The sequence below is a fragment of the Mirounga leonina genome, unplaced genomic scaffold (genome assembly GCF_011800145.1).
Source record: "Mirounga leonina isolate KUSES-001 unplaced genomic scaffold, KU_Mleo_1.0 Mir_93, whole genome shotgun sequence".
In the NCBI taxonomy this organism is placed as follows: Eukaryota; Metazoa; Chordata; class Mammalia; order Carnivora; family Phocidae; genus Mirounga; species Mirounga leonina.
Window position 1 is genome coordinate 56,285,878 of NW_023270854.1, and position 72,089 is coordinate 56,357,966.

The 72,089-nt window shown below is 40.0% G+C and overlaps 1 long non-coding RNA gene across 1 annotated transcript; it reads left to right on the forward strand.

Moving 5' to 3' along the window:
* Window positions 1-9,208: 9,208 nt before the first annotated feature.
* LOC118004454 lies at window positions 9,209-53,541 on the forward strand. The gene is made up of 6 exons (XR_004677584.1): window positions 9,209-9,258; window positions 9,572-10,212; window positions 33,329-33,355; window positions 46,321-46,511; window positions 46,837-46,901; window positions 53,460-53,541. It is a non-coding gene; the product is annotated as an uncharacterized LOC118004454 (long non-coding RNA).
* Window positions 53,542-72,089: the final 18,548 nt, after the last annotated feature.

A 72,089-nucleotide genomic window follows, 5' to 3' on the forward strand; every position in this document is an offset into this window, starting at 1 on the left:
CTTTACTTTCCCATCTCTACTGCCAAGGCCTGAGTCTCTCTTTCCTGAGCCCCAGCTAGGTGGTGGGGACTGCTCCCTCACACAGATCTGCCCGATGCCATTGACTTGGCTGCCTCACCTTCTTGAGGATGACCTGCCCTGCGTCCCGCTGGTACTTGGGACCCTTTTCGATGTCATCTGTGTATCCAAACTGCAGTCCTCTCGACTGGGTACTGTCTGCTTTCATTGCCACCAATATTCCAGCTACTTCATGGATGCATGGTAGCCTGCTAGGTCGATGCTTTCTTTGGTAGCACCTGGCACTGGGTCTGTCCTTCAGTCCCTGTCCTCAGCCTTCTCATTTGGCTTTACGTAACTTACCATGCCTCATCCATTCCAGAACCATGATCCTTTGGCTAATGGCATATCTTTCACCTAGAATGCCGGGCCATCTCTCCAACACCCCTCCATCCTTCATGTCTGAGTGCACAATTCACTTCTTCTGTGAGTGTTTCTTGTTCATTTCATTTTTCATAACTTTCAGTGGGAACTCATCACACATTTGTTGAATGGGTCAGACAGCAGTATGGGTCAGACCGAGGATAGCCAGGATACACTGAAGGCAAAAGGAAGAGACAGGTGTATGTGCTGTATGAGGGGGCTGACAGAGGACCACTGACAGAAAACCACACTAGGTGGGCAGGACTCTAGCCGTGAAAGGAAGGGAAGATCAAAGCAGGTCCCATTCTAGAGGGCTGGAGTAACTGATACTCCAGGTATCTGATACAACAGGTCCCACTGGCCAAGGGACCCAATTACCGAAAAGAAGGCTACGAGGTACCATTCAGTCAGAACCTTAGCAATAAACCAGTCATAGGAACCAAGATCCCAAATCAGGAAAGGATCAACACCTCCATTCAGTGAACTCTGAACCCCCTGAGTTCTTGACCAAGGCCTTCGTATACTATGCCAAGTACGAGGTGGTGTGTGTCCCAGGAACTGAGAGACTGGGCTGGTGTCTGCCTTTGCAGTGCTCTGATCTGCACTGCACAGAGCAGTAGCCTCATGAGACGATCTAGGTGTGCCAGCTGAACTGATTTCCGTGATGGGAAGATGTCTGGGCAATGCTGCCTGTTCAACAGTCGTGTGGTGTTTGAGTGTTCTCTCTGCCTGATTGTGCTATTGCCTGCATATCACTTAGTGTGCCTCCCAGAGATGTGGTTCCTTACAGTCGATGATTTAATGGTTTCTAAAATCTAAAATCCCTTCACATTCGTGTCTTAGGAGTTTCTGATTTCAGATATCAATTTGTGCCCCCAAATGTTACAGAAATTTAAAATTTTAATTTCTTTCATTTCCCATTTAAAATGGTAGATATTTACTCTGTTTATGAGAGTGCAAATTGGCACAACATTCTGGAGAGCAATTTGGTAATATCTGGTGAAGTTAAAAAAGCCCATAACATATTGCTATGGACTGAATTGCATCTCCAGCCACCCTTAAATTCTTACGTTGAAGCTCCAGCCCCTAAGGTGACTGTACCCAGAGATAGGGTCTTTGGGAGGTGATGGAGGTTAAATGAGGTCATAAGAGTAGGGTCCTAATCCTGTAGGACTGTGGCTCATAAAGAGAGAGAGAGAGAGTGCAGTCATGTGAAAATCCAGCAGGAATGTAGCTGTCTGCAGGTCCGGAAGAGAGCTCTCACCAGAAAAGTGACCATGCTAGCCTGATCTCCAACTTCCGGCCTCCAGACTGTGAGAAAATAAATTTCTGTTGCTGAGCTTCCCCCCAGTGTGCAGTATTTTATTATGACAGCCTGAGTGGACTAAGACGCTTATCCTATAAAAATTCAGAAATTCAAGTTCTAAGTATGTGAACAAGAGAAACTTTGAACGTGAGTACAAGGAGTCATGTACAGCAAAAATAGAAACCCAACTAGCTATTCATAAATAGAGGAATAAAGGAATACATTATCTTGTATTGATACGGTAGACTACTATAGAGCAGTTACAAATAGCTAATCCATTAATCTGCAGGAGTCATGGAGCTATAGCTCAGTATTTTAGCAAGAAGTAAAAAAAAGTCAAGTTGCACATGGACATGTCAAATATGGTAGCATTTGTACAAACCTTAGAAACACGAAGAATCTTCATTGCATAAATATGCATATGTAATGAAAATGATATTCACCAACTTCAAAACAGTGATTCACTCTGAGATGAAAGGGAAATGAGAAAGGTAGAGGTACCACAAAGGGCCTCAGTTGTATATGTATTCTGCTTAATTTTTATAGGTACGTTGATCCAACCCTGTTTCCTCCCACTTACTCTTGAGCTCAATCCAGTCCGGATTCTGCCTGGATCACAACACTGAAACAGCTCTTGTGAAGGTATCCAACCACTTCTATATTGAGACTTCTTGGTCCACATTTTACTTGACTTCAGCAGGATTAACCCCTCCCTTCTTGATATCTTCTATCACTTGACTTCTGATGTCACTTGCCTCTTTTTTAAGCTTCTCTCTTAGCTCCTCCTCGGCCAATAGTAGGAAGCCCATCCATCATTCCTGGGTTTCTTGTACTTTACCTAGCATGTGTCTCCAGGTGTTCTCATGCCATCTACATGTTGATGACTCCCAAAAGTGTACGTCTGTCCTTGAGCTCTTCACTCATATCTACTGTCAACTTAACAATCTGACTTGGATGTCTACTAAGTATCTCACACTTAATGAATTCTAAACTGAGCTTCATGCTCTGCATGCACCCCCAAACCTCTTCATCTCTTGGTCTTCTTGATCTCATAAGTGTTCCTACATTGTTCCATTCCTCATGTTGATATTCTAGGGGTCGTACTTGATTCCTCTCTTCAACTCACTCCACTAATGCTTCACCAAGTCTGGTTGGCACCATCTTGACTTTTCCCCATCTCCACCATTTCTTGCCTGGATTAATGAATTAGTCAACCCTCCCCTGGTTATCTCTGCTTTCACTCTTGCTTGCCACTTTCCACAAGCAGATTAAGGGATCTTTTTTCTTTATGCCTGTTTTTGGATCTTATATTTTTCATAATAACATTTTGTAATGTAAAACCAACAGCAACCCCAAACTCCCAAATCTATACTCATATACCCACAGAGTGGCTTAAGAAATAGAGTATTTCAAACTAGTGACACCTTTGGGTAGCCCCTGCTCATTATTCTCCCTTTCCTCACCATCAAAAGTAAGCATTAAGCTGAATTTTGTTTGTCATTCATAGGTATTTCTACATATTTTTATCCTGTGTTTGATTTTCTAAACATCATAATTTTTGTATCTTTTAAACTTCATTTTGTATCTTATAAACTTCGTTTTGTATCTTTTAAACTTCACTGCTGTATAGCATTCCAAATATATAAAATAATTTATCCATTTTTCGGTGGATATTTAGTTTCTTTCTCATTATTTCAAACAATTCTATCTATTGCTATTGACTGAATGTTTATGTCTCCCTAAAATCTGTATGTTGAAACCTAATCCCCAAGGTGATGTTATTTGGAGGTGGGGCCTTTGGGAGAGGATTAGGTCATAAGAGTGGAGCCATCATGAATGTGATTCATGTTCTTATAAGAAAGGTCCCAGAGATCTCACCTATCCCTTCTGCCATGTGAAGATACAGCAAGAAGTCAGCATCTGCCACCGGAAAATGTCTCACCAGAACCTGACCACACTGGCGCCCTGATCTCTAACTTCCAGCCTCCAAAACTGTGAGAAATAAGTGTCTGTTGTTTACAAGCCACGAAGTCCATGGTGCTTTGTTCTCACAGCCCAAACAGCCTGAGGCATCTGCTATGATCATATTTAAGATCTTTCTCTGAATCATGTGGAAGAATTTATCTGAGGTATATATTTCCATGATGGAATTTCTGGACCAAAGAGAATGAGCATCTTCAGCTTTTCTTGATATTACTGAACAATTCTCCAAAATATGTTTTACCAATTTATTATCCCCCAGCAGTGTGGGAGCTCCTATTGCTCTACATCCTTTCCAGCACTTTATATTGTAAGTCTAATAATTTTTAGCAATCAGATGGGTGTGAAATAGTATCTTGTGCCTTTTAAAATCTAAATACCAATCACAGTGAGCATCTTTTACCTGCTTATTAACTTCTACTTTCCTATTCATATCTTCAACCCAGTTTTCTATTGACTTTTTTCCTTCCCATTGATTTTTTGGGAAAAAGTGGATATAGTCTACATACTAATCACTGGTTGGTTTTATGGGTGTTTGTTGCTTCACTTTTTAAATCATGTTTTTGATAATAGAATTTTTTATTTTAATGCAGTGAAATTTATACATCTTCTTTATGATTTGCTTTTTATGTCTTGTTTAAGAAAGCCTGCCCTACAGAAGACATGAACAGACACTTCTCCAAAGAAGACATACAAATGGCTAACAGACACATGAAAAAATGTTCAACATCACTAGCCATCAGGGAAATACAAATCAAAACCACAATGAGATTCCACCTCACACCAGTTAGAATGGCAAAAATTAACAAGACAGGGAACAACAAATGCTGGTGAGGATGTGGAGAAAGGGGAACCCTCCTACACTGTTGGTGGGAATGCAAGCTGGTACAGCCACTCTGGAACACGGTATGGAGGTTCCTCAAGAAGTTAAAAATAGAGCTACCCTCTGACCCAGCAATTGCACTACTGGGTATTTGCCCCCCAAAATACAGATGTAGTACAAAAAGGGGGCACATTCTCCCCAATGTTCATAGCAGCAATGTCTGCAATAGCCAAACTGTGGAAGGAGCCGAGCTGTCCTTCAACAGATGAATGGATAAAGAAGATGTGGTTCATATATACAATGGAATATTACTCAGCCATCAGGAAGGATGAATACCTACCATTTGCATCAACATGGATGGAAATGGAGGGGATTATGCTAAGTGAAATAAGTCAGTCAGAGAAAGACAATTATCATACTGTTTCACTCATATGTGAAACATAAGGAATAGTGCGGAAGACCATAGGGGAAGGAAGGGAAAACTGAATGGGAAGAAATCAGAGAAGGAGACAAACCATGAAAGACTCTGGACTCCAGGAAACAAACTGAGGGTTCCAGAAGGGAGGGGGAGTGGGGGGACAGGGTAACCAGGTGATGGGTATTAAGGAGGGCACGTGTGGTGATGAGCACTGGGTGTTACACACGACTAATAAATCGTTGAACACTACATCAAAAACTAATGATGTACTATATGTTGACTAATTGAACATAATAACAAAAAAAAGAACTAAAATTCAGACTATATAGTAAAAGAAAATCAAGAAAAAAAAGTGAAGCAATAAAAAGGAAAAAAAATATTTAAGATGATAGCATTATGGCAAATGTATCATAATAATAAATGTAAATGAGATCAACTCATTTATTAAAAGAAATAAACTCATAGAATGGAAAAAAAAAAAAAAAAGCCCTACCCTGGCCTGCTGAAAACAATGTAAATCATACCACATCCATGTCCTTCTCAAAATCCTCCTATGACTGCCTTCGCTGTGAATATGAAACCTAATTTCCCTCCTTGCCTACGTCTCTGACCTTGCTACCCCCCACTGCTTCCTTGCTCACTCCTTGCCGCCTTCTCTTCGTTCCTCAAACAAGGCGAGTCCGTTCCTGCGTCTCACCTCTTTTTACTTCCTGCTGCCTCGATGCATCTTTGCCTGCCTAGGAATATGGCTGGTTTTTTCTTATCACTTGAGTCTCAGGTTGGAGGTCACCTCAGGGAGACCTCCTTTGACCCAATGCTCCTCCCGCATCCCTTTCTAGAACATTCCTTCCATTTTATATTCTTTATAGCACAGTTGCATTGTGAAATCACTGTGTGTTTGTCTATTTGGGATGTTGTCTGTCGCTCCTGTTAGTTGGTAAGTGTCTCTGGAGCAGGGCCTTTGCCATCTGCTCGCCTCGGTGCCTTCAGTCGTAGTGCAGTGATTAACACGCTCAAAGCCCTGAATAACTATCTATCTGTCGAATAAGTAAATAAACGGACAATGTCCTTGAAGGAATCTTACCAAAACGATGGGAAAGCGGCACTCTGTAAAAGTGACAGATAGTTGTGAGGTACTGACCAAGAGACCCAAGATAGGTATAACTCTTATTTCGGAAGAAAATCCAGGATAAATTGAACAAAAGCAATGAAAGCTATGATGAATTTTTTAAGTGTTCCTGAATCTTCCTGTACCCTTGTTTATTCTTAACACAGCTGCCAGAATGTTCCTTTTGCAGCATAAGTCAGGTTTTTCCTCCACTCAAAACCCTGAGATGACTCTCATATCCTCCAGAGAGAAAGCCCAACAGCCCTGTTGGCCACAGGGTCCTGTGGGATCGAGCCCCCAGGACTCTCCAGCCTCCCCTCCCTCCCCTCCCCTCCCCTCTCTGCCACTGCTACCACATGGGCCTTCTTGATGCTTCCCCTCCACTCTTCCTCTCCCTCTGCTTGGCCCTCCATCCTCTAGGATAACCACCTGCCTCTCACCTTCATCTCCTTCAACTCCTTGCTCAAATGTCACTTTTCAGTCAGGCTTACCATAACCAGCCTATTTAAAATGGCAATCCACCTCTATCCTGTAGGCCCTCTACCCTCTTCCAGAGCACTGATCACCCTTCAAAACATTGTATAATTCACTCTTTATATTATGCTTACTGATTGCTTTTCTCCGTGAGAATATCACTTCTGAAGACAAGGCCTTTGTCTGTTTTGTTCACTGACATATCTACAGCACATGGTAGGTACTGAATATATACTTGCTGGATGAACGAATTCATTCAACAAACCTGCATCCTGGGAAAAAACGATACAGAATGGTAAACACTGAGACAGAACCTCAATGTCTATAAGAGTCCTGTGGAGATCCAGGCAGAAGAAGAAACCCCATGACAGGGGAGAAGGAGGGGAGAGGAGCATCGGCTTTTCCTCCACCATCAGCCCCAGCATTGTGGTCAACGCCCACCGCACTCTGAAGCAGAGAGAGCTCGCACCAGCATTGTGTAAGAAGCCACGCTGTTCATTGTGTATAAAGACAGTACACTCTCAACCAGCCAAGAACCCAAAGGAACTGGAACTGCCCACTTTCTTTTCTTTCTTTAAAAAAAAATCTAATTGGCTTTATCAGACGATTCATGAATCGGGCAGCATCCCATCTAGCAAGCAGAGTAATGCTCCAAGGAGTTGTACAAAATGAAAGGTTTTCATAGAAGGAGGGTGGGGCAAGGAAGTTATTAGCAAAAGGAAAGGGCTGTTTCAGACAAGGCTGCTTTCTCTGAAGGGAAAAGCAAGGAGGTCTTATCAGGCAGATGACGTCATCTTTCTTTGGTGGGGGTGGAAGGGGCCCAAGTGGCAGACTCCCTGGCATTGATCTGGGGGAGGTCCAAACTGCAATGAGGTTATGGATGAAGCCCTGGCTTGGGAACTCGGTCTAAGTGACACCATTTGGGACCTGTCAGCCACCATGGTCTGAACTAGTGTGTCAAGAATTGCACAGAGGAAGGAGAGACAACATTGTTGGCTGAGTGCGGTCTCTGTTCCCCTAGAGCGCTTGTGTCACTCCAGACAGGGATGACAGGCCTGTCATTTACTGAGTGAGTGAGTGCTATGGGTCTGGACTCCTACCCAATGAAAAACCTCACACTCTAGTTGATGAGAAAGATAGCCCCATTTTATACACGAGAAGCCCGCGACAGAGCAGGGTGAAGCTACTCCCCGGGGTAGGCAGTAGCAGAATGAGGATTCAGTGCTACACAGCATTGTCAAAATTAACCTTGCACCCATCAGACTCCAGGGAAACACTACCCCCTGGCCTCCTAATAAAACTGAGATCACCATCGTGCAAAAATAATTTCCAAATCTCTACTTCTTCGATCTCTAACTGCTCAAGAAAATGTCAGAAAGCAGAATCCCCTCCCAAAAAAGGACTGGGACTTTTCATCTAGAAAAGAACAGATGCAGACGGGACTTGATGGATATAATTTTTAATGTTGTGAATGCGATGGTTGAAGTCGATGCACTTGAAAACTTGACAACAAATAAGAAATAGGGATTATGGTCAGTTACAGGCAAGAATACTATCTTTTGAACTTTAAAGTACTTGAAAGAGTAGATCTTAAGTATTCCTACCACTGAAAAAACAAAACAAAACAAAAAAACAACTAACAAATAATTCTGCGACCCGATAGAGGTGTTACTAATGCTAAGCTGGTAATCCTACTACAGTATGTAAATGTATCAAATCAACATGTCATACACTGTAAACTTACAGAATGTTCTATGTCAGTTCTATTCCAATATAAAAAAAGATAAGAGGGACAGCTCTTAACAGTCTATGATAGACCTGTGTAACTCTTACCCAAAAAGTGAGAGTGGGAGGAAATATAAATAGGTTCAATCTGTTTGGACAAGTTGAAGAAACTAGTACCCTAACCGACTATTTCCCAGGTGAGCATGAGATCCCCAGCAGGAGGACTTGCAATCACAAAACCCTGGATTTGAGTCTTATTCTTATTTAATATATCTTTTTTCTCACCCCATATGCTTGCTGTTAGAAGAGAGAAATAATTTGTTTCACTCTACTCTTTTGAATGACTTCATTTGATTTGTAAGGAATTATTTATTTACATCATTTCTGTTGCTACTTGATAAAGAAATATTGCATCTTTTAGGAAATGGTTGGAAGCCCAGACAACAAAACAATAAAGAAAACAGAAATATAGCAGAAATGAAATAGAAGTAATTAGACTTGAATCTGACATCTCTTTATTTAGCTAACACAATATATTAGTACAAAAGGGAGAGTAATGGTTTTTCATTTACCTTAATATTTACGATCATTATGAAAAATCACATAGTCATAGTTAGGGAAATCCCTGGTTGAAGCCAGTGTATAAAAAAGGTTTTTACTTGAACTGCATTACCCTGGTCCATTTCCAAGCAAGTCATTTTTCTGCACAACAAAAACATTTTTGAAAAAAAATAAAAATGTTACAAGCATTATTCTTTTTTATTTTAAATTTATATATTTTCAAATAATGTGTGCAATATCTACCATTGTTCTAAAATCTTCTCTCATTCCTTCTGCATCACCAAAGAGTATCCTTTTGGGAGTTAAAATTTCAGAAATTACTGGAACATGCTGGAGCAACTTGTCATGTTATTGCCCTTTAAACACATTTTATTGTTGAGCAAGACACTATGGAATTTGGTTTATTTTTACTTTCCTTAACTGAACCTGTATTATGAAATGAGGTTTGCTTCTTACTACCTCTTACCATTTTTTTTTTATTTGAAATTTTGGAAATTATTATTTAAAGCATTATTTTTAAATTTTTGAAAAATGTTAAGCTTATGAATTGTAGTATATGCAGCATAATTAAAATGAATTAAGACATTATTGCTCATCAGCACTGTCGTTCCTCAGCTGAGGAACTCCACATCTCCTTCCTGAGAAGGAAATAAAGACGAAGCTGAGCCTGGAGCTCAGAGCCGCCATTGTGGACCCTGGCCTGGCTCTTGTCAGGCTCCTCAATCCCAGATTGATCTCTTCATCTCCTCTCTCCAGGCATAGCCATCAGGATGGGTGCAGCAGAAGCAGCCCTTCTTGGGGCTTGAAGGGCTCTGAGAGCTCCATGGCCCATGACCACTGCAGGCATTTGGGCCAATCAAGGCATCTCACCCGTGTGCCCCAACATTTCTCATTCCCCATCATCCCTGACTGAAGCCATTGTCAACTCATGCTCAGAACCACTGCTCAGACAAATGCAATTTTTGATCTTCCTCTCTGTCAGACCTGCAGCACAAGAAGCCCAGAGTCAGAGCAGGGATAAGCTGAGTTTGGTGGCCACCTGATGGCGCTCTAGAGCCGCACTGTCTGATAAAGCAGCCACTAGACACTGTGGTTTTTCATATTTAAAGTATTTAAATATAAATGAAACTTAAAACTCAGTTCCTCAGTCTTACTATCACATACTCCATCGTCACACGTGGCCCGTGGCTGCCATATTGGACCGCACCAAATACCTCCACGCAGGGGATCACAGAAGATCTCAGTCGTTGCAGAAAGCCCTCTTGGACAGAACTGCTCTAGAAGGCATTATATGTCCTGCAGGCGATGATTTTGGGTGAGGAGTGCTGCTAGGTCGATCTCAGTGGAAGAAAGGCCTGTCTTGTTCTGGCTCTGTCACCAACCTGCTGTGGATTGGGGTAAGTCATCTCCTTACTCATGAGGACTTTCTGGAACTAGATTTGGGTCCATGATAGAAGAAGGGCAACCTCACATGGCACATGGGTCCTAGAGAACTCACTTCTGCACGGCTTTTTATCAAGTTGGTTTTACTGAACTGTGGTTTTGTATCACGTCTTCCACTTATGAAAGGACAATCATATAAAATTCAGTACTGCATTTGTTTCAGGGATATTTTTGAATATTCTAAAAATTATATCACATAATTTTCTCTTTATGAGACCCAATGGGGAGATTTCTCTCGGATTTTTCCCAGGACCAGGACAAAATGTGCTCTTCATAAGCAACTAGTGGGCATTTAGTTTTCAAAACAACGTGAATATTGTAACTAATCTCATTTTCCTTTTTGTTTCACTGCGAGGAAGCTCAGAACAATAATATTAGAAGCAGTTAGACCGCATTTTTGGTATTCATTCCTCTTTCCTAATTGTATCTCTAATAAAAGCTTTTTGCAAGCCATCAAAATATTTTGGGGAATGAATAGGAATTGAAAGAAATTATTTTATTAATTGAGGGAAATAAATGTTTAGAACCTCCAAGCCCTCAAATACATCATGAAATGCATAACCTAAAGTCCATGCTAAGAGAATCCATCTGTTGGGAAGATATCCTTACAATGATGTGTTGTAAGCAGACTTGACCTTAGATTTGGAAGTTTGATAGATACATATTTCTGGAGTCGAGTAAAAGACTAAAAGAAATTGGTGTGCCTGAATTTATAAACTCAAATGCTCCAGAGACTGAACAATGAAAATACATCACTTTGTTTTTAAACAGAGGGTTTTGTTGTTCTGGTTAAAAAAAAAATTTTGAATGTTTCTAAAACTGTTGCATTCACAGAGTTCTCACCATCCCCACACCAAGCATGATCTAAGAATATGCTACTTATTCCTAAATTAAGGCATAAAAAACAATACTGAGTATTCTTTTTATTATACATCTGAGAGTCTCTTCATATTTGTGACAGAAATGAATGATGGCCCAGGAAGCAGGTAGGTGACCCAGGCCCAGCACCCCCAGTTTTGAGCCAGAGGATGGGAACTCAGAGAATGATAGAGGCAGATAGGGCAAGTATAGGGCAAGTATAGGGCACAACAAGGGGATTATTTAAATAATAATAAATGATGTTTACTGAGAATTTAGTATGTGCCATGCATTCTGGATGGATTGTCTTGTTAACGAACTATGGGATAGATACCACTTCTGTTCTCATTATAGAATAGATAAAATGTGGGTCCACAGATGCTCAGTAAGAGATGGGACTCCAGTCTGGGACTGACTGCTTAGCTATGACTCAATATAAGTCCTCAGCAGAATATGAATGACCTGACTGCAAGTTAATGGTGAAGTTGAGAAAATCCCAGAGAGGGCCCCATTCTCACCAACCCTATACTGCAAAAAGCCCTTCTGAGCTCCTTCTCCACTGCCCAGAATGAATGAGAGTGAACCAAAGACATGCAAAGACCCAGGACAGATAGCTACCCAAATAAAAGGAGAAATATTTCTGCCTTGGCTTCTTATCATGTAATGTTGAACTTTTTCATATTGCTTCTCCCTATAAAGAGTACAAATGCGGTTTCACTTACACACAATAAATTTGCTTATGTATTTAATAATAATCATACCAATTATTCAAGTATTCTGATAGTTGCAACCCTGAGAAGGCTCAGTTCTCCTATCTCTGCTTCTAATTCTATTAAACAAGGATGGATAAAAGGCTTTCTTATCAAAGTACCTTAGTATTTGATGCTGAGTGCAATAAACAAATGCTGAGCCAACTTTGTATCCAGCTTAAAAGGCCAGGAATTTTCCAATGAAGCCTCTATCCACATGTAAAGGCCTAATCCAAATATAGCTTCTAGAACATAATTAAGAAATCATACTTGGGGCCAACATTTTAGCATTCAAAAATAATTAAATGCTAACAACTGGCTAGGCATCTCTCTACAGATTGTGGTGCATTTCATCTTAGAACCTGCCTTACTTTATCCATAGATTGAACATGAGGTGACCCATCCTCCTTTTCAGGTTGAGGAGAAGTGGTTGGGGAAGAGAGAGGATGGGTCAGATCCTTCTTACTTCAGGATTGGGGAACTAGAGCATCTCAGCTGGAAGGAGGCTCTGTGGGCTACCCCAAACTGCACTGCAGCCCCTTTTCAGGAAGGAAGGAAGCCAGCCTGGCTTGCCCAAGCCCTGAGTTCTGGCAGCTGCCTTTTACCATATAAAGGATCTTGCTAGCCTGCAGGACCACTGGGTAAGCAGCCCCTGAGGAGCGATCATTCAGGCATGTCTATGATACCATCCAGCTCTCCTGGGATCTTCTCCCACCATATTTAGACTTTGGCTTCTATAACTCATTCCGTGTGAAAGCAAAGCAATTGCCTGCATTTTGGTCTGAGATTGCACTTGCTGTTATAAATCTCGGTGATCCATTATTGTCTGTAAGTATATAGATAACTAGTTTAGATACATTTATTTGATTAACATCTGCTGGGCTCCCATTATGTCTGTCACTTTAGCACTCCCTCCTGACCATGAAGGAAAATAGTGTTCCCCGGGCTGCTCCTCTTTCTCTTGCTCTCCAAAGAGGAAAAGAACTTGTCTCTAGTTGACCAGCGAGTGACCAGCCACCTGGGATTGCTGACAGAATTTCCCAACCCCTCACCATCCTCCCACCTCCCCCTACACCTGACTGCTCAAAGACAAGTGTGTTCATAAACACGCCCTTGACTTCCCACGCACTCGGGCTTTGTCGAGTCTGGCCGTTCTGCCGTAGAGCAAGGCAGGACTGAGTGATAAGCCAACGTAAACAAGAAATACTTCTCTGGGGAACTGGTATGGGTCCTAAGAGGACCCTCTCAGAGAGTTTGCCGTAGGAGGGCCCTCAGCAGACTTAGATGGTTCTTTCCAAAGGCAGATCAAAAGCAAAATGATCAAACAGAGTCTTAACAAAGACATTGCGCCCGAGCATGGTGAAGTGTGAATTTTAGAGCCCTGCTTATGTTCCAGCTCCTTGGGGAGTCAGGTACAAAGGCAAATTTTATTGCAGTAATGAATAAAGCCATTGATTTACATGCTACTGAAAATGCATCTAGCCAGATGAAAGAACTCAAACAAAGCAAGAACTAACATGCTCTCCTCCTGTCCCCTCCCTCCTCCTCTTTTCGGGAATGTGAGTTTGCGAGAAAACCCCAAGAAACTATGTTGCTCGTAAGGCAGATAGCAGGGGTAAACATCAGATGCTGCCTGGGTGGCCCCACCCCTCGGATCCATCCCACTGGTCATCAATACGGGCGGGATGGCAGGAGGAAGGCCTCTTGCCAACCCTAGCTGTCCTCACTCACCCTGGTCCTCTACTCCATTGTTGCCAATTACTTGGATAAAGATAAAATACGCTTGGGCGCCTGGGTGGCTCAGTTGGTCAAGCAACTGCCTTCGGCTCAGGTCATGATCTTGGAGTCCCTGGATCGAGTCCCGCATCGGGCTCCCTGCTCGGCGGGGAGTCTGCGTCTCCCTCTGACCCTCCCCCCTCTCATGTACTCGCCCTCTCTCATTCTCTCTCTCTCAAATAAATAAACAAAATCTTTAAAAAAAAAAAAAAAAAGATAAAATACGCATGGAGAGTGTCAATTCCTTGTTTGGCTGCCCAGCATCTGAACCTCCTTCCTATAGTAGGGGAATTGCTTGCATAACAAGCCCCGATGGGAGGCAGAGCTGGCCTCCAATAGCAGATCCTGAAAGTACCAGATGCTTGCATTCCCAGCTTGCTTTCAGCCAGGGTGCAGGTAGGTGACCCAGGCCCAGCCACTCAGGCTAATGCACCCCCAGTTTTGAGCCAGAAGATGGGAACTCAGAGAATGACAGAGGCAGATCATTTCTGGTGGCAGGAGACTGGCTGTGGCAGCAGCTCTTGGTTTCTGGGCAGCACCGACACACCACAGGGTCCACGTCCATGATCCAGGGCCACTGGCGGCCAGGCTTGGCTATCGAGGCACAAGGGCAGTGACATCCTCCACACTCAGGTTTTGGTCCCCGGTTTGTGATGGCATCTTTCCTGCTGCTCAGGCTACTCTTTTGTTACCACAGCCCGGGGTTCTATGGCCTTTGCAGTGAACCTGTGAGCCAGCCCACATCTTTGCGATCAATTGTTTCTCTGTTTACATCAGCCAGAGTTGATTTTGTTGCTTGCAACTGAGAACATTGACCGATCGCATGCTTTTTAACTCTGCCAACGGCATGAAGCTGGAAGGAAAGCAGTCTCTTGGATGACAGAATTAGGACTAAAAAGATCACCAGGACTGGAACCCAAGACGATATCAAACAGGAATAAATATGTGTGCCCTAAAGTTGGACCCAAGAGCCAACTCTGTGAGATCAGACTCGAGCAATACGTCTCTGGCCTGAGCTGGAAAATACACACTTTCAAGAAACAAAGGGACCCCTTCAGGATTGATGTTATTTTTTTTTTTTTAATTGCATTGCCACTCAAATATAAAGAAACATAAAATTAGGTATAAAGTCCTTATGATCATGGCTCGTTTACAGTTATAAAACCAAAGCAAATTTACAAATTAATTGTAAGCAGAACTACAAAAGCAATAACATTCAAATTAACATCATTAATTTAATGTGAGAGATGATGATGTTTTGCTGAAACTGGATCATTGCTCACCACATGGCTCTGGGACCAACTGCTGAGGCCCAGGGGGTCTCGACGTCAGGGAGGCCTGTCTGCAGGCCTTTAAGCTAGGAATCCACTGAGCCCAGGCACCCCCCCCAACTCACCACATTTCAGATTCCCCCTAATTTCCTACAAGAGTGTTCTGTCCATATTGCTGGGCTTTGGTCTTACTGCCCTGACTTGCACCAAAATTCCTTCTTCCCTCAGATTAATCTCTCCTTAACTGAGCTTTAATGCCCTGGGATGGAACTCATCAGCCCAGCATGTTGACCCCTGATAAACCAACTGAGGCCAGGAGACAAGATCAAATGGTGCTAATATGATGGAAGCCTCAGCATTCATGAGTATGGGGAGGGGGGTTCATGTACAGTGCTGCACACCTATTTCACAGAGCAAGATGCCATGGCTAAGTCCTATATTTCTACTCTAGCGCAAATGCCATGGGAATTCTGATGCATGACCATCTGGAGACATGCATGAGGATGTTCACTGAAACATTGTTTGTGGTGGCCAGATATTGGAGGTGACCTGGTTCCCATTACTGGGAAAGCAATCCACAGCAGACACACATCATGGTCTACCAGGTAACAGAACCAATGGCAGTTCACACATCAAAGTATGTGGACTTTTTTTTCTTTTTTTAAGATTTTATTTATTTGTCAGAGAGAGAGAGAGCACGCACAAGCAGGGGGAGAGGCAGAGGGGGAAGCAGGCTCCCCGCTGAGCAGGGAGCCCGATGCGGGGCTCGATCCCAGGACCCTGGGATCATGACCTGAGCCAAAGGCAGATGCTTAATGGACTGAGCCACCCAGGCACCCCCAAAGTATGTGGACTTAAGAAACACAGTAATAACTAGAATGAGATTGACAACACTATTTACATAAACTAGAGTTACCTACCAAAAGAGCAATATGCACTTTGCAAGAAGGCATGCAAATGCAAAGATGCAGATTAAATTTAAATATTTGCCTGTAATAAACAGGAAGGGTAGTGAAGTCTGCTCATAAAAGACATCAAACATAAAAATAAACAAACTCACTCACTTGCTCATCAACAAATGAGACAAAAGCCTTATAAGGGCCAGTGATAATAACGTCCATGAACATTAATGCTTAATGAATGCTTGTGTCAACTCTGTGTACCCAAGGCAAGAAAGAAAGAAAAAAAAAAAGGGAAGAAGGAGGAGGTAAGAAGGAAGAAAAAGAGTGCTGGATACTCCCGGTATCCGCCACACATGCAAATAATAGAGATTCTTTCTAAAGCCTTATTTCACACGATGAGAAAAAGTATTTGGAAAATTGCAATTAGAAATTTCCGCTTTGAAAGGCAACAGGAGTATTGTCTGATACGTAGTCAGGAACAGCTATTTGGACTTCAGCAATGCCTACCAAAAGCCCGCCTCATGTCCCACAGATCTACATCTTCAAAAGTAACCCAGCCATTACTCTGACTTTTACATATCCAAATGCTAATCTACTAAGCGTGATTTGAAGGTAATGAACACGAAGCTATTCTTTATTGCATAATAAGTTCGCACACAGCTTTATCTTTTCAAGCCAGAATAGGCTAGGCTATTTCAGTTACATTTGAGTGAGATACCCTAGTCATGATTCATGAAAACATTTCATTAACTGATTATAGATCTTGTCGCTTCAGCAGAGGAACTGAGAAGTACACTTCTGACCTGAAAATCCTTCGATACAGAGTGAGTGACAAACCAAGTGTCACAATTCCCTGTTTGGTTGCTAGTAAGAGATACTAAAAAAGTGACCTTTCTTTCTAACCAGGCATCCACCACGTATTAAATAAGGAGATGATTTCCATAGTCATCTTGGGATCTATGAAAATCTGAAGACTTTGCAAATATGTTTTAAAAATAATGGCTTTGTGTACACAAGAATCACCACCAGTTGATACTTAACACCAAGGTATAAAAATAAGCTTGTTACGGTTTGGCACTGAATTGAGCTTTCACCTTAAATTAAATCACAATAATAAGCTCTTTGTTCTCAATCTGCCAATAAATTGTATGACATCTTTCAGCTGCATGAAACAACTACTATCTTGAAACTTATCTTCTGTGTGGTCCATACTAGATAAAGTCACAATTTATGTAACTATTTGTTGCATTATTCATGATATAAATAGTTTGCTTCAATATCTATGTGCTAGGGGCACCTGGGTGGCTCAGTCCGTTAAGCGTCTGCCTTCGGCTCAGGCCATGATCCCAGGGTCCTGGGATCGAGCCCCGCATCGGGGTCTCTGCTCAGTGGAAAGTCTGCTTCTCCCTCTCCCTCTGTCCCTGCTTGTGTGCTTTCTCTCTCTGCCAAATAAATAAATAAAATGTTTTTTGTTTTTTTTTTTTTAAATCTATGTGCTATCCCAATTTCCCAGTTCCCTTGCAGTTAGGTGGAGCCATGTGAGTTTCTCTGTTTGAAAGGCTGTGAGAGTGATGAGTGTCACATCTGATCAAAGGACCCTAAGACCTGGAGTATGGACCTCACCTGTGAGGTGTTAGAGTGTCTGTCAGCCTGGGTCTCTGAGAGCCCCTGATGGGTAAGGAGGGCAGATGAGAAAGAAACCTCTGCTCTGTTAGGCCACTGAGATCTGAGGGTTACCTGGTTACTATGGCATAACCTAGTCTATATTGACTAGTATTCAAATTGAGTGACTTAATTAACAAAGAACCTAATTTATCATATCCTGGGAGGAACAAAACAAAATTGAAAAGATAACTGGCATTGGAAAGTTATGCAAGAATGTTTTAAAAATACAGTAGAAGAGTTTCTTGAGCCCGTATCATGAGACTAGGTGAACCGTGAGTGAGTGAGGGCTCCAATTCAGAAGAGGTGTCACTGGGCTGTGGGGCTGGAGGAAGGATTAATAAAAGAAAGTGAGATGGAAGTTAAGCCTTGTGATTTAGGTCAGATTTGGAGAGGCTGGAGCAAGAATGTAAGGATCTGTAATTAAGAATGGACCTGGGGTGGTCCAAAGAGAGTGGGAGGAGAGGTTCTGTTAGGAGAATAACTGGGAATAAAGTTTGGAAAATATTTTAATATCATAACATGAAGTCCATTAAAAATCGAGCTAAGGATTTTATACATATATTAAAGGCAACAGAGAATAATTTGGCTTTTCAAAATTAAACTGGAAAAAGAGAGAGTGAGAGAGAGAGGCTAAATACTTTCCTATTTCATCTGTAAGTGAAAGTGGCTTTAGGAACTTAAGCCAACATCAGTGCTCTGGGAAGATCTGAGGACTGAACTGAGTGGAAGATTAGAGGTGGGAGAAGGTTCCCTGGGGTTGTGGTAAAAAATAGAAGGAAAGGCAAGGCATGAAAGACATGAAGAATTTACAGATATTAGTGACTCAGCAGATGCAGAAAGCAAAGGGGAAGGATGATCAAGTAATTCCTTCCTTCCTTCATTCATTTATTCATTATCAAATACACAGTAAGTACCCACCACAAGCCAGGCCCTATTCCTTGGAGGGAATATGAGGCTTATGGACATGTTAATGAGAGAAACGATAGCCTTCTTTTACACTGCCAGGAACGATATAGTAGAGGAGGAACTTTGACAACACAAGAGCAAGAAGAAATAATTACCGGAGAACACTGCTTGAATAGAAAGGAAGCAACAGGATCCAGAGAACCACTGGAGGCTGTGTTAAAGAAAACAATTTTATCTTATAATTTGAGAGATTATTTAGGTTTTACTAGTTTCCCGTTTCAAGCTAATAGTGGAGTCTTGGAATGTTATCTATAGTTTCTATTTTTAATTAATTGAATTTGTATCTAATTCTTTTTGGCTAAATTATGATGAAAAAATTTAATCTTTTAAATACTTTAGAATCCCTGTTTTAGAGTAGTGGTGGGGAGATGGTGTGGGAGAGGGAAGGTGATATAAGGAAACTGGATGGTTGATCTATCGGTCTAATGGAGTGCTTCCAAGGAGGCTAAAATGTTGCTTTACACATATCCCACCACCTTAAAAATCCTCCAGTCACTCTCAGCGTGTAACAAATTTGTTTTATTTTTTTTTTTAAGATTTTATTTATTTATTTGACAGAGAGAGAGCACAAGCAGGGGGAGCAGGAGAGGGAGAAGCAGGCTCCCCACTGAGCAGGGAGCCCGATGTGGGGCTCGATCCCAGGACCCTGGAATCATGACCTGAGCCGAAGGCAGACGCTTAATGACTGAGCCACCCAGGCGCCGCAACAAGTTTGTTTTAATTGTGAACTCTGTCTCTGGACTCCTCAGTTGATCTCCCAATGCCTCCTCCACTCTTAGTGGAGTTGTACAAATTGGATATATTCCATTTGTAAAATGGGGATAGTAATACTTCCTTGACCTACCTTAGTAGGTGCTCACTAAGGGTGATTTTAGGCCAGCTATTATTGACTCATAGAATATTGTCACAACTTCTCCAGCATTCATTCCAATTCTTCCCCACTGGGTAGAAACAACGTGGTTTTGGTAGTACTAATTCTACTTCTAGCTCTCTCTCTCTCTCTCTCTCTCTTTCAACAAGAAGGCAACTGGGAGCATCTGGAAGTTATCTTGAATTTATGAGGGGAGTCAATCTTAAGATAAAGCTGACACAATAAGAGACAGAGGAGAGAGGGAAAGGAACCAGACCCATGATGACATCTTTGAGTTACTAGGATCAAGCCAACATTTAAGTCAGTTATATGAAATAATTTTCATTATTTGAGCCAACGTGAGTTGGATATTCTGTTACCTATATTTTGAAGGAAATCAAAAAAAGGACAGACTCAAAATGTAGAGGGAGATTTTGCCATTTCCTAAAAGCTGAATCCTGGAGGGCAGGGGGAAGCCTTCTCCAGGCAGAACCAAGGAGACTATTGCACTCCATCTTCTTGACCAGCTGCTAGGTTGGAAGTCTATACCAACAAGTATGCGGGGAGGTGAGTAGTGGTGAAAGGCAATGGATTTTTTTAGTCATAGTAACTCCTAAGAATAGCTCATCATGGCAAAGGGTTATAACATTGCAAGGTGTATGACCAAGTTGACTAGAAGGCAGTCAACTTGGGGAGCTCGTCATGCAGTGCTGATGAGCACCCTGGTCAAAGGGATCATAAGTTTGTCCAAGAAGAGTAAAACCCAAGGGTCTTAGTGTGTCAGGCTTTAACCTCTTCTCAAACTATGTGACATGTAACTCCGTTATGGGGATGATAAAACAACAAAAAGCTTGAATTGACACACATAAAGTCCAAACTTTTTCATCCCTGTGACAGCCACTTTGAAGGATGCTGGGGAGAAAGGATGAGCAAGACAAGAATGTCTCTGCCTTCATGTTGCTTACAGGGCAGCGCAAGACACAGATATTTAGATTCTAAGACTTACAAATCCAGGAATCATTCACAAAGAAACTGTTAGTGGGAGAGCTATAAAGGAGAGACATATGCTGTGACAGCATGTAAGTGGTGAGTGACAGTCCCAGAGCTCCCTGACATGCTCTCTTATGAATGGTGTTAGTGGCCTGCTGCCCACTCTCTGTCTCTTATCCTTCTCTGTCTATTTGAGTAACTTGTCACTGATGATTTCATTAACTATTAACATCATTATTGGATTGTCAGTAGAAACCTGCAGGTAAATCATGAGTAAATCAATTTAACTGTGAACAACTTTTTTTTTTTTTCTGGTTGAGAAGGCTAATGTCTAATAGCACTTGGTTAATTTTTATTTATTCAGTGGTTAAAATAGGAAAGCATTGGCAAGAGATGAGGAAATGGGCATACTTATGCAAAATCAGAGAAGAAGTAAACCAATACAACCAGTTCTGAGGACTATTTGGCAATAGCAAAATCATGTGTGTGTATAAACTTCAAATGTGTCTATTTTGTAACACAGAATTTCCATTTCTAGGACACTTCCCTACACAAATATGCACAAAGATATTTGTATAGAATTGAACGTGGCATCATTGCCTTTAGTAGCTAGGTATTAAACACAACTGAAATGCCCATCTGTATAGAAACAGACAATTTATAGACCATCTATATTGTAAAATACTGTGTAATTGTTGAAAAGAATGATGATTTTTGCAGGGTGATATAGATCTCCATGAAATATTAAGAAAAGCAAATCATGGAACTATATATTGTGAGTTTTAATTTTTGTAAAAAATAACTAGAATCAGGTTTTCTGTGCATGCATATACAAGTGTAAATAAGAGGATCTGGGAAGATACTGGCTATCTAGGATGGGAGGTTAAGGGAACCTCAGTTTTTCACTGTACCCTTTGAATTTTTTACATTACCACTAAAAGATTTTTTTATAGGCTGGAAAACAATAATTGTTGTTTAGCCATATTCTGGGGGTTCTGGAGGCTCTAGCCAACATCATAAAAAAATTTAAAGCAATTGAATATATAAATATTGAGAAGGAAGGCAAAGACCTATAAATTTGTGGTAAAATGATCATCAAATTGACAACTTTAAATTGAATCAAAGGGGAAAGAGTTCAATGTTAGCCACTTATCACACAAACACATATATGTGTTTATATGTGCATGCATAATCACACATTAATGCAAAACTTTCTAAATCCACTGGCCAGAGGAGGAAGGTAGAGAGGAGGAACCAGCCTTCTAATCCTGCCCAATATACCAGAAACCACACTGAAAAGTCAGTATATTCCTGAAAACTCTCACAAATGTCTCCAGATCTGGAGAAAAGCAAACAGTATCATAAATCTTTTTCTTTTTCCGACTGAAGAATTACAGAAACACCTGCTGGGAAGAAATTGGGAGATGGGGAGCAGACATGGGAGGAAATGGGACAGGGCTAATCCTCATCCTGCTAAATAATAGGGGACAGTCCACTGATCCTTTCTACATCTGAAGCACGTTGGTTTTTAATAGCACAATAATGCTGAATGGTTGTCATAATTACTTTTCTTAATTCCAGAGAAAAATGTTAGAAAATAACATACGTTGAGATAAGAACCTATTTATAGAAAAGCCAACAATTCTTTTTGGCTTCCCTTCAGTTCCTTTTTTTTTTAAATTGAATTCAAGTAAAATTAAGAGTACTATTTTTATTAAAAGCAAAAATATTCTATCTACTCTCCATTTTTCTGTCTGCCCAGCACATGCATGGACAGATGTCTATAACAAGGTTCATTGAATGGCACTTAGCAGTATTTTTGGACTTGAAATAGTGTTTTACATTTCACCTTCATGCTTTTTCCACATTATTTGAGTTGTTTATAATGATTGTGTGTCACTTGTACACAATCAGTATGATCAGTAAACGAAAAATTTCCTCTCTCTTTGAGCTAAGAAGTACACTGGGGGTTTTCCCTCCCATTTAAAAAAAAACATTGTCTGATCTATTTTATAAAGATCCCTATAATCATTTTGTAAAGTCGTATTATGTTCCCTTTTTTTTGCTTCTTATGTAATTTTTAATTATCAGTTGCTGCAGGACTTTGCTGAGAGGCCGTGCAGTATAGCAGAGAAGAGCATAGACTCTGGGGACCCCTGGGTGGCTCAGTCGGTTAAGCGTCTGCCTTCGGCTCAGGTCATGATCCCAGGGTCCTGGGATCGAGCCCCGCATCGGGCTCCTTGCTCAGCGGGGAGCCTGCTTCTCCCTCTCCCTCTGCCTGCCACTCCCCCCACTTGTGCTCTCTCTCTCTGACAGATAAATAAATAAAATCTTAAAAAAAAAAAAAAAAAGGAGCATAGACTCTGGGGCATGATGGCCTGTATCCACTGGACTTGCTCTGACATGGGGCAGGTACTTAGTTTCTCTGATTTCCTATTTGCCATAGACAGGTGCTACAAACAATACCTACCTCATAAAAGTAAGTAAGTCTCCCTATGCGGAGGAAGTGTTCACAACAGTTCTCTGTGTTTATTATTGTAACACTTTCTCTACTTCCTTTTTATTTTAATAATACAAGCAAAATAGGTTCACTTTAGAAACGAAGTAAATTTCAACTAACCAAAAAGAGAAAAAAAAAAAGAAAAATAACCTCAATCCCTTTACCTACAAATAACTACATCTCAGTGTGGTACTGTTATGCATTTTCTTATGCTCTTATCTTAGTCCTCTTATGTTGTTATTCAGGAAAAATTAAAAAATACAAAGGATTTTTTTCCCCTCACACTTTCTTCAGGAAATTACCCTTTGACTAGGTATTACAAGTACATGGTTGAAAGGTCAAAAGGTACAAAATGGTCTGTCTACACTGGAAGGTAAATCTTCCTCCATCTCCAAACACCACCCAGTTCCCCTCCCGGGAGGCAACCACTATGAGTGAATGAGTGAATACACACATATGCTTTTTTTGCTTACAATGCTTTCCTAATGGATTTTTTTTAACTGAAGTATAATTGACATACAATATCCTACTAGTTTCAGGTGTATGCCATAGTGATTAGACATTTTTCTACATTACAAAATGGTCCTCACCGTAAGTCTAGTTACCACCTGTCATCATCTGTCACAAAGTTACCGTAATATTATTAACTATATTCCCTGTGTTGTGAATTACATCCCATGACTTATTTACTTTATAACTGAAAATTTGTACCTTTTAAAGCCCCTTCACCTATTTTGCCCACCCCCACAACCCTTCCCCTCTGTGGTAACCATCAGTTTGCTCTCTGTATCTGTAAGACTGTTTCTGTTTTGGTTGGTTGGTTGGTTTTGTTTTTTAGATTCCATATGTAAGTAAAATCATATGGTATTTGTCTTTCTCTGTCTGACTTTTTTCACTTAGCATAATACCCTCTAGATCCATCCATGTTGTTGCAAATGGCAGGATTTCATTCTCCTTTTTTGTGGCTGAGTAATATTCCATGTGGTATGTATGCCACATTTTCTTTATCCATTCACCAGGCAATGGACACTTGGTGTGCTTCCAGGTCTCGGCTATTGTAAATAAAGCTGCAATAAACATAGAGGTACATGTATTTCTTTAAATTGGTGTTTTTGTTTTCTTCAGATAAATACCCAGAAGTAGAATTGTTGAATCATATGGTATTTCTATTTTTAACTTTTTGAGGAACCTCCATACTGTTTTCCACAGTGGCTGTACGAGTTTGCATGCCCACCAACAGTGCACAAGGGTTCTTTTTTCTCCACATTCTTGCCAACACTTGTTATCTTTTTTTAAGTTTTTATTTAAATTCTAGTTAGTTAACGTATAGGTAATCTTGGTTTCAGGAGTAGAATTTAGTGATTCATCACTTACGTATAACACCCAGTGCTCATCACAAGTGCCCTCCTTAATACCCATCATCCATCTAGCCCATCCCCCACCCACCACCCTCCATCAACTCAGTTTTTTCACTGTAGTTAAGAGTCTTATTTCTGATCTTTTTGTTTCTAGCCATTCTGACAGGTGTAGTGTGATGTCTCATAGTGGTTTTGATTTGCATTTCTCTGATGATGAGTGATGTTGAGCATCTTTTCATGTGTCTGTTGTCTATCTGTATGTCTTCTTTGGAAAAATGTCTGTTCAAGTCCTCCATGCATTTTTTTAATCAGGTCGTTTGTCTTTTTGATAGTAAGTTGTGTAAGTTCCCTATATATTTTGGATATTGATCCTTATTGGATGTATGATTTGCAAGTATCTTCTCCCATTAAGTAGGGAGAAATTGTTTGTTTTGTTGATGGTTTCCTTCACTGTGCCTAATGAAAAATTTTTAATTAAACTCATTTCTTCATGGAGGACAGGGTGTAGGAGGTTTCAGTTACCCACAGTCAACTGTGGTCCAGAAGCAGATGATCCTCATATACTCAGGTCATATCCGACATATACTCAGGTCAATAGCAGCCTAATGCTGCAGCACATGCCCAAGTCACTGCCTTCCCTCCATCCCATCACGTAGGCAATTTCTCATCTCACAGCATTACTAGAAGGGTGAGTACAACACAATATTAGAGAGAGACCACATTCACATAATTTTTACTACAGTATATTGCTATAATTGTGCTGTGTTATTAATCATTGTTGTTCATCTCTCACTGTGCCGAATTTATAAATTACACTTCATCTTTGATATGTGCAGTTAAACCTCGAACTGTGCCATGTTGAACTGTGCGGGTTGACTTACACATAGATCTTTTTTTTCAATAAATGCAGTACAGTACTGTAAATGTTTTCCTTGTGATTTTCTTAATAACATTTTTTTTTAAGATTTTGTATATTTATTTGTCAGAGAGAGGGCACGCGCACACACAAGCAGGAGGAGCTGGAGGCAGAGGGAGAAGGAGAAGCGGGCTCCCCACTGAGCAGGGAGCCTGACATGGGGCTCCATCCCAGGACGCTGGACCTGAGCCGAAGGCAGACGTTTAACCGACTGAGCCACCTAGGCGTCCCTTTAATAACATTTTCTTTTCCCTAGCTGACTTTGTTGTAATAATACAGTAGGGTAATACATGTAACATACCCATTAGGTGTTAACAGACGGTTTATGTGGTCAGTAAGGCTTCCAGGTAACATTAGGCTATTCCTAGTTAAGTTTCTGGGAAGTCAGAAGTTGTGCACAGATGTTCAACTGTGCAGGGGTCGCACCCCTGACCCCCGTGGTGTTCAGGGGTCAACTATATGTGGTTTGGTACTCTCTGCGGTTTCAGGTATCTACTGGGGGTCTTGGAATGGACCCCCTGTGGCTAAGGGGGGAAGACTGTGTCTCATCAGGTCTTTCCATTTCCTTCTCATGAATCTTTGAGAAATGCAAGAGAGATCTCTGGTTTCCCCAGGGAGAGTCTAAAAAGGATTCACTTTAGCCTGGGGCCTTCCCAGATCATCTGGTTACCTCATGATTTGGCGAAGATTGCTGGACACAAATCTCCACATCTCTTCTCAGATAGGATACCCTCCCATGAAAGATACAAAGTTCTGAATCAATTATTCTTTTATTAACCTTTACTGGGGAGTTTCTTTCTTATTGTAAAAGTAATAAATACTCATTAGTTTAAAACTTGGCAAAAACATTTCAAAGTATGAAAGATAAAAATAAATGTTTGAATAGTTGTAAATGCCACCATTTATAGAATTGTTTAATCCTTAAATATTAATATGGCTCTTGAGCTAATAATTGAAAATACACAAAAGCAAACAAAACAGGAAAGTTAATACGATATCTAAAAATCACAACACAAAGAAAAGGGGGGGGTGAAAATGTCTCAAATGAAAATAGCCATTATTTTAAGTGATTTTAACATTTCTTAATAAGCAAGATTCCAATATGATATTTGGACTAACACCCTTATCCCCTGTCCTTTCTTGACCAGGATATAAGCATTTGGGAATGATAAATATACTCCTTGAGGGATGAACTTTAAAGCAAATCAGCTATGCCAAATAATTATCATGTGTGAAAACTAGTCTCATTGAATTGTTGGCATTTGGTTTGCTGAGCTCCTTTGTAGAAGTTATGTGTGATGTTTGTCGCTCCTTCCTTTCTTTGACTCAGTCTCTTTCCCTTAGACAATCAGGAACTAAGATTGTCCCTTCACAGAGAGGAGGAAAACAAGGAAGTAAAACCACCAGGGTAATACAGGTTCTATTTGAAAACTGATTACGTGTGGATAGGGGCTGATTTTCTAAACAAGTCAGTCATCTTTTACTGCTAGAATAAATTAATAGCTTAATCAAGATAAAATGTTTAAAGCATTTATAATAACAAGCTTGCCTTACATATATTTTGGAGTCAGATAATTCTTATTTGTTCATCATAAACAACTATTTTTTTTATCCTAGCTTATGTTATGCATAATAATTATGTTAAGGCATTTAAATCATTTAAAATGAAATATTCTGGTTTTTTTTCCCAACCAGTCCGAAATAGTGAGATTTTACTGTATCAAATTTTCCAGGAATTTGCCTTTTTTCATTTGTAGTTTTTATATATTTTTTAATTACTCACACTATGTGTCCATTACCGAAAAAATAGGAAATATAGGTAAGTTTTAAGACATTTAAAAAATTTGGAGGTCTGAACTCAAAACATATGTGAGAAATAAAGTGAAGATATCTACCAGAGATATTAAAATGAAATTTGATTTTATTTCCCAGGACTTAGTTAGGTACTTAGAACACATAGATTTATCACACACCTTTATTTTATTTTAAAATGATTTCATGTCAGGGCACCTGGGTGGTGCAGTTGGTTAAGTGTCCAACTCTTGGTTTTGGCTCAGGTCGTGATCTCAGGGCTGTGAGATTGAGCCCTACATCAGGCTCCATGCTGAGCCATGGAGTCTGCCTTAAGACTCTCTCTTCCTCTCCCTCTGCCCCTCTCCCCCCGACCACTCTGTCTAAAAGAAATAATAAATCTTAAAAAACAAAACAACAACAACAAAACTTTAAAATGATTTCGTGCTGGGGCACCTGGGTGGCTCAGTCGGTTAAGTCTTTGGCTCAGGTCATGATCCCAGGGTCCTGGGACAAGACCTATGTAGGGCTCTCTACTCAACAGGAAGTCTGCTTCTCCCTCTCCCTCTGTACACTGGTGCGCTCTCTCTCTCTCTCTCTCTCTCTCTCTCTCTCTCGCATGCGCTCTCACTGTCTTCCTCAAATGAATAAAATCTTTAAAAAAATTTTTTAAATAAATTTAATTTAATTTAAAAATAAATAAATAAAATGATTTCACGTTGACTGTGACCATCAACATTGCTACTAGTTTTTCCTCTATTATTAACCAAATAGAGAAAATGCTGACTAATTCAACCCACAAGCTGAACTATACCCCGTTAGTCAGAAACAAGTGATTTTTAATTCCATTTATAAGATATCCAAGGGAAAACATTCCTACTTTGCCCAAATAATCTGTTACTAAATTTCCTTCCTGCCCTGAATAGCTCTACCATAAAGAAGCTTTTCATTACAATTCATTTAAATCTCTTAAGCCATAACTTCATCCCATTTCTTCTCATGGGATCAGTTGTATTTGAATCTATTGCCTGTGACTTTCACTTCTATCAGGGCATTTGTCTCAGTTTCTAGACTGTTTTTGGCTTTTCCTTGCCTCTAATCCACTTGTGTTTGTTTGACAGACACAATCATTGAGTCATGTGCACATAACACATAACCACAAATTCTACTTTCAAGCCCAGTTTCTAAAATTTTTGGTAAAAATTTGTAAAACTTTATAAAAAATTACACAAGAAATGCATAAATACATTCTTACCATAAAAGATTTTAAAATATCAAAGTATATCAAGTGAAACACTAACACCTCCTCTCACGTCTCTGCATTGATTTCATAAGCCATTTACTGTCTACACTATCCACCCAGTTCCCACACATTGTCAGCCTGTTTTGATTTTTTTTTCCCCAAGATTCATTTAGGGATCATTTTCTCTGTCTCTGTAACAGTAGAAGAAGTACAGTTCCATAGAATCCAAATACAGTTCATAATCAGTAGATAAAAGATTTTTACGTCTTCCCATCGGAGCTCAGTACTCACATCTAGTAGCTGCTATTTTACCCAACCATCCTGAGTCATACCAGTGGTCCATTGTCTTCAGTGTCCAGTCTCTGCTAATGAGCCAGGACTCACTCAGGCAGAAGAGCTCAATAGATATCCTCAGCAAAACCCCACCTTAGCCTCACACCCCTCAGAAAGCACTATTTAGCTTCAATTATGTTCCACATACCTATAGCATTTAAATAGTATTTCTCACTATTAATGGACCCAGTAACTAGCTGAGTGATGTTGGAAACATCACCTAACCTCGGGGGCCTCATTTTATGACATATAAATAAATCAGGTGGTCACATTATGCCATTTCTAAATTTCCTCCCTGCCTCTAAAATTCTTTTATGAGAGGCCTAAAATAAGATAGTGATATTAGTAAGAATAATTTATAAAAACATAGCAAGTATTTTTCCCTAAGGAATTCTTCACCTCGTTTTCCTGTTGAAAATATTGATCGAGAGATCTTGAGTTCAACTATCTAGAAACGATTCCCATGCTGGGATCCAAGTGAACCAAGGAGTCTGTGCTGAACTGTAAAGTCACTGAGAGGACAACAGCTAAGGGGACAGATTGGATTCCAGTTTGAGGAGAGGAGCACAAGTTCAAAGTCAAGAGAAATTTGTCGAAAGTCAAGTTCCACAGATGAGGCAAGGCCATGAACGTGAAAGGAAACCACACTTCCAAAATGACCAGAAATAGACTGGGTATCAGAGTGGGAAAAAGGATGGTGGCAGGTGGACAATATGAGGCCTTTCACATTCTGTATTGGTTATCTATGGCTATGTAACAAATCACCCTAAAAGTAGCTGCTTGAAACAAACATTTATTTTCTCATATACTTTCTGAGGGTCAGGGAGCTGGAAATGACTTAGCTGGGTGGCTTGGCTCAAGGTCTCTCATGAGGTTGCAACAAGCTGTTGGCTAGGGCTACAGTCTCCAAATTCTTGACAAGGGCCAGAAGATACACTTCCAAGCTCACTCACATAGCATTGGCAGGAGGCTTCCTCTCCACGTGGGCTTCTCCATAGGGTTTCTTGCAACATGATTTCCCCATGCCAAGTGATCTGAGAGGGAGAGGGCAAGAAAGAGATCAAAATGAAACAACAGTGTCTTTATAATGTAATCTCATAAATGGCATATGATCACTTCCACCATAGTCATCTGGTCACAAACACAAACACCAACCCCAGTACAATTGAAAGGGGGACACAAAGGGGTATAAAGGCTAGGATTGCTGGGACCATCTTGAGAGCTGGCTGCCAGAAGTCTCATGTTGCAGGCCATCTGTTTGGGGATGGCTTTTTTGGTGTTAAGGAAAGGAAAACTCAGAGTGGACTTACTATATGAACAAAAGCTTCACAGAGTGTTAGGAGCTAAGCTCAGGCTCAAAGGTAAACAGTGCTAGGGGCTGGCAAATGAAGGGAGATGGACAGGGCTATAAATATGAAAAAACTTAACAGAATAGAGCAGAAGTTTGGCAAACTTCTTCTAGAAAGGGCCAGATAGTAAATATTTCGAGCTATGGGCCATACAGTCTCTGTTGGCAATTACTCAACTTGGCCATTGTAGTGTGAAAACAGCCATAAACAATATATAAAGGGATGAGTGTAGCTGTGTTCCAATAAATCTTTATTTGTGAACACTGAAATTTGAATTTCATATAATTTTCATGTATCACAAAATATTATTCTTCAGATTCTTTTTAATCATTTAAAAATGTAAAAGTCGCTCTTAGCCCACATGTCATGTAAAACAGACTATGAGCCAGATTTGGCCCATGAATGTAGATGGCCAAGGCTAAGTAAGACCTGATTGAAAGATGAGCAATATAGTAAAGTGCTATTTTTCAAGATAAGTTTTAATCATAGTAATATGGTGAATAGTTAATGTCCCTCCTCAAGGAGTTCAAACTCATAATATGTAAGATCCCCTAAAAATGTTTATTAGCAACTTTAAACTCCTGATGTTTTAATTAGTAATATTGGAGGAAATGGAACCAAAACCAGACATGGAGCAGACCAAGGTTTAATTGAAAACTCATCTCATCTGTTTTGTTCATTGGTTTTGTTTCTTAAATTCCACACAAAACAAACAAAAAAACAGACTCTTAAATACAGAGAACAAACTGATGCTTTTCAGAGGGGAGGTGGTGGGAGGAATGGGTGATAGGTGATGGGGATGAAGAGTACACTTCTTATAATGAGCACCGAGTAATGTATAGAATTGTTGAATCACTCTATTGTACATCTGAAACTAATATAACACTGTACCTTCATTATACTTTAACAAAAAACAAAAAACAAAAATCTCACATCATCTTTTAAAAATGAAAATCCAGAGGTTTTTTTAGTAACTGCTATGTAAATATTTTATTTGGTCACATTTACTTGTTGGAAATCTTGCTTTCATCTTTTAATAAAATAATTAAAAATAATTTAATGAATAATAAAGAGGATATATGCAATTTAAGCCAAATTTATTTCACTAGGATAAAACAAAGAGAGCCATAGGAATTTGAGATCAAAAACTAATCTTTAAAGAACTGAACTTTTGAAACTAATGTGACTCCCAAACAATAGACACTTCAAATTCATGAACCAACCTTAGTAAAACTATATAACAGGATGGCAGGACCATGCACTGAAAATCTCCAAGTGTGTTATGATGGCTTGGGAGAACATTAGTGCTGATGTCTAAACTCTTGCTCCTTTGAATTTTATTTTATCTTTTATAAATATGAGGAATACAGCAGGAAGAATTATTATGCATATTATCTGAGTTTTCCAAATTGGAAAAAGAAATTGAATTGGTCTGTTTCCTTTTATGATTACTTAGATTTCATTTCAAGAGCATGCTGAATGCAGGTCCCTTTAATACAATAATAGACAATAAGCCATCTGCTGGGTAGTATCTTCCTAACTGCTGATGGCCTCAGAGCACAGAGCCCTCTCAGCCATTCCCAGGGTAACTCAACTGAGAAGAAAAGTCCCCAAACTGGCTAAATCACCATAGAACTATGCCACCCCATTTCTCAGTCTCATGTGTTCATTCTCCCCTCATTGCTCCATTCGTTCATACAGCTACTGTTGAGTTTCTGTTATTTTCCCAGTCCTGGGTTCCACATAAGAACTTCTCTCCAGGTTAAATCTGACCTAATCCCAGCAAGGTTACAGAACCCTCATCTCTAACAGTTGTTATTCAGAGAAATTCAATTCATCAGTTTGCCTTGACACCACCTATAATAAAAAACAGTGCCTTAGGGCACCTGGGTAGCTCAGTCAGTTAAATGTCTGCCTTTGGCTCAGGTCATGATCTCAGGGTCTTGGGATTGAGCCCTACATCAGGCTCCATGCTCAATTGGGAGTCTGTTTCTCCCCCTCCCTCTCCCTCTGCCCATCCCCCTACTCATGCTCTCTCTCTCTCTCTCAAATGAATAAAATATTAAAAAACAAACAAAACAAACAAGAAACAGTGCCTTTGTTCATTGACTTAATCTTTGTTACTTTTAAATGAAAGTAACAGCCAAAGCTAGGAAAAGCCCAATAGCATATTCTTATACTGATTAATAAATGAGCCTAATATTTATTTTACATATATGCCTGTTAAGTAATAAATCTGTATCATTAAATTAGAAAAAAAAAACAGAAACAGTACTTTTTTTTAAGATTTTATTTTTAAATAATCTCTACACCCAGCATGGGGTTTGAACTTACAACCCCAAGATCGAGTCACATACTCTACCGACCAAGCCAGCTGGGTGCCCCCAGATTTAGTACTTTTATCTTATTTTATTTTTTATTTTTCTAAAAGATTTTCTTTTTTCATTTATTCTAGAGAGAGAGAGCATGTGAGCAGGGGCAGGAGCAGAGGGAGAGGGACAAGCAGACTCATTGCTAAGCATGGAGCCCAAGGCAGGGCTCAATCTCACGACCCCAAGATCAAGACCTGAGCCAAAATCAAGAGTTGAATGCCCAACTGACTGAACCACCCAGGCACCCCAAAAATAGTACCTTTAACAGTTGTCTTTTACCCTAATCAGGGTGTTGCATAATAAAAAAAAAAATACATCTCTGTTAGTTGGATAGCGTTCTTAGTTCAGAGAATCAGTGATTATAAGTGGACAAAAGGACTCTCTGGATATGATGCCTGGTGCTGTTCTTACTTCTCACATCCAGCAACCCAGCATGACATGTCAAAGATATGAGAAAAAGTGCCAAGCTAGAATAGAGGATTCTGCTCATAAATTGTACAACCATCATCAGTTATCAGAAGAAGTTGTTTTAGTTGGAGGGGCTATTGGAATGCCCTAGGGAAACCTTCTGATTCTTTATTGATTTGATTCAGTCAGGAGATACACTGCTCTATGAACCACTGACTTCATTCTTATGAGGTAGGGCAATTAGTTAGAAAGAGAAGAAATGTACTGTTTGAAAGAAAGACCATGAGAAGGGACACTCCCTTGCTTGAACTATGAACAATCCATTAGAGATCTAATAAAAGTTGACATTTTTTATAATATCTGAGCTGGGATGAAGTGTGGGAAGACAGGCAGCTCTGTGTCATTACTGCATACAAGGCCCTCCATTTTCCCACTCAAGCCTGTGAGGCCATTAACCCAATGTCCTCCAGCTCATTCCTCTTTTTGCCACATTCTGACCTCTGGAAAATTAGGTCAGTTAATACTTTAGGACATTTATCAAAATGATAGTTCTGAACTGATTTAGATAAGAAAGAATGCATATAATTTTAAAAGGTTTCTTTATCATGCATGATGTATTTACCCATAGTCATAACTTCATGAATGAGAAGAAGAAAGCATTCATCGTCAAGTGAGGAAAGAAATATTTTCTCCATCAGCAAAAAAGATATATATTTGGTGAGCACCTAACTACATATCAAAGAGACTTACACATCTTATTTCTTGTCTTTCAGGAGCTGCCCATTCTGAGTGGAAATCATGTAAGTGAAACAGGAACTATGGCATAAAAGCAATAAACCAGTTCATGAATACGCAGTGCCTTATTTACATCAAATTCAAGTCAAAAATGATTTAAGGCTAGGGATTAGGAATAGCAGTCTATCTGGGGTAAGACTAGGGAGGCTGGGGGTACAATTTCAATTCTAGTCAAGAGGGAGAAGTTTTCAACTCTTTCTAATCAATACAGAATATTCTTTAACTGTATACCTTAAAACAGCAAACTATGGTTTGAAATGATGACCTGAGAAAAGGGTCATCATTGTTTCTTCTTAGAAACAAGGAAGAGACAAAGCCCTGTGCTCTGTTGCCCACACAGGGCCTACGCTTGCCCCAGGGGAACTCGCCTGGCCTGTACTCACAGTCCAGAGGCTGAAGGCTGGAGGGCCTACTGTCTTAGGCTGCATTTGGGCACACTCTGGAGGTGAGCCCCAGAAGCAAAAGTGAGGAAAGTAAAGTGGGAAAGACAGGAGGAATACAAACCACTATGGTGTGTGCTATTGACTTGATTGTTTCTCTGGGCACTAGAGGCTCAGGCTTATTGTAGGAAAGTCCCTGAGGTCCCATGCTGAAAGTAGCTCTAAATTGTCCCCCCGAAAGATGGAAGCCTGGTCTATTCATTTATGATGAAGATGCCATGAATACACAATGGGGAAAGGACAGTCTCTTCAATAAATGGTGTTGGGAAAACTGAATAGCCATATGCAAAAAAATAAGACTGGACCATCTTACACCATACATAAAAATAAATTCAAAATGAATTACACACTTGAACATAAGACCTGAGACCATAAAACTTCCAGAAGAAAACATAGGGGGTAAGCTCCTTGACATCGATCTTGGGGATGATTTTATGAATTTGACACCAAAAGCCAAAACAACAAAAGCAAAAAAAAAAAAAAAAAAATAGACTATGTCAAAACCTTCTGCACAGCAAAGGAAATTATCAACAAAATGAAAGGCAACCTACTGAATGGGAGAAAATATTTGCAAATCGTGGATCTGATAAGAGGTTAGTATTCAAAATACATAAAGAACTCATACAACTCAATAACCAAAAAAAGGTTTGATTGAGGAAGTGAATACACATTTTCCAAAGAAGACATACAGATGGCCAACAAACACAAGAAAAGATGCGTAACACCACTAATCATCAGGGAAATGCAAACCAAAACCACAATATCACCTCTTACCTGTTAGAATGGCTACCACCAAAAACACAAGAAATAACAAGTTGGTGAGGATGTGGAGAAAAGGTAGCTCTGGTGCCCTGTTGGTGGGGGCATAAAATGATGCAACCACTATGGAAAATAGTATGAAGATTCCTCAAAAAAATTAAAAATAGAACTATCATATGACCCAGGAGTCCACTTCTGGATATATACCTGAAGGAAATGAAAACAGAACCTCAAAGAGATATCTGCACTCCCATCTTCATTGCAGCATTATTTATGACAGCCAAGACATGGAAATAACCTAGGTTTCTATCAGAGAATGAATAGATAATGAAGATGTCACACACACACACACACACACACATAAAAAGGAGGAAATTCTGCCGCTTGCAACAACCTGGATGGACTTTGAGAGCATTATGCTAAATGAAATGTTAGAGAAAGGCAAATATTGCATGTCTTTATTCTTCAGTGACTTGAACAAATATATGGAACCTTCAAAAACAGACTCATAGAAACAGATTGGTGGTGGTCTGAGATGGGTAGGGTTGGGGGGGGATGTAAAGGAAATTGATGAAAATGGTCAAAAGGTGCAAACTTCCAGTTATAAGACAAATAAGTCCTGGGGATGTAATGTATAGCCTGGTGACTCTAGTTAACAATACTGTATCTGAAACAATAGTGTATCTGAAAATTGCTAAGAGAATAGATTCTTATTATAAGAAAAAAAAATGTATGCTTTGTGATGGATGTTAAACTTATTGTAACAATTTCACTACATATATATATATGTAAAATCATTATGTTGTAAATCTAAAGTGAATACAATGTTAAATGTCAATTATATCTCAATAAAACTCAGAGAAAAGAAAAGATAGGAGGTTGGGCATTATCAGTGTTGCTCCAGGGTTGTTCCTGAAGGCATTAAATCCCTTGAGCTTTCCAGCTACAATGTCCCCACCTGAATGAGTGAGTATAGCTTCAGAGGAAGTTCAAAGGTAAGAAACAAACATGCGAAAGGTGCTTGAGACAGGACACTGCAGCATTAACTGTCTGCTTCTCCTGCAGCTAAAATTGGAGGCGGGATGCGGGGTGTGTTACGGACACGAGTGTCTGCTGGCTAATCTCTTGCAGCTGTCAGATCTACTCATGTCCACATTGGATTCACTCAGTTGGATTCACCTGTCCTGGACACCCCAGTGGATGTCCTGAATTCTAGATATGCATCTCCCTGTCACATTATAGCAGCAACAGTAGCTCTTCATGATAATCAATTGATTTCTCCTGCCGGTATAGGTACTCCTTCCTTGCCTGGTAGTCTCCAGTCTTGAGACCAAATTGCCCAGGCTGTAGACTCGCTATAGATTAGCTTTCATGGAAGCCTTACTGTGTCAAGGCCAAAGCAATCTTCTGGAACCAGAATTTTCAATTCATTAGAACTTAGAGTCGCAGGATGGATGGGTGCTGAGAGTGATGATGAGGTCAATCCTACTTTTGTCCTTTAGTTCCTGGACCTATGAAGTCTAGCTAACAGAGATGCAGCACTCTGTACCAGGCAGTAGTTCACTGCAGGTGCCCCATCCTGAAGGACAGAATCCCCAGGCTCATGCCTTTTTGAAACTTTGACTAAGCCATCCCGATGTTCTTACTGCTTCCAGGTAATGAGATATGTGGGAAAACCCACTGTATCCATGGTCATGTGCCCATTGTCATACTTCCTTTGCCATAAAATGGGCCCTTTGGTGCAAGACAATGTTATCTGGGATCCCATGCCTATAAATGAAGCACCTTGTAAGCTCTCAGACCACTGTGCTTACAGATGTGCTGCAGGTGTGGAATGCAAACCCAAATCTAGGATAGTTGTCAGTTTCAATAAAGATAGAGCTCTTCTCCTTCCAGAGTTGACTGTGTCCAGTGTAATTTACCTGCCATCAAGAGGCTGACAGTTTATACATACCAAAAATAGAGCTCCTGATATTCTCCCTCAAACCTGCTTTCCTTTGATCTTCCCTGTCATAATTTATGGCAACGATATTCTTCTAAAGCTAAAAACAAAGCCTAACAACTTTGGGATAAGCCTAGACTCCTCTCTTTTTTTCATGCTCTGTAGCTGATGAACTAGCAAATCATGTTGGTCTGCCTTCAAAATATACCCAGAGTATGGTCTCTCCTTCCCCATTGCTACCCCAAATTTACCTCTGTCAACTTTTATCTGGATTATTGGAATAGCCTTTAACTGGTCTCCCTACTTCTGTCTCTGGCCCCATGAAGCCTATTCTCAATCAGTCATCTGGACCAATCCTGTTAAAACACAAATCCTGGGGCGCTTGGGTGGCTCAGTCGTTAAGCATCTGTCTTCAGCTCAGGTCATGGTCCCAGGGTCCCGGGATCGAGTCCCATGTCGGGCTCCAGTCCCACGTCGGGCTCCCTGCTCAGTAGGAAGCCTGCTTCTCCCTCTCCCACTCCCCCTGCTTGTGTTCCTGCTCTCGCTATCTCTCTCTGTCAAAATAAATAAACAAAATCTTTAAAAAAAAAAAAACACACACACACAAATCCTATCTTGTCATTCCTCAGTTCAAAACTTTCAAATGGCTCCCAGTGTCAATCAAAGAAAAAGTCAAAGGCCTTACAAGGGCCCATATATCCCTATGTGATCTGAGTCCTTGTGGCAGAAAGACTCCCAGGAGGCCCCATGATCCTCCCTCCTGGTGTCCATGTCTTTGTGTGATCCCCTCCCCTTGAGTATTGGTGGGAGCTGTGACTGTCTTCCAACCAAAAGAACACAGCAAAGGTGCCAGATGTCACTACTGTAATTACATTTATGGAACTTTATGTAACACTCCCTCTGCTTGCAGACTCTCACTCTCACTCTCCTGCTGGCCTTGAATAAGCAAGTTGCCATGTTGTGAACTGCCTATGGAGTAAGCCATCTGGTAGGCCTAAAGCTGAGGGTGGGGTCCACTGAGACCCAAGAAGAAACCTTTACGGCTCTCAGTCTTACAGCTACAAGGGAATGAATTCCAACAACCTGAGCGAGCTTGAATGTGGGTGCCTCCCTAGTTGAGCCTCCAGATGAGAACATAGCCCAGCTGACACCTTGACTGCAGCCTTGTGAGACCTGAGCAGAGGACCCAGTTAGGCTGAGCATGGATTCCCAACCCAAGGAAACCGTGAGCTAATAAATGGGTGTTGTTTCAAGCCTCACAGTTTGTGGTAATTTGTTAGCAGCAATACATGACAAATGTAGTCCTGTTTCTTTTCTGAACACATCTCCTCCCTCTGTCCTCATCATCCACTCTGCTTGAGCTACCTAGGCCTCCTCGTTGTGTCTCAGATGAGCCAGGCACATGCCCATCACAAAGCCTTTGCAGGGCACCTGGGTGGCTCAGTCGTTAAGCGTCTGCCTTCAGCTCAGGTCATGGTCCCAGGGTCCTGGGATCGAGGCCCACATCAGGCTCCCTGCTCCGCGGGAAGCCTGCTTCTCCCTCTCCCACTCCCCCTGCTTGTGTTCCCTCTCTCGCTGTGTGTGTCTCTCTCAAATAAATAAAATCTTTAAAAAAAAAAAAAAAAAAAGCCTTTGCATTTGCTGTGCCCCTTAGCTTGAGATATTCTTTCCTAGGATATACACATGGCTTTTTGCCCTCACTCACTTCTTGTTTTCACATAAAAGGCATCTTCTCAGTAGGCCTTCTCTAGCTAGCTTATCTAAAATTTCACCACCTTCCCTCATTTTATAACTTCCTTCCCTGTTTTATTTTTTCTCCTTGGAATTTATCATCCTATAACTTACAACATACTTTAATAATCTATCCTACTTATTGTCTTTTCTCTCTCACTAGAATGATAGCTCTGTGAGGACTGGGATTTTTGTGGTTTCACTCTATTTATTCACAGCAAATCCAGCCTGCCACACTGAATCACTCTTCAGCAGGTACACATTGAGAACACATCCTGGGTTTAGCCAGGACGAGGAGACAGAGGGGCGGGAGGGCTGTGTGTTTTCTGAGGAATGGTTACACTGTGAGATCAAGTCTAGGAGAGAAGTGGGGACATTGAGGAAGTGGTGTGTGATTTGAGGTCTCATTAAAATCCGGGAGCTCCTGGGCTGGGCTTACTAGATATTCAGGAAACTAGGAAGTGATGTTTGGAGAGATGTTTGAAATTGAGATGCCAAGAATGTGCAAGGTCTGGGGTGTGGTTTTGTGAGTGGGTGGCTGAGATGAGGTGGAATAAGAGATTAGTGGCTGCAAAAGATTGCAGAACTGAGAGACCTGTGTGTTGGATGGACAATTTATTAAATTCTGAAGTCTCCGAGAATGGTGGTAGGTTGGGAGTGAAGTTACTCAAGTGTTCAAGTCACTGAAGAATAAAGGAACATAGCAGAGACATTGGCAATTCACAGCTGTGATCTAGGATGGTTGTAAGAGGGAAAAATTGCCTTCACTTGAAAGCTGAGGAAAACGGGAGGGCTGTGGTGGTGGCCAGGTTTTTGTTAGATCAGGGATTGCAGAGCTACCACCCTTGGGCCAAGTCTGGCCTGCCCCTGATTTTGTAAATGAAGTTTTATTGGACCACTTTGTTTCATAATGTCTATGGCTGCTTTTGGACCCAAATGGCAAAGTTAAGTAGTTGCAACAAAGACTATATGGCCCACAAAGCCTCAAATAGCTACTACATGGTCCTACACAGGAAATGTTTGAGGACCTGAGTTAGAGCAAGAAGAGGAATAGAATGTTCAGGCAAGAGGCTGAAGATACACTGGGACTTTGTGGGTGATGGACTATGAATTTCAAAGGGGCCTTTTGGAATGATTTGGGAGGAGGGTGAAGGGTGGAAGATGAGGGCACCTTCAGGCAACCTGGCCAACAATGGTGATCTTGAAGCTTGGACTTCTAATGGTGATTGAGGCAGCCAGGGAGGTGAGAGGCATGAGTTGGACCCTTAGGACGCCACAGGCTGGGGGAGCTCCATATGCAAACAGGTGCTGCTGAACCTGGTACAGGAGCCTACAGCAACTGAAGACCGTGGAAGGTTGACTTGCCCTCGGCCGATGCACAGGAACATGCAGCAGTGAACATCCCTGGGGTCTGGCCTTGCTCACATCTGGTCTGGGGTCAGCTCCCAGAGGACAGGCACTGCCTCATTCCTGACCGTGTTCCTGGAATACAGAGGAAGGGGCAGAAGGAAGGAGAGAGAAGGAGCAAGGCAGGCAGGTAAACCAACAATCCATGTCAATAAAAGTTAAAATGACAACTCTGGGTTACATATATTAGCTCTAGAAATTCAAAAACCAGATAAAATATTAGCAAGCTTTTCATATTAAAAATGTATCTTTATGACCTTAGACAATCAAAGTAAGAAATCTTATGATCATCAGTGCTCAAGCCTGTTCCAGGACCTAAAAATCCATAGCTCGGTACTGAGATACACCATGTATCTTATTCTCCTTGAATGCATTCTCCTTCTAATCAACTACCTGTAGCCCTAAACAGTGATTAGGGCGCTCCTTTAAAATTTACCCCAACTCTTGCAGGATAAATGAGTAACACATGGCTGCTGGCTAGCCCTGGTGGAACTGTTCTCCCGCTATTAACTACAACTTCTACCTGTCTCAGCCACAGGCAACCTTTCCCACCTTCCCTCAGAATAATGAAGTAGGAGGCATTGCTTCTCCTATCTCAGCCCCACTGTGCTAAGAAGACCCACACTCTGCTGCTTCCAGTCTTCTCCAGCTTCCCAGGAGGATACACAGTTTTTTGTTTGTTTGTTTGTTTGTTTGTTTTTATTCTTATGTTAATCCCCATACATTACATCATTAGTTTTAGATGAAGTGTTCCATGATTCATTGTTTGTGCATAACACCCAGTGCTCCATGCAGAATGTGCCCTCCTCAATACCCACCACCAGGCTAACCCATCCTCCCACCCCCCTCCCCTCTAGAACCCTCAGTTTGTTTTTCAGAGTCCATCGTCTCTCATGGTTCATCTACCCCTCCGATTTCCCCCGCTTCATTCTTCCCCCCCCCCGCTACCTTCTTCTTCTTTTTTTTTTCTTAACATATATTGCATTATTTGTTTCAGAGGTACAGATCTGAGATTCAACAGTCTTGCACAATTCACAGCGCTTACCAGAGCACATACCCTCCCCAGTGTCTATCACCCAGTCACCCCATCCCTCCCACCCCACCCCCCACTCCAACAACACTCAGTTTGTTTCCTGCAATTAAGAATTCCTCTTATCAGTGAGATCATATGATACATGTCTTTCTCTGTTTGACTTATTTCACTCAACATAATACCCTCCAGTTCCATCCATGTCATTGCAAATGGCAAGATCTCATTCCTTTTGATGGCTGCATAATATTCCATTGTATATATATACCACATCTTCTTTAGCCATTCATCTGTCGATGGACATCTTGGCTCTTTCCAGTTTGGCTATTGTGGACATTGCTGCTATAAACATCGGGGTGCACGTACCCCTTCGGATCCCTACTTTTGGGATACACAGTTTTTTACACCCCCAGAGAAACTTAATCCAAATTCCCAGTAGGTAACTGCCAATTCTAGAACACTCCATCCATTAACGACTACATTTTAATACATTGCCATTTCATAAGAGTAGAACAGCCCCCTCCCTTCCCTTGTCATCAGGAAGCTGTCTGCTGGATTCGCACACATATTGTTAAATATTTCTCAGCTCCGCTGCCTTTAGCAAAGGTCTCTCCCCTATAAACTTGCTCGGAGCAAATGGCCACTCCAACAGGAAAAATAAAAACAAGATTCTGATGAAATTTGATAGCACTTTTTAGCAAAGTTGATCTGGTTTCGTCACAGATATTCTGCAGGTAAGAAACCTAATTCAAGAGTGGAGAGTGAAGTCACTCTGAGAGCCAAAAGTTCTGAGAGCCAAAAATGATATCTGAAAATCATATTTGTAAATGTACCCAGAGGCTATTGCATGATGGACACCCATAGGAGCAGGGCCTTAGGCATCTGCCTGTGCCTGGGGCTGCTTGTGTTGATTGGCCAAAAATAGCAACAGCAAGTTTTCACCTAGGCTTGGACCATCATTCCCTCCCAGCTACAAATATAAATCCCAGCCTAAGGATCAAAGTGATTCCCTTACAAAGAATGTCTTCCATCCCCTTTACGGGCAAGTCTGAATTTTGTGGCAGGGCACAGTCTGTTCTCTCTGGAGCCAATGAATTTCTGTTATCATTCTTATAGCTGCTATCTCTTGTGTTATCATATTTACTTTTCTTTACTTCCTCTTGTCTGTGTGCTTTCTCTATCTTTCCTGCCCATTTCTACCTGTTCCTCTGGGCTTTGGAAAGCCAGGAGAGGAGAAATTCATTCTAATATGGAAGCTCTTGGGAAGACTTGACAGCATGGGTAATATTCCAGGGAAAGGAAACAAGATAATCTAAGTCACTTGGTATGTTCCAAGACCGACGAGCAGTTTATTGTGGCTAAAGCGAAGGATACATCCAACCTTGGGTCAGACTGTGAACTTTTATCCTAAAGGCAGTGGTCAGCCATGAAAGATTCCCTACCAGTGACATAACTAGGTTGATGCTGTAGAATCATCTTTGTATTACAGAGGTCTGTAATAGTTATATATGGTTGCATAACAACTCATTCCAAAATTTAGATTTCACATAACAAAGATTTACTCTCTTATAATTTTTGTGGGTGAGGAATCCAGCACAGCTTAGCTGAATGCCTCTCTTCAAAGTCTCTCCCAAGGCTGCAATCAAGGTGTCAGCTAGGATGGCAGTCTCCTCAAGGTCAATTAGGGAAAGATCCAATTCCAAGGTAACTCAAGTGGTTTGGGGCAGGACTCATTTCTTCATTGACTATTGCTTGGAGACCTACCTTAGTTCCATGACACTTCTCTCTGGGTTTTTTTCTGTGGGATGCCCACTTTCTGTAGGCAGAGCAGCTCACAGTCTGGCAACTGGCTCCATCAGCAGGGGCAACTGAGAGAGCAAGTAAGACTGAAGTTAGAGTCTTTTTGTAACCTAATTTCAGAAGGGACATGATATTATTTTTGGTGTGTTCTGTTCATTAGTAGGGAGTCACTAGGTCTGGCCCCTCCTCAAAGGGAAGAGATTACACAGGACATGAATTCCAAGAGGTAGAAATCACTGGAGCTCATCAAAAAATAGGAGCAGGATCAGGAGACAATATTATCTAGAATCCAAGGAAGAAGGGGGTTTCAAAAAGTGGAAAGTCATATATGGCATGGACGTATCAATGCCCTCTAGCCAAAGCTTGCCAGGAACCCACATGTAGCTGAACAAGTTGGGTGTATTACTTGTCGCAGGAGGGAAGGCACACACCATGGGAACCATGGGGTCTCTCGGTAAGATGGTGTTAGAAGCTAAGATGGAAACTGGGCTTTGGATGAGCGACTGGGGGGTTAGTCTAAGGAAGCAGGGGCTCACTGTGAACTGGATGTTGTCAGAGGGCAGGGACAGTTCTGTGATTGGCTATCTCAGTCAATCTTATCGACAGGGAAGGAGAACTAGAAGGAGGACAAAGTTGTAATTAGTCAAGAAGAAGCAGTCACTTGTTTTGGCTGAGAGAGAGGGTGTTTCGTATTTTATGGTGGCACAGTGACTTTGGTATTGTCTGTTTTTAAACAAAATTTTGAAGTGGCCTTGTTTTGGCTCATTTTACCATGGTCTAAGGGTAGCCTTGTCTGAGATTACTGTTCTGTGAGGCTGTTTATGTCTTAGAGGAGAATAACATAACCTAGCCATGAGTGACAAGCCAGCTTCAAAAAGTCAGGGAAGACAAGTAGAGGATAAGAACATGGCTCTGGAACCAGACTACCCAGATTTAAGTCTGGACTTCACCGTGCACTAGCTCTGTGACCTGGGCCCATTGGTAAACCTCTCCATACCTTAGTTTTTCCACCTTAGAGTAGAAACTATAATAGTACCTATCTTGTTGGCTTCTTATGAGGATTCATGAGTTAATATACGTGTGAAGTACGCAGAACAAAACTAGCATGTGAGAACTACGTGTATGTGGATTATCATTATCATCTGTGACCCCTGAAGGGGCCATTTTGTTAGGGTAGTAGAAGGCAGAAGCCGGACTCAATGACCAAAGATAAACAGCAGTGGATGAAATAAGGTCAGCATGTGTTGAACAGCCCTTCAAGAGGGATAGTGACAGGAAGACCTGGAAATCATGCAGAAAGAGGAAGGGGATTGGTTTATCCGAGGTCAGTATAGAGCAGTGCCTCTCGAAGACTGTTAGAAATACAAAATTTCACACACTCCAAGTGATTCTTTTTTTTTTCAATAGTTTTGTTGAAGTATAATTGACATACCATAAATGGCACCTATTTAAAATATACGATTTGGTAAGTTTTGACATACGCATGCACCATAAAACCATCACCACAGTCAATAATGAACATTTTCATCACCCCTTGGTAATCCCCCCTTCTGCACACCTCCCCCCACTGTCCCCAGGTGGTTCTGATACTGACGTGTTGAGAACCACAGGGGATGTGAAATGAATTCTGCCACTAAAAGGACCTAGAGTCATGGCTCAAAAAATAGTAATAAAGATGAAATCCTAACAGTGAGGGAAGGAAGGAAATGGGAGATAAGCGACAAGATCAGCATCTGGGAAAGGCTGAGGAGGCTTGCCAGCCCCAACGCTGAGAACGGGGTGTTTGCTGAGCTCTTTCACTAGGCCACCGGTGCAAGGAGCAGTGATGACATTCAAGGAGCTTTCCAAAGGCCACCACTCATGCACTTTTGCTAGGAAAGTGCTTCAACTCCAGGTCTCTGTTCATGGTACACCCCTGCTCAAAACCAATGGGGGCGCCTGGGTGGCTCAGTTGGTTAAGCCCCAACTCTTGGTTCCAGCTGGGGTCATGATCTCAGGATTGCGAGACTGAGCCCCTCATTGGGCTCCATGATGGACATGGAGCCTGTTCTCTTGCATGCGCTCTCTCTCTCTAAAAAACAAACAAACAAAAAATTCAATAGATTCCCTTTTCTACAAGGTGCAGTAAAAGCAAATAGACAAATGAACAAACAGCAACAAAACCTCAGCCTATCGATACTTGATACAATCTGGCTGCCTGCCTTCCAACACTATCTCTCACTCTTTCCACTCCAGTCTGCTCGGATCTTGTCCCGTGGGTTTGCTTCGGTTCTGCAATATGCATCCTCCTTTCCTTCCTTCAGAGAGCGGGTCCCCCTCCTCTGAGGGTCCACTACCCAGCCATTTAAACATCGCTTCAGCCGGAAGCTCTCTCTGGCCACACACCTGGGATGACTCTCTCTTTGCTCCGAATGTTTATATGATATTCTTGTTGAGAGTGGCAAATCCCTAACAGCAAGGATTGTGTGTACCTCGCCATTGCACCCCAGCCCCTGGCACACTGCCTTGAACATACTCATTGAATGTTTGCTGACGAGTGAATGGACGAACCAATGAATTTACCTGGAACTATTTATCTTTCATTTATGTGACTGTGGCAGTCCACCAGGGTTTTTCTACCTTGGCACTTTTGACATTTTAGGTCAGATAATTCCCTGTGGTGGGGGCTGTCCTGTAAGTTTAGCAGCTGTTTAACCAACTGAGCCACCCAGGCGCCCAAGTTTAGCAGCTGTTTAAACCAGATGTTTAGCAGCGTCTCTGGCCTCTACCCACTAGATGCCAGGACCTCCATCTTTCCAGCAGACAACCAAAAATGTTTTCAGACATTGCCTCCTGCCGCTGGAGGGGGAAGGAGAGCATAACCCTGGTTGAGACCCTTGAGAATTAACTTCCCAGGTTTTCCTGTAAAACATTTATTATAAAAAGGAGAGTGGCAACAATCTAACTCAGGTCAAGGAAAGAAGGAAAATGTTTAACATTTGGAACGCTTCCTAAGTCTTAGGAGACCCCTGACACTTTTCTAAGTGGCTTTCTCCCCATTTCCCTAGTGCATAGACAGTCCATCAATTCCCGCTAACAGCAAAGGAAAATAGAACTGGAGTAGTGAAGCTTTAAGAATGGAAAGGCTTCAAGGAAGTTGGTATTTTGAAATAGGGTGCCTGTTAGGTTCCTCAAATGGAGCTATGCAGGTATCTCTCACTTTGTCTCCTCATAAAGCCTGCTGTGTATGATCTATAACCATCTGTTCTCAGGAACTGAAGATGGTAAATCATTTCCCCACATTTGTTATGAGATAAAACATTTCCCATCTTGACTTCGTGTGGACAAGTTCTGAAAGTGACAAAGTCAGAAAACACTGATTCATGCTCCATCTCTCTGAGCTAATCTAGATCTTTACAATCTTAAGTATTGCCCCCACCATCTCATAGATCCGGTCTGAGTTTTAATATAGTCATTTTCTTCCTTATTATAATATGATATATGGTGTTCATTTTGCAAGTCTAATTCAATGAATTATTTGCTCAATGGGCTATTAAAATGGAGGAACAGCCTGTTACCCTAAGCCTCTGTCTGATTGCTCTGAGTCCAGGCATCCCTCCTACCAGCACCACCCAGTGCCCCCACTGTTTTGCCCGCCCCAGCTGCAGGCAGGTTGCTGCCTTTCTCCTTTGCAGCCTCTTCTTCTTCCCACTTCTCCCTCTTCTTTATTCTCAATCTACTTCACGCTGACATTCTCCTTTGATCCTTTTATGCTTTATAGACCCTTTGTCTTGCTCTCATACTCAGCTTCTGTCTGTGTTATGTGCTTCAATTTCAAATCACCAGGAACATAAGCTGCGTATCACTGTTTTCCTCCTTTAGCCACAAAAGCAAAGAGAAAATAAAAAGGAACTCATCTTTCTGCCTGAGTGAAACCTTATTCATGCAGTTAGTCGGTGGGTCTGTTGCTCAACACCAGCTGGAGTGAACACTGGACACGATCATCTTAATGAGGGAACTTCTGATGCAAATGAAAAGCATATGCTTGCGGGAAAATAGCCTGGAAAAATATGGTAAGATACCCATCAGGAGGAAAATCAAACATAATAATGATGTTCTTATTGTGTTGTGTTGATATCATAACAATACTCAGCTTTCCACCGAATATTAGAATTTGTCCTTGATATGATGACTCTGGAGTTAATTTTGAGTGTGTCTCACACAAATGGGAAATATCTTTGATCTGGGTCATTAATAAGCAGTGAGAGATTCAGCTAGCTGAAGTCAGAACAGCTCTTCGGCAAGATTGCCCCTGGAAGTCAGCCCCATGGTGAGGGATTCTGCCATTATGTGCAGGTCACTGTGTCTACATCCATTTCTTTCTCTCATTTCTACAAGGAGCATCCAGAGCTGTAGAAGGCATAAACTATCTAAAATGGAGAAACGAACACATAACCAGAAATGTGAGTAGACGTATAATAGCAGCTTAACAAATATTACGGACCAGTTTGGAGAACAATGATCCACTCTTCATTCCTAGAGAAACCTTACGCTCTCTCCCACTGGCCCTGTTCATCTTTGAACTCTTTTATTGACTTGTCACTGTCCCTGATTACATATGCAGCCTGCGGAACCTAGAAGGGAAGATATTCCAGGTCCTTACTCCCGACTACCAGAAAAGTCTTTTCGAAACCAAAAACACTTATTTATCTCTTCTAACCCCAGGGAAAGCTGAGAGTTTGACAGACAAGCAAGCTTAGAAAGGCAATTGTGCTTTGCCTAAGAGGGAAAGATGATGGCAACCTTTGCAAATATGGAAACGTGGACTGCAGCCTATCAGAGAACCAGAAGTAAAACATGGAGGCTATATCAATTCCTCCTGAGTAGATCTTCACAACATGGCCTCAGTATTCCATTTGATATGAATTCCCTGAATAACAAATATATTCACATTCATACTGTAGTCCAAAATTTATTTTCCAAAACCAAATAGAAATAATCTTTAATATCCATGCTATTACCTTTCAATAAAAATGAAGATATTTTTCCTTATGTGTTTATTAATCAGAACATTTTAAAACTTGGCTGATTTTTTTAAAAATGTAATTTTATCATATAATATAAAAGGAGTATTGGTAAAAAATACCTCATTTTTATTATGACATTGACATTTCTCTTCATGAAGAGAAGCAAGATAATGCCAATACTATTTTAGCCTTTCTCCCTTATGAACTCGATGAATTCATAAAGATAAATGTCATAAACAGAGATTAGCAATCATGCAGTATATATTACAAGGGATTGCATTTTGATCTGACAGGAGGTTTGGCTTTGCAATATTTTTTAAAGTATTGTAAAATTTCAGAGGTTTTTTTGTTTTAATTTTAGCTTTTCAGCTGATGTAATATTTTCTTTTTCTCTTCTCTTCCTCTCTTCTTTTTTATTCTCTGAATCACACTTGTTTTCTGAGACTACATTTCTACCAACCATACATAAATCTATTTTCTATGTTTTCCCCATTCTCAATTATAATGAACCCTTGAATTGTAACCCTCTGGGAAATAAGATTAAACAGTCCATAATTTCAAGTAGTCTTCATGTAATTCTGAAGTAAAAATATGGCAAACTGTCAAATCTGGAAGTGAGAAAGGGAATACTCACAACAGTCCTGTTTGAGCTCTTACAGACTTTGAAGTATTTGGTAGGAGTCCAAAGAAACCCTCAACACAGAACATGACTAATGTGATTTTATGCATGCTGTACCATTGCTCAGAGCTCTGGCTTGATCATGTAATAATGGGACCCCGCTTTTATGCAGAAAGTAGATATGAGGACTAGAGCATGACCAGCATGACCAGGACTTGAAACCACTAAGCAGGAGTGCAGGAAAATTGTATTGGCAGCTTGAATACACCAAAGTATAAAGTTCAGATGTTGGTATAAGTCAGCAGAAGCCTGAATGGTGGGAAAGAAGTGGTATTAACTGTACTTTGGAAAAAATCTGATAGTAGTGGAGTAAGCGAAAGGTGCTTATGGAATGTTATTACGGTTCACTAAGATTCTTGAGAATTTGCCATTATGAATAAATAACCAACCAGCTTGCTTTTGAGAGGACCCAGGAGCAACACTGAGTCATTATTTATTTAGAAATACTCCCAGGAACTGGGTAAAATATAAAGGCTTAGAGGATAGTGAAGGTTCTGGACCACAGGAAAGAAAGATGGTATTAAATTATCTCTCCTCATCATCTGTTACAGTATTCTTGATTCTACCTAGTATAAAGAAGGAAGCTGATCCCTAATTGCATCATAAGAAAATAGGGTATGATCAAAGAAGTCTTTCTAAGGCAGTTAATAATTATGAAACACTAAAATAAAAGTTGGCTAGAAGAGGCTTCCAAATCCTTTCCATCTTTTGTGAGGAAACAGAGGTAAAGGGAAGGCTAACTATCATTTGTTAAAAACTTACCATGGAAAGACACCCATTTAAAGCCTCTGCAAATTGTCCTAAGGGCAAAGAGCAAATAAAGAAAACATCGATTCAAGAAAATCCATGAAATTTTGCTAAGAAAGATGAGTGTCTGTGGTGTTTGAGCCAAGACTGTTCTCCATTCCCTCTCCCTGCTGCAGCCAAGAACGCAGGCCTGTCTCTCCCCCCCCCAGCTCCCAGTAGGAGGGCTTTCTTCCCAAGAGGACAGAAACTCAGTATTTCTCACACATACACCCCCACTACCTGTTGCTGAGGCTAAGTCCTAGGCAAGTGTGATTGAGAGGTGGGGACTCCCTTCCTCTGAACAGTTCTGATTCATGGGATGGAGGTTCTACTTTGGGCACAGCTTGCTGAGCATTCTGGAGCCCTGAGAGCTCTTGCCTCACCTTGTGGTTCCCTGACAAGAGAAGCAAGCCGAGAGAAGCTCAGGCTGCTGCCCCTCTGCACACCTCTCAGTCTACCTGGCACTCAGCTCCTGGAGAAGCAGAATCAGAGTGAAGGTTGTCATTATCCACACTTCAAGCTCCAGACTCCTGTTTTAAAGATTTTGCCTAGGGGAAAAAGAGGCTGCAAAACCCATAGCTCTCAGTCTCTTCCTAAATATATTGACTTCATTTGCAACAAAGATGGATACTTTTTTTTTTTTAATGTTTTATTTATTTATTCATGAGAGTCAGAGAGAGAGAGAGAGAGGCAGAGGCAGAGGGAGAAGCAGGCTCCCCACCTAGCAGGGAGAAAGATGGATAGGTTTAAACTTAACAAGCTCTCAAGAACAGTGGAGGTTGTGGTAAAAGGCAATTGAAAAGAGATTCAAAATACTAGCCAAATTGTTATGCACCAGGGCATTGTGAAAGCACTACAGCAGTAAACCAGCAATTACTAGAGTTTAACAACTGAGGGTGGTCAGAAAAATAGGGAAATAGAGCCTTATCAAAGCCACTGCCATTCCAGTGTCATTTTATAAATTAAGATGTATATGGTAAACCCTAGCACAACTACTGAAACAACACAAGAAATATACTGACAAATTAAAGTGCTACACTACAAAATATTGATTTACTATAAAAGGAAGCAGTAGAGGAGGGCTAGAGGAAGAAAAAGGCATAAGACATAAATATCAAAAAGAAAAATGGCAGACATCAATCCAATTACATCAATAATAATGTTAAATGTGAATGGATTAAAGAATTAAATCAAAAGGCAGAGATTGTCAGACTCAATTTTAAAAAGTAAGATCAAACTATATGCTATCTGTAAGACATACACATTAGACTCAAATATACAAATAGATTGAAGTAAAAGGATAGAAAAAGATGTATCATGCAAACAGCAATCATAAGAAAGATGGAATCACTATGCTGAGTGCAAATAAAATTAACTTTAAGATAAAAATATGCCACTAGAGATAAACATGGACATTTTATAATGATATGTATGAATTGGCAAGATATATAAATTGCATACATATATGCACCTAAAACAGAGACTCAAAACACATGAACCAACAACTGACATAACTGAAAGAAGAAACACACCATTCAACAATAGTTGGAGACTTTAATATCTCACTTTCAATAATGGATAGGAAATTAGGCACAAGATCAACAAGGAAATAGAAGACCTGAACAACTATAAACTAACTAGAACTAACAGACATCTATAGAAAATTCCACCCAATTAACAACAGAATATACATTCTTCTCAAGTACAGCATGACATATTCTCCAGGATAAACTATATGTTAGTCTGTAAAACAGGCATTGTAACCCTTTGGGAAATAAGATTCAACAGTCCACAGTCTCAGGTAGTCTTCATAATATTCTGAAGCAAAAATAAGGCAAATTAAAGGACAGAAATAATATATAGTATGTAAACATAATAAAATACAAAGTATGTTTTCCAACCACAGTGAAATGATATTAGAAAGTAATAGCAGAAAATATTTAGGAAACTTACAAATATGTGGATATTAAACAACACACTTCTAAATAACAAAGGGGTCAATGAAGAAATCACTAGGAAAATCAGAAAACACTTTGAGATTAATGGAAATGAAGAGCTAGAGCACAGCTTAGAGGAGAACTTATAGTTGCAAATGCATATAATAAGAAAGAAAAAAGATTTCAAATCAATGACTTTAACCTTTTGTCTTAAGACACTGGAAAAAAAGAGCAAACCAATCCTAAAGCAAACAGGAAATAATAGAGACTAAAACAGAAATTAACAAAATGGAGGATAGAGAAACAACAGGGTAAATCAATGAAAGGAAAAGCTGGCTCTTTGAAAAGATTTTAAAAATTGACAAACCTTTAGGTAGATTAACCAAGAAAAAAAAAGAGAGAAAGCAGTCAAATTACTAGAATCAGAAATAAAAAAGAGGACACTATTATTGGCCTTACATAATTGTTTTAATGGATCATAAAGTAATAGTATGAACAATTGTACAGTAACAAATTAGATAAATTAAGTAAATGGGCAAATTCTTTGAAAGATAAAAACTACTAAAACTGACTAAAAAATACACTATCTGAATAAACCTATAACAAGTGAAGGGATTGAATTGATAACCAAAAACTACCCACAAAGAAAATCTCACACCCAGCAGCAGACTCACTGCTGAATTCTTTTTTTTTTTTTTTAAAGATTTTTATTTTATTTATTTGACAGAGAGAGAGACAGACAGCTAGAGAGGGAACACAGCAGGGGGAGTGGGAGAGGGAGAAGCAGGCTCCCGGCCGAGCAGAGAGCCCGATGCGGGGCTCGATCCCAGGACCCTGGGATCATGACCTGAGCCGAAGGCAGACGCTTAACAACTGAGCCACCCAGGCGCCCCTCACTGCTGAATTCTATCAAACATTTAAAGAATTAATACCAATTCCTCACAAAGTCTTCCAAAAAGTAGAAGAGAAGGGAATATATCCCAACTCATTTTATAAGGCCAGTATTACCAAACTAAGCAATCACAGGAAAAGAAAATACTAATATCTCTTATGAATATGGACACAAAAATCATCAACAAAATACTAGCAAACTGAATGCAGCAGCATATAAAAAGAATTACACACCATGACCAAGTAGGATTTAGCCCAAGGATGTGAGATTGGTTCAACATCTGAAAATCAATTGACATGATACATCATATCAATAGAATTTTTTAAAATCACATGATTATCTCAATAATTGCAGAAAAAGCATTTGACAAAAATCCACCACCATTTCATAATAAAAACACTTGATAGGAACGCCTGGGTGGCTCAGTCGTTAAGCGTCTGCCTTCGGCTCAGATCACGGTCCTGGGGTCCTGGGATCGAGCCCCACATTAGGCTCCCTGCTCAATGGATAGCCTGCTTCTCCCTCTCCCACTCCCCCTGCTTGTGTTCCCTCTGTCGCTATGTCTCTCTCTGTCAAATAAATAAATAAAATCTTAAAAATAAATTCTCTTAGGCAGTTAAAGGGGAGGTTAAAAGCTCCTCCTGAGCCTTTTGGGCCTTGATTGTCTTCCAGTCAAAATAATCCACATGCTGAAGTGGCACATTCTGGGAGACTTGTTCCACACCCAAGAGCCTTTGTACATTGCCAGTGAGAATATGAAATGGTGCAGCCTTTTTGGAAAAGAGTCAGGCAGTTTTTTCAACCATTAAATGTAGAGATAGCATATGACCCAGGAATCCCTCTCCTTAGGTATAGATCCAAGAGAAATGAAAACATAGGTCTGTATAAAAATCTTTTATACGTGTTTATAGTAGTGTTACTTGTCATAGCCAAGAGGTGGAAACAGCCCAATGTTTGACTGGATACGTGGAGAATGGTTAATTGAAAGTGGTACATCCATACAATGAAATACTCTTTGGCCTGGAAGAAGATTAAAGTACCGATACATGCTGTAACTTAGATGAATCTTGATTAAATTATGCTAAGTGAAAGAACACACAGACACAAAAAAGATCACATATTATATGATTCCATTAATAAGAAATGTCCAGAACAGGAAAATCTGTAGGTACAGAAAGTAGATTAGGACTGGGGGTTAAGGGTAAGAGAATAGAGAGGTGATAAGGAAAGGGTAGGGAGTTTCCTTTTGAGGTGCTGAAAATGTTCTAAACCATGCAACCATGTTGATGGTTGCATGTGTCTGTGAATACATGAAAACCACTGACTTACATGCTTTAATGAGAGAATTGTATGCAATGTGAATTATATCTCAATAAAGCCGTTAAAAAAAAAAAAGAAGGAAAACTACCCCAAGCTTAACACAGCACTAACAATTTCTACTTACCAATGTCTCATTTTTAGGTTCCCTTTTTTAAGGTGAGGAAACTGAGGCTTAAAATGTTTAAGTAGCTATGTCAAGGTCACCCTGTGAGGAAGTACAAGAGAGAGCATTAGATACAGGAAAACCGACTCCCAATTCACTATTGGAATTGAGAGTTGCTGGGTTTGATTATGCACTGCTTTTCCATGTATTATACGATTTAACTCTTGAAACACCTGCTGTGATGTGTAAATATTACTTTCCTAACTTTGGAAATCAGGAAACATATTCACAGAACCTGTAAACTGGCGAAATTTCAAAGCCATTCTTCTTACTGAAAGTAGAATGCTTTGTCCACCTCATCAGAGCGAAGGTCACCTGCCTCCATGAAGGTCAGCAGAAAGGAGGTAAGACCCAAGTATACCGACTCTCCGAGCATAATATTCATATTAAATGAAAACTTTTAACTACCTGCAAAAGAAAGAATAGACCCAAGCCTAGAAAAAATACATCTGCAGGTGAAACAATGTCACCAGCAATTATTTATGAGTTTTGGTCTGCTTGGTAGGCCAGGGAAATGCAAAGACCAACCCCCTAAAAGCCAGTTTTCAAATTACTAATTTGATTCTACTAGTCATGTGTTTTAAGCCTGCTTTCTATCATCACTTATTTATTTAGCTGAATGACATATCAGCTTCAAGAGTCCACTAATGGTGAAATAACCTTTTTCAGAAGGGGAATTGTACAAAATGTGTCAGTGCTTTTAAAGAGAATAAAATGCTTAATAAGATTTGCCTTCAGAGATTTTTGAAATTCAGGCCTACAGAGGCAATGCACATCTGCCAGCAGGACCTACTGGGTCAGCTCCCTTGCAGCTTTCTAGAGTTTTCTTAAGAAGTGCTGGAAGAACAAGAAGCAGAGTCTAAGGCAGGGAAAATAAGGGAGTGATGGGCAGCAGGCAGCAGGCAGCAGGAGGAAGGCTATCCAGAGGGGGCTTGCTCATCTGATTATGCTTCCTCCTCCCTCCCCAGCCTGAGAACTGAACGAAGAGGCAGACAGAGTCTCATCCTTCAAGAAGAGACCAGAATCTGCACTGAAGAGCAGAGAAGCTGCAAATTCCACTTGGTTTTTCTTAAAGTAGGTCTTAGGCAAGAATTCTTATTCTCCCAGGGTAATGTTCCAGGTATAAAAGCATTGGTTTCTGTTTAAAGATAAAATAGCCTCTGTTTCTATATAAGAGTGTAAGAACTATATTAAGGACCACCAGTCAGAAAAATCTTTTTTTGTGACACCATAGGGGCCTGCAAGAGTGGATTTCATGAGAGCAGCTTTTCTTGTATGTAAAATATTTTTTTTACATCATTGCTTCAGCAAGGCACCTATTCTTTTTAAGATTCTTGGAATGCCAAATGCAATATGATCTTCTGAATAGAGGGGAGAAAAAACCCTCAGGAGAGCTGATTAAATACCTGTGCAAGGATCGTCTGAGAGATTTAGGGTCCTTGGGCTTTTTTCCAGGGAAGTCAGTCCTCCAACTGCTGGCTTGTCAGATATCCAACCTTAAACTATTAGAGCATTCCAACTTAGGCAGGTGTAAAAAACCTTTAAGACCTTAAAAGCTTTCAGAAAAAAATTCACAGCCAGTTTAAGTTAACCAAAACCCAAACAAATGCCTAGGTTATCTGTTCTCAGCGTGTTGGTAACAGAAGCAACCAGAGGTTTTTTTAAAACAAAGGGACACGGCTTCTTACAGTACTAACGCCTGCTTCATTAGAGCCCATATAGCGTGCCCTACCCTAGTGCGCCTTTTGTTGGCTTTTGCTTCAGCCACAGTTTTGAATGCCTTTGGGAGAGAAGATGTGTGAAGGAGTGTTTCAGGTATCCATTACTCTTGGTGGGAAAGGAGGCCTACAAATAGAGAAGGAAAGTCGGCTTGGCTCATTCCCTCCCTCTCCCAGCTGGTCTCCGTTTTCTGCTTTACCATAGCTTATCTAGACAGCGGCTGACACAGGCCACTGATTTCACTTTGGGTTGAAAAAGTGATCTCTGGAGGATAACAATCTCTTTGGCCTTTTTGTATTACTCTTTCTGTAATACAAAAAAAGAAGTCAACTTAGAAACAAACATATATATGAAAGTTGTCAGTAATAAACTTCTAAGGCAGTCAGGGTTTTTTTTTATAATATTAAATGGATGAACATGACTTGATGATAGCATGATATAATTTGCAGCTAATTGCCATTGTCCTCCGAACATGTCCTAGCTTTGGCTCTGGCTTCTTCTTTTTTTTGGCTGGACAGTAATTAATGTGAAGGTGAGATTCAAATTTCTAGGTGTCCTCTCCACATTTCCTGACATTCTTTGGCCTTATGGACCCGTGGAGGGATTCCATCAGAGTAAGGCTCTTGGCCTCTCCCACCTTCACCTCCACGGGAAGACTTGTCACACCTCCCTGGACAGCTGGAGGGAAGAATTAACATGCTCAGTTCAGGCCCTTCTGAACACCTTTCAGTGACCGCCTGTCCACAGAATGAACTAACCTGCACCCTCTTTCCCAGGCTGCCTCTGTGGGGGAAGCCAAGGGCATGGGAGGGACCTGTGCTTGGCAGGTGGTTGAGTGAGTTTAATGCTGAAATTATTTAGAGTTAAAAAGCCTACTGTAGGCACACATCTAAGTTTCATCCTCCAATCAAGGATTTATTTGTGATAATACTGATTGTTTAAAATCTCCTTCTGCCATAGTCAAATCCATAGAGACAGAAAGTAGAATGGTGGTTGCTAAGGTCTGTGCCTGTGGGAGAATATGAAGTTATTGTTTAATGGATATGTGGTCTCAGGTTTGCAGATGAAAATGGATTCTAGAGATGGACAGTTGTGATGGTTACACAACAAAATGAATGGCACTTAAGTATTTACTACCACTGAACTGTACACTTAACAATGGTTAATATGATAAATTTTATGTTATGTTATTTTATACTGTGTTATATATTTTATGTGATGTTACATATTTGAACACAATGAAAAAAAAATGGAAAAAGCAATTTCTTTCTAGTTCCTTTGCCTATGTTCTCCGGGGCTGGACAGCTTCTGTTGATCATACATTTAACTATAAGTTTCAGTGACTTAAAGGAGCCAGAAGCTAGATATGTTACAAAGGAGACTTCATCCCATGGTCTTTTATTCAATGAAGGGACTTCTCTCCACTTTCTTACCCACTCCTTTCCTTGAGAGGAAAGGTGACTCTCCCTGCTAGGCAAGCTCTCACTCACCTTTAGAAGCAGCCTGTCTAGAGGAGGCTGCTGTAGAAGGAAGTCTTTACATCTCTGCAGGAGAGGTTTGGGGTTGACCAAATTTTCCTTGAACTGGATGGGTTACTTAAATTCTGAAATAAAGTATCAGGAAGCCAACTTGATTGTCCATTATGCTACATTCTTCAATCTAGCTTTTACTAATCTGTTCATCCACCAAATATTCATTGAATACTTATGTGTTCCAAGCAATCTTCTGAGCACTTGGGACAGAGTAATGAGCTGCTATTTTTGTCTCTAACTGCCCAATTCCTGGGTCTTCGTCAGGGAAGGAAAACCAAACTGGGGAAGGAAAGAAAAACGTGTTATGTATTGAATCCCTTAAGCCTCTAAAATTAACTTTTTTTAATGTATAATTTACTAATATTTGTTTATTCAATATATATTGAGTCCCTATTATAAGCCAGTCACTAAGATGAACAACAGTCTTTGTGAAGCTCCAAGTCTAATAGGAAAAAAAGAAACACTAGCGAGTACATTCAATACGTTATAATTGATAGATACTGTGGTATGAGCAGAAGCAGGACTGCAATTAACATATTCTTATTTTAATTAGCTCAATATGGAATACATATCAAATTCTCAATATATCCTTAACTAAAAGCAGTAATCCCCACCGCTTTCTTTTTAAAATTCTGGCAAACACCAGAAATACGGAAATTTAGAAAGGAAGGCTGAAGGGTAACAATGACAATAAAAAACCCAAAAGCTTAATCTAAAATTAGGACAGAGTCAGATATTATCATGCTTGGAGATTAGTGCTAATAGGAATCAACATAAAATGGGTAAGATTAGTCATCTGCAGGAATCATGGCAGGAAATAAGCCACCTAAGAGATGATTCACAAACATATTGCTAGCAATTTGAGGGTGCTTTCTACATCTCACCAGGGGTCTAGCATGCTTCCCTAAAAGGGAAGTCATCAATTTAAAATGTAACTAGTAGAAGAGTAGTAGTAATTTAAGAAATTGCAAATTGTCATAAGGAAATGACAGAGGTTTTGGATGACAGATAAAAAGTATAGAAAATGAATGGTATAGTAGAATTTGTCACAATCTCTAGGGAAGAAAAGTTGCTGATTCTAAAGACTATTAGGGGATATCTTAGAAATATTCCTAGGACCAAGAAGAGCAATTCATCCTATTTGATAGTTGGATAAACTCTAATTACAAGTTCTTTATTCTATGTTCACTAATCAACCTACTGATCCAACTGATGGCCAAGCACCAACTCCCATCTGAGTGGCCCAGTAGTCATGCTCAAATGACTGCTAATGGTCATCCTGTTAGATATAATCCCCAAGGTAAATTAATGAATGGATATACTCGTTGCCGTACCATTTAGTGAGTTGGATTAAGGAGCCTGATCCTCTAGAATCTGTTCATCTTAGATCGCTAGTAAAATTGATGTACATTCTACATGTGTTGCTCTCATTCAGATACAGGTATTTCAAACCATGGGACATAAACAACTAGTTGGTCTGTCTGTCATTCTTTTCCTAATCCCCTCAACTTCATTCATTTTCCATCCACTCAGGCCCCAAATCTTAATAACTTTCTTTGAATTCTCTTACCTACATCATAGTCTAACACTAATCACATCCAATTAATTTTTCCTTCTTATTCTTCCTTCCAAAGTCTAGGCCTAGAGGATATCATAATTATGTAGTGGCAAAGTATTTCCAAGTAAAATTTGAGGTGATGACCCATGCTCGCTCCTACTCCACCTAAGTCACTCATGTGCTCCCTAAGAGCCCCCCTCCAGATGAGAGTTAGACAGGAGACATCCATTGCCACTCTGGACTCACTACAGAACCAGAAAAGGTAGGAAGTCTTGATTATTGAGTTCAAAACCCTGGAGGTGAAACTGAAAGATTGAGATCCACATGTGTGACTTTCCTACCTAGACTAAAAAAAGAATCTTCAAGCTGAAAAAGAGGGCAATGAAGGGGGAGGTTGGCAGAGAAAAAGAAATAAATATGAGTGTGAGAGTTGTGCCCTGCCTTCTGCCCCATCATGATGAGGCCTTAGAGAAGACATCGCTGATCCTCTTATTTAAGTCTGGGGACCCATAAATAGAAAGTTGTTCTGATGGAATAGGGCTGGGAGATAGCAGACAGTAAAACTGGGGAGAAGTTCCCCTCCCCCTCCCTTCATGCTACCATCATCGAGAAGAGCCCTCAAGTTGGCTCACATTCGGATACTAGCTGGAGATAATCCATCTAGTGTCACAGGCTAGAGTGGTGTGGATGGCATCTGAAATCTCCCACAGCCCTCCAGTCTGGAGACTGGGGTCATCAAAGAGAGGGACCTGCAAAAGTCCTCACCATCAGAATAAGGGAACTTCTCATAAGGAGGATTCTGTGTGGACAGTCTCTTCTCCTAATGACTGTCCCACACCTACATAGAGGACAACAAGAAGAGTGACCTCGGGAACAAGCTCCCATGGTGTGGAGAAAGATAAAATGAGTATCTCCCATGTCTACCTTCCCACTCCTTTCACCATGTCCTGAAATGGTGGAGTTAAAAAGCCCCCCAAAAACACAGAATAGGCCTTATTTTGCCTGGAAGTGAGTAGAGTAAATTTTCTCCAGCAAGTAAAATGGAGGCTTAGCTCCAGAAATTAATATGAATTATAGAAAATGAAGACAGTTATGGGTCTTGTATATGTTGCACACTTGACTAGGACCTTTAGAATTTGTACCTGCTACTTTCATATTATTAAAATATCTTTTTAATAAGCTCCCTGCATCTATCTTACACACCACTGTCAAATTAATCTTCCTAAATGCCTATTTTAACAGTGCATGTGATGGCTTCCTGTTGCTTTCAGGATGAAGTCCAAGCTCTTCATCCCTGAGGCATTGTGAAAGGCCCCACACCATCTGCTCCCCAACTACTTTTGAACATTTTACCTCCTGCTGTTTTCAGTAGGAATCCTCTGTTCCCAGAAAGCCATCCCTCTAACTTCTAGCCTCAATGCTTTGTTCATCATCTTCTCTTACCACCTTCACCACATCTAAAGTGTTCTCCCTGCTTCTTTCTTTTATAGAAATCTCAACTTACCTCATCATTTGCTTAAAAAATTATTTTTAAAGTCCATTCTTACAGTTTTTTTAACACACCTATCCATTTGCATTCCACTATGTCATAAGAAAACTAGTGATGAGTTGCCAGGGGAAATGAGAGGAAGGGCAGATTATCTCAGGATGGGGCTGTCAGGGAAGGCTTCCTAGAAAGTGTGCACATGTGTTGGGCCATAAACGCAGGTAACATTTAGATATATAGAGATGGCAAAGATAAGAAAAAAGGAGTCTACAAGGAAGAGATAAAATTATAAGCAAGGAAATTAGCCATATATTTGGGGGTTGTTGAATGGTTGAGTCAAGCACAAACTGAATTTTATTTTCTTAACCCCTAAAATATTTGCTGTCTGTTCCACTTACTTTTGTATGTAATTGGCTATCTCTGTCTATACCATATCATCTTTCTATATCTACCACCTTATATAAGTTATCTATCAACCTACATACTGGAATGGTTCATGTACATGACTTGTCTTCAAGTAAAAAAACATTGCCTGGCACGGATGGGATGTCTTAAAAATCACAGGTAATTTCTGACTATCAGTCCCTCTGACTTCAACATTAGTGAAGTCACCTTTACTAATGACAATATGTGAAAAGTTAAGGAAACTTAGATTCTGGGTCTGAGCACTGACCTCTCTGTAGAACTATTGTCATTTAGAATTTTTAGGAAATGAAATATTTAATGTGGCAGATGTACAGATGCTTGGGTAACAATGATGATTACAGAATCTGGGTATCATAAAAGCAACTAGAGAGAAGATAGTAGACATGGAAGAGAGAACAAGATGATCCAACAAAGCATAACTGGCTTTCCAGACACAGAGAACTACAACAAACAAAACAAAATAAGATGGTGCAAGCATATAGAGAAGATTTTTTTTCTAAGTGGATTATTCAATGGAGCCTCTGATGCACAACATCATTGCTGAAGGAGTCAGTTCTTCTAGGAGGAATGTTGAGCTCCTAACATTACAAATTGAAGAACTGAAACTTCTTTTCCCACAGAAAAAAAAAATACTGGTTAAATTCTTTTAGGATTAATTCAAGTAACTTTTGAGTTGAATGGGCTTTTGTGGGCTGATTTAGGTGCAGAGTCAATGTTTTTAGAATTGTTTCTATGTGGAAATGTGTTCTGTCAAAGCCCTAATTTAGAAATAAACTTCTAGAACGTAAATCACTTTTTCATTTGGAAGTTATCTATATTTCTTTTGTAATGGCTTCAGAGTCTAGCAGAAAATTATACTCAGAACAGGAGTCTAGTAAATACCTGTTGGAAAAAAAAAATGAATGTATACAGGTACTTAATCCTGAATTCACTGGGTGAGAAGAGTAATAGTTTGTGTGCTGGATGGGAAATGCTCACATTCTTCAAGTGATAATTATGAGAAATCTCAAGCACCTACCACACACTAAAAATTATAATAAATCTTATCACAAGAGGGAAGAGATGGTGGTTCCAGCATGTAATTGTCTCGTCTTGGAAGCCATAGATGGGACAAAACTGTGACATGGATCCACAGAGTGAAAGGAAGGATTCAAAGGACTTTGGAAATAAAATGGATCTGGGAATCCACAACTCTTTTAGAAAAGTGTATAACAATTTCTGCTCTTAAGCCACATTTGATTCATTTATTCATTGATTTGTATTCATTTATGTATGTTTTTTCATTTATTTATTCAGCTAATGAATTAGTTTTCTACCACTGTAGTAACTGATACCACCTCAAACGTAGCAGTTTAATACAACACAAATCTATTACCTTACAGTTACATAGGTTAGAAGTACAGATGAAAATCAAAGTATCCACTGGCTGGGATCTCATGTGGAGACTCAGAAAAGAATCCACTTGTAAACCCATTCAGGTTGTTGGCAGACTCCACTTCCTTACAGATATACAGCAAGGTTCTCATTTTCTTCCTGGCTACCAGCAGGAGACTTCCCTTAGTTCCTAGATGTCCCTCTCTGGTCCTTGCATGTGGGCCTCTACATATAAGGGCCAACAGCAGGGCATTAATCCTTCTCATACTTGGAATCTCTCTGACTCCCTGTTACCAGGATAATTCAGGACAGGGCCTACCCCCTTCTTAAGGTTCATAATCTTCATTGTATCTGTAAAATCCCTTTACCATGAAATGTAACACATTCACATTCAGGGTTCTGGGTGTGAACTTCTTTAGGGGGCTATTCTGCTTACTACAACCAACAATAACTATTGTTCTTATGGGCCTTTTTTATTTTTAAAGAATTTTATCTCAATAAATTGGTGAGGAGGGGCTGATCAGTAACCTTGTTGAAGTCCTGCCAAGAAGTGATCTCTTAGTCATGTTTCATGAACAACCTCACATTTTAGCCTTTAAAAAGATCATTTCCAACCCTTAACTATGTTAGTGGTTTTCCACTGGTTATTTTAAAAATTGTCAAAGTGTATTTTTTAACATAGAATCATGAACAGCACACAGAAATTGCACACAAATATATAACATGGATACTACTTGTGTAACTACTTTATTGCTAAATTTTCTACCATGTGGAGAAGTAGGGATTCTCATACACCATTGCTGAGGTAAATTTCTGGAGTTTGATCTGGCAACATATAGAAAAGCCCAAAAATATGCATATTCTTTAACATGTAAATTGCCATTCTAGGAATTTCTCTTAAAGAAATAACAATGAAAATGGATAAAGCTTTCACTAGAAAGATGTTCAAGAGTGCATAATGTGATCGTGAATAATTAATACAACCTAAATATACAACAAGAAAACGGTTATAACTTATACTTCCTCGGGGCACCTGGGTGACTCAGATGGTTAAGCGTCTGCCTTTGGCTCAGGTCATGATCCCAGGGTCCTTGGATTGAGTGCCACATCAGGCTCCTGGCTCAGCAGGGAAACTGCTTCTCCCTCTCCCTCTGCTTCTCTCCCTGCTCATGCTCTCTCTCTCTCCCTCTGTATCTCTGTGTCTCAAATGAATAAATAAAATCTTTAAAAAAAATTATACTTCCTCTATGCAATGAAATGATGTTTTATGATAAAACTAGACAGGTTTGGAGATCTGACCTTATAGGAGACCTGTGTCTCCAAATCAGAACCAAACCTCAGGAGAGCTAGATAGGGCCCAGAATTTTCCTTGCCCAAAAAATAAAGGACAGAAAAAAACATCTGCATGGTGAATCTGGGCCAAGTTCTAGTATAAAGCAGGGAGCATAATTTTCCCTATCCCTGGATTTGACATAGTTGTGGTGAAAGACTTCAGACCACAAGAGGTTTCCAAAACTCCAAAATAACACAGGCAACCTGCCCAAGGTTCTTGCGGTAGATCCAGACCTGGAGAGACTGTGTGGTTATGATTCCTACATGGACCAGCAGGAGAACCTGGCAGGTAGGAGTGTAAATCCATGTATGCTCCCTGGAACTTTTAGATGCAACCCATGGCAGGGAAAAATCATGAATTGACTGCAACTAGTTTCTGCTACCAGTAGACTGAGTTAGAAATAAAAATTAAGATGAATTATGGAAAATAAAATTATATTTCTTGCATATCTGAAATTTCTACACACAACATACGAACAGGGGAAGACTGGAAGTAAATATAATAGTGATGGTAGCTTATCACTCTAGGTGTTACCATTATGAATGATCTTGACTTTATTGTTTGAAATTATAATTTCCATTTGTTAAGATAATGGAGTATGTACAAATCTCAAATGTGGAAGAAATAATATAACTCTTTATTTTCTCTTACAGTCTAATATAAGCACCAGCCCTATCTAGCAGGAACTCTTCCCCAGTTACTCGGGAGCACCCCCTATGTTTAATCAAGCTTCTGGGTCTTAGGCTGTGTTAAGGTGTGTGTGTGTGTGTGTGTGTGAAGAGAAGCACACCCATCATGTATGTCCACACTGGTTCCCACTGTGTCATCCATTGTCACTCACTCCATAGTTCCTTTGACTTACAGTTCTTCCTAGAATTTCCTTATAATCTTTTTTATTTCTGTAAAGATAGTAATGATGTCCCCTATTTCATTACTGATTTTAGTAGTTTGAGTCTTCTTTTTCCTTTTCTTTCTTTCTTCTTTCTTTCTTTCTTTCTTTCTTTCTTTCTTTCTTTCTTTCTTTCTTTCTTTCTTTCTTTCTTCTTTCTTTCTTTCTTTCTTTCTTTCTTTCTTTCTTTCTTTCTTTCTTTCTTTCTTTCTCTTTCTTCTCTTTCTTTCTTTCTTTCCTTCTTTTCCTTCCTTCCTTCCTTCCTTCCTTCCTTCCTTCCTTCCTTCCTTCCTTCCTTTTTGCCAGTCTTGACAAAGGTTTGTCAATTTTGTTATCTTTTCAAAAAATGAACTTCTGATTTGTTGATTTTGATGATTGTTCTTCTACCTTCTTTTCATTCATTTCTGGGCAAATCTTTATTATTTTCTTCCTTGTACTTGTTTTGGGTATAGTTTTTTCTTCTTTTTCTGGTTTCTTTATTTTTTTTTTAATTTTTATTTATTTATTTATTTATGAGAGTCAGAGAGAGAGAGGCAGAGGCAGAAGGAGAAGCAGGCTCCCCACTTAGCAGGGAGCCCAATGTGGGACTCGATCCCAGGACCCTAGGATCATGACCTGAGCTGAAGGCAGATGCTTAACCATCTGAGCCACCCAGGCGCCCTTTTTCTGGTTTCTTAAGGTGGAAGCTTGGTCATTGATTTGAAATCTTTCTTTTGTTTTATTTTATTTTTTTAAGATTTATTTATTTATGTAATCTTTACACCCAACGTGGGGCTCAAACTTGTGACCCTGAGATCAAGAGTCACATACTCCACCTACTGAGTCAGCCAGGTGCCCCTCTTTTGTTTTAAATATAGGTGTTTACAGCTATAAATTTCCTTTTAAGCATTGTTTTACCTGTATGCCATAAGTTCTATGTTAACTTAAAAAAATCAAGTTGGTTTTAATACTAACTCAAATTTAATAAAATACAGAAACTTGCTTGAATATATCTATATTCCTTTTCTACTCTTTTGGGCTATAATTGGCATATAAATTACATCTTAATGCATTATGAGTCCATCAACATAGATTTGTAAATATTGTTCATGCAGTTCTTTTTTTAATCAGATAGAAGAAAAGAGTTACAAAAATACATTAATATTACCTTTTATATTTATGCAATCACATTTACTGATGCTCTTTATTTCTTCATGTGGATTCAAGTAACTGTCAAGTGCCTGAATGACTTCCTTTATTATTTCTTGCAGGGTAGGAACTCGTCTGCTAGGAACAAATTTTCAGTTTTTGTTTGTCTGAGGATGTCTTAATTTCTCCTTCATTTTTGATGCATAGTGTTGCTGGATATAAGACTACACTGACAGGGCGCCTGAGTGGCTCAGTCGGTTAAGCGTCTGCCTTCGGCTCAGGTCATGATCCCAGGGTCCTAGGATCGAGCCCCACATTGGGCTCCCTGCTCTGTGGGAAGCCTGCTTCTCCCTCTCCCGCTTCTCCGCTTGTGTTCCCTCTCTCGCTGTGTCTCTCTGTCAAATGAATAAATAAAATCTTTAAAAAAAAAAAAAGACTACATTGACAGTCTTTTTCCATTAGCACATGAATATATTTTCCAACTGCCTTCTGGTTTCTATAGTTTCTGATGAGAAGGCAGCTGTTAATCTCATTGACGATCCTTTGTACATCCTGAGTTATTATTCTCTTGCTCTTTTCAAGATTCTTTTGTCTTTGTCTTTCAACAATTTGACCATGTGACTATGTCTGGATCTCCTTGAATTGATCAAGTCTGAATTTGTTGAGCTTTATTGATGTGAAGGTGGGCTTTTTTTTTTTTTAATCAAACTTTGGAAGTTTTCAGCCATTATTTCTTCAAATAGCCTTTCTGCCCCTTTGCTCTCTCTCTTCTGAGATTCTTATTTTGCATTTTTAGTGCATTTCTTGCTATATCACAGGTCTCTGAAGCTCTGTTCATTTTTCTTCATTTTTTTTTTCTTTCTGTTCCCCAGACGTACAAATGCAATAGATGTATCCTCGGGCTTACTGATTCTTTCTTCTTCCAGTTCAAATTTTTTTTGTAGAAACCCTCTAATGACTTTCTAATTTTTTGTTGTCAAAGTTTCTATTTGGCTTTTTTGATAACTTCTTTTTATTGATATTCTCTATGTATTGACATATGTTTTTTGTTGTTGTTGGGTTGTTTTGTTTTGTTTTTTTTAGATTTTGTTTCCTTTAGTTCTTTGAACATACTTACTGTAACTGACTTAAGGTCTTTGTCTAGTAAGGCCAACATCTAGGCCCTCTCAGGGGCAGACCTGCTGACTGCTTCGTTTCCTATGTATGGCCACACCTTCCTATTTCTTTGCCTGTTTTATAATTTTTTTTTTTAAAACCTGGACATTATATAATATAGTGTGGTAACTCTGGAAATAAGCTACTTTCCTACTCCCACCAGAATTTATTGTTGTTACAGAGTGTTTGTTGTTGTTCTTGTCATTGCTGTTTTTGCTGTTTGCTTGTTTAATGACTTTCCTGGACTAATTCTTTCTTTCCTGTGGAGTGCAGCCACTGAAATCTGCTCAATTAGGTTAGTACTCAGGTGATATTGGTCAGAGACTTTCTCAACCAGTTGGCTTGAACCAATTTTTGGTTTGAACTGACACATTTTCCACCCTTTCATGAGGGGCTCTCTGTGTGTGTATAGGGTTCACCTTCACCACTCAGGCAGTTTAAAAGTCTGCCTTAGCCTTCTTCTGTTTGTGCAGGCCTCAAGGCCACAAACTGCCACTGCAGTTCTCTGAGATTTTTCCGGGACATGCAACAGCCCTACCCATGTGTGTGGCCTTCAACATCCCATGGGTATGACAAAGCTTTTCAAAGTTCCTTTGGACATCTCATTCCCCAGATCTTCCTTTTAACTTTTTTTTTTGCCACCTCTTGTATGCCCCACCTGTGAAGTATCACAGCCTCAAATAGAGGTGGTATTAAACAATTACTGGTACTTATTTTTGAAAATTGCTCTTGGGGTTCTGTGTCAGGTCAAATAATGACAACACCCTATGAATGGAGCTTTTCCAGGAAGCTGAGGGACAAGTCAAACAGTGACAAAGCTGTGGAATGGTACTTCATGAGTTGCTTCAAACCCAGCCTGGCCTCCCCTGAGGCCTACAAGGCAACTAATTTTCAAGGTCCTATGGAGTTAGGGCAATGGAAAAACAACATAGTTCAGTTTTTATATTTAAAGTCTGACCATTTATACACTGTCACACACACACACACCATTATATATTCAATATTGACATCAGAAAAACACCAAGATATATAGTGATTTAAATATCCCTATCCATTTGTTAAGGCGCACCTCAATTGCCCTGTTTTAGTTTTCTCATCAATTCTGTCTTCCCTCCAGTATTTTAAATCTTCCTTCCTTTTGTTCAGTAGTGCTTGGTCATGCCCATGTTGTATTACTTTTCATCCTGAGTTATTCTTATTTGTATGTCTTCCCAATATTTGCACATATTGTAGGAACAAAAAATAAAGGATTAAATGGACATGATCACCTCCAAAAAGTAATAACATTTAATAATAAGGTAAGAGGAAACCAGTCTGATTTTATTTATTTATTTATTTATTTTTACGATAATGCTTTTAAAGTTTCAAAAAGATACAGTTCTGTCTCTATGAAGAAACAATATGTTAAAAAAGACCACTCAGTAGTAGAGTTGGTTACAAGCACTCCTGGAAAAGAGGCCTAAATTTAGTTATGCCTGCTATGTAAAAAATTATTCAGAGCCACTTGGACAAGGAAAGCAAAGGAGAGAAGGTAAAGAAGTGTGGACAGAGAAAAACTCGAAGTATGAGTAAGTAGATCCATGAGGTGGTAGATTTATGGTCCTTCCTGTTACCTGTGCCTGGAACAGGCCTTGACAATGTACCTCTCCTAAAGGACACGTTATTCTATAGCCAAAGGCACCCACATGGGTTCTAGACTCAGCTCCTGAGAAGAAACAAAGACCGGTCTAGGGCCAGTCTTATATAACTTTGGGCCTATTTCAATAGCAAAGAATAGAACCTAAAATTGCAAAAGATGACTTAATATGGAAGTGCGTCTTTTATAGACGTGGTAGATGTGGAAGCCAAGTTTAATCTCTTTTGATATTTAAACTGAATAGAAATTTCTCTTTGGAACCATGCCACACTTGAGGTTTTTCTCTATGCTGTGATGAACTCTTATTTCATATTAGAGGTCTACTGGTTTGCAGCCCTGATCAAGAAGAAAGGAATAGATTCTGAATTAAGGAATAAAGGTTATAAGAACAACGTAAAAACATAGCCATAGTGGGTTAAAAATTCCGTGCCATTCTCTTCAAGCATTAGTCTTCTAGTTTTGATTAAAAAGATCACAGAGAATGAATTACTTAGATCCCTTCCAAACGGGCTTGCTAGCTTAGAGACCACACTGATAAAACCAGGAAGACTAACTATACTCCATTTCTGATATGTAGCCCAGACTCCCTTTGGGTGAATGATGGAGTCTGGCTTTGGTTACAGAGATCACTGATTAGATTTTTCAGGTGGGGACAAGTAAGAATAAGCAAGAATATATTACATGATGTATCTAATTGTGATCTTTCTTTATGCAAGTAACTCTATGAAAATAATGGCATAAATATGTATACTCATTTATACTGTTTTCTTAGTATAAAAATAGGATTAAAATGGGAAAACATTGGGCGCCTGGGTGGCTCAGTTGGTTAAGCGACTGCCTTCGGCTGAGGTCATGATCCTGGAGTCCCGGGATCGAGTCCCGCATCGGGCTCCCTGTTCAGCAGGGAGACTGCTTCTCCCTCTGACCCTCCCCCCTCTCATGCTCTCTCTATCTCATTCTCTCTCTCAAATAAATAAATAAAATCTTTAAAAAAAAATGGGAAAACATTAAAAAAGGTTTATACCAAGGCAGAGTAAATTTTATAATCATCAAACTTTGCTCAATACATTTAATATAAATTTATTTTTCTCATCATGGCTAAATGGAAAATAAACACTCCAATCAGTCTGAGTTTCTATGCCCAGAACCTTTTCGGTTCTGCTCACTCATTACACATGCTTGAAGACTTTAGAGCATTGGATATAAACATTTGTCACTTTGGTCTATTTTACCTTCAAGTGACAAAGCCTATTTTATCTTCTAACCTTAATTACTGTGGATGGTTTCTTATCTGTTCTTGCAACTGGCTGGCCTTCTAGTCATGGTCTTGGATGACACTGGATGACATTCAGAAGACACTGGATATATTCTTTTCTAGGGCCTGGAATTCCTCTACCCAGCTAAGAAGGCAACAACTCTGAGACCCCTCCATGGAAATGGTACTGTCCTTCGAATTGGTTTACTTACTTGGCAACCACATGAGTGTATCACTCATTCACTGGAAATCGACTTAACCATGGGAATTGCTTTGTTAAATACTGAGTTCCCATATCTTACAATCATTCACAAAACTTTACATAATCACTTTTTATCCTAGGGGAGTTTTGCCCTTCCTTATTTTCTTTGAATCATATTTTTATTACCCAACCTTAGAGATAAAATACTTATGAATATTCTACTCTCTCATACTCATGTTTACTTGTGAATTCCAGACACTTTGGGCGATAGTTGAAATGTCCATAGCTATGTCCATGATATTAATTCTTCACCATTCAAAGAGCTCTTTCATCTCAGTCTCAATTGGGCTCTTAGCAGTAAAGTCAGAATCTTAGAAGAACCAAGTGAAAATGTAAATTGGTGTTCTTTTAATTAACATCATTCTTACTTCTCATTGATGTAAGCCTTCCATCTGGATACTGGAAAACAACAGTTTTTGGTGAGGACTGGAACTGAGTCAAAAGGATGGCTTGTTGGCCAAACAATGAAAAAATCAGATGACTGGGAAAATGGGTATAAATTTCTAAAGTAGTGTCTCCCCAACCTCCCCCCAAAATAAATGCAAATGCTTGTTAAGTAAGGGACAATTGAATTCATTATATGAGTATAAACTTTAATATGATGTTTTCTGTTATTGGATATATTTCTAGCTTAACTTATAAAACTAACACTGTGATGCATATTCATGACTTTCTTTTTTAAGTTCTTTCTTTTTTAAAAATATTAATAAAATTACAGGCATACCTCAGAGATATTGAGGGATCAGTTCCAGACCAGAGCAATAAAGTGAATATTGCAATAAAGGGAGTCAAATGCATTGTTTGGTTTCCCAGTGCATATAAAAGTTATGCTCAGTTGCACTGCAGTCTCTTAGGTGTACAATAGTATTACATCTAAGAAACAATGTATATGACTTAATTTAAAAATACTTTGGGGCGCCTGGGTGGCTCAGTCGTTAAGCGTCTGCCTTCAGCTTGGGTCGTGATCCCAGGGTCCTGGGATCGAGCCCCGTATCGGGCTCCCTGCTCTGCGGGAAGCCTGCTTCTCCCTCTCCCACTCCCCCTGCTTGTGTTCCCTCTCTCGCTGTCTCACTCTCTGTCAAATAAATAAATAAAAATCTTTAAATAAATAAATAAATAAATAAATAAATAAATAAATAAATAAATAAAATACTCCATTGCTGGGGGCATCTGGGTGGCTCAGTGGGTTAAGCGAGGTCACCATCCCCGGGTCCTGGGATTGAGCCCTGCATCTGGCTCCCTGCTCAGTGGGGAACCTGCTTCTCCCTCTCCCCCTGTGGCTCCCCCTGCTTGTGCTCTCTCTCTGACAGATAAAATCTTTAAAAAAAATACTTTATTGCTAAAAATGCAAACCATCATCTGAGCATTCAAGGAGTCATAGATACTAATCACAGATCACCGTAAGATATATAATAATGATGACAAAGTTTGAAATATTGTGAGAATTTCCAAAATGTAACACAGAAGCACAAAGTGAACAAATGCTGTAGAAAAAAATGACGCAAACAGACTTGCTTGACGCAGGGTTGCCACAAGCCTTCAATTTGTAAAACACACAGTATCTGCAAAGCACAATAAAATGAGGTATGCCAATTTTTCATACTGTGAAAATGTTTGTTAAAAATGAAACTTTTAGGTGATATACTTGAGAAAAAAGAAGAAATTAAAAATTGCTCATAATCCCACCACTTATAAAATTTGGGTTTCTGGCATACTTATTTCCAGGATGCATGGTATTCACAGTTGAAACCTTGTGATACTCAAAAGGGCGTAAATTATAAATATAAGGTGGATAAAATATCTCATTAAATAGTAAACTTCCATTATTTGAATTTTAGCAAACATTTAAATTATACCTATACAAGTCATCTCTCTGTATTTCACCTCTATGTCTCCCTAAGTCCCTCAAGCCCAGTAAAATTTAGTCATTTTAGAAGTGGTTTATATTTGGAATGACAACTACTCTGGATATAAACAGATATTCATTAAGTAACAATGGTTGGCAAACAAAGGCTTAGGAGGGCCTTGCAACTGATTTCTAAAATTTCCTGGGCAAAGATGCAGTAATATGAATGCCTAAACCTTGTCCAACCTGGCCACCGGTTCCCCAAAGGACCCGAGGGAACTCAGAGCTGCCTTGGTATTGCTCACTAGGGGAGACAGGGGCTCACAGGCATAGGAGCTCAGGGGTTAATCTGCACCCCAGTGAGGACATTTATTCCCTAGGGATCAAACAATGCTGGCTTTTCTCTGCCCTCCAGCAAAATTACATAAAGGGAAATTATGCCTGACTTATCCACAAGAGTTTTTGAGGGTAAATAATGAAAAGGCTAACGCAAAAATTAATAGATTCAATTAATTTAAACCTTCAAAATAAAACCTGACGGTTTCAAAAGAAAGGCAAATGAGCCATTTCAGGTTGGGGAGGCTGTGATACACCATTCCATCAAAGAAATTTTGTTAACATTGGAAACAGTTGGAGAATAAATAAGCAGGCATAGCTCTGCATGGTTCAGCACTGAAAATGATTCTTACTTTAAATTTTACAAGTTTCAAAAAGGTGGAAATGTGGTAAAATGTCTAAACGTGCACTTGACATCAGGTTCCCCCATGAATCAATGCGCTAAACCTAATGGAAACTAGAGGTAGATCGTTTGAAGCTGAAATGAGTCATTGGGAGAGTTTTAGTCTAGGTAAGGAAGGACAAGTTATAGGAATAATGACCTACACTGTGCTTGTGGGTTACAGATTTATCATGGAACCCTATTAGCATCTTACTTTGTGCTGTGCCCCGTTAGCTGCTTTCACACATATTTTTTACATAATCCTCAAAATAAATCCTGTAAAATTATGTATTCTCATTTTATATATAGAGAAACTGGTGTTAGGAAAGTGTAAGTCATTTAGCGAAGGTCATAGAGCTAATAAGAGGCCAAGCCATTCTTGAAGGGTCTTCATAGACCTGTCGGTTTTAATCCAAGAAGAGGTGTGGAAAGTATTATAGCCTTCACATTGCAGACTCTGGCACAAACTTTTTACTCTAGTAAACATTGTTAAAACAATTTTTTAGACATAATCAGAAGGAATATTAGAA